Raw genomic sequence first — 72089 nt, 5'->3', positions numbered from 1 at the left:
TATCCACTCTATAGTACAAGCTATCAGGACTTCTTCTCACGAAATAACCAAATGTCCTCCATCATACTTAATGTTTGGTCGTCATGTTCCTCTTTCTGGTGATTATTTTGGTAAAATCTCAGAAAATGCCACTAATTTTCCTGCAATATCAGATAAGTTACACCGCTTAGAAGATATTCAGCATCTTCCTGACATATATACGGATGTTCGCAAACGTTTGAAAGCATCGTATGACAGAAATAAGTGCCGTTATGACCTGAGAAAGCGAGCCTTAACGTTCAGAGTCGGAGATTCCGTTCTGAAGAAAAATTTTGTCAAGTCAGATAAAGTGAATTTCCAATCTGCCAAGTTGTGTCAAAAATACATACCTTGCACTGTTATTAAGGTTATCTCCCCTTTGATTTATGAGTTGAAGGAAACGTCCACCGGCAGGAAACTAGGAAGGTTTCATGTCAAAGATTTACTTGAGGATAAGACTGTAGGTCCACATAACTTGTCTGACAATTCAGATGGTTCATCTTCAGATGAAGATTAAATTGTGAGGGCCAGTTTGTTATTTATGATCTATTTATCTATTCTGTTTACCTGGTTAACATCTGTTGTTATGCCTTTTATCTTATTTTATCTTATATTATCTTATCTTAATGTTGGTTAATATCTTAGTTTATGGACTTGTTCATTTTGCTGTTGGTTGTCTCTTGAAAGTCCAAACTATATATCATAGGAGTGCAGGATGGATAATGGGAATTTTCCCCATCTTGAATTCTGGGTTAAATAGATATTTATAGGGATAGTTAGGAAACCGTTTCTATAATATTTTCTTTGATTGACGGTTGCATGAGCTCGTGGACCATGGCCATAAAGCTTATGCATTCACTTACTTACTGTGTCAGGGTTTAGCGTGGGTTCAGGACTGATCACCCTGGACTTGGGCACTTCACTTCTCAAAAATATATTAATATCTATAAGTTGTTCCTAGAGTATCTCTTAGGTTGAAATTAGAATGTGTCATGTAGAATTGGATCGTTCTGATATTCAGCAGTAAGTCAGTCTGTTTAACTTGGTTGTCATCTCCTATGCTGTATCTTTTAAATGATTTGAGTTTTAACATATCTTATTACCGTAAGTTTGGTTACCTGTCTCTACCACTTGCTTGGATTAGTGGCTGTGAGTATGTGAGTTACCTTATTTGTCTCCCTACTGAGCATTATGTTAGTAGATGTTTTTCTGCCTTAAATATGAAAAGGTAGATGTGAGTTTATCTTTACCTTTACCTGAAGTGAGTTTATCTTTACCTTTAGTTTGAGTTTATCTCGTACCTTTACCTTGATGAGTTTATCTCTTATCTATATCTTGATTGAATGTATATCTTATCTTTATCTTGATTATTATAAAGTCCTAAGAATCTGTCCTTCTCTGTGCTTGTCGTGAGTAAAGAATTGGACCACGTCAATAGTACAGTTTAGGTATTATAGTTAGGATTTTTATTACCTTTTACCTTTTGTGCATACCCTCTACCACGAGTAGATGCGGGCTTGCCAGTATCTTTACCTTTTAGCATACCCTATACTATGCGTATAGTGCGCTTGCTAGTATCTTTACCTAGATTGTGTCTTCCTATCGCTACGAAAGCAAGTAGACGTTATGGATTATCTTTTACCTTGAGTTTTAGATGTTGATATCCGGAACCATATCATATATGTTTAGGTTTGTAGTAATGTAGTTTTAACTGGTCCTAATGAATTAGTCCCTCATTGAATTCTGGGGTGATTAATAGAATTTGTTCGCTCTAGTGTCAATGTTGGGTAAAGTTAATAGGATGCGTTTAGGTTAATTGTTGTTTATGGTTCTTAGTTATATTGTGTTAAGGGTTGTTAATACACACCTGTAATTTAGTTTTAATCATGGGTTTACTAACACTTGAGAATGTAGATAGTAAGTAGTGTTAAGAGTTAACTTACTCTATAAGATTGTATAATTATATTTAGAATGTTAGTGATTAACGCGTAATTATTTGTTTTTCTCTATCTTTGGTTTTACTAAATTAAAGTAAATTATCTTGTTGAATAACTTATGTCAGTCAGTTACGTATGTCGGTTAGTTACACATCCCTTCTATGTTCTATACTTTCTGCAAGTACCATTAAAGATATCTCGCGTGGCCTCTATACTGTCTGTATGACTTCGTCCTGATTTTTGTTCTGTCTCCTCAGCAAATAGTATGGCTGTTGAGCCTACCAAAATTATGGTTTTATACCACAACGTTTCTCCTTTACCGTGTCCATCCTCAGGTTCGCCTAGCGTCAGTTAGTTCTGGAAAATAAAAAAAAAAAAAGGAAACTTGTAGAGTTTTCCTTTTTTTTGCTGGAGAAGAGGGAGAATGTAGCGATCACGCTACTAATTAAATTACTTTAATTAAAATTGGATTAAAATATACCCCTCTACAAAATCCTTGGGTGACGCCCGCGAAGATCCAACTACGATTTTTCGGTGCACAGGCGCGCCAATAGAAAGAAAATCGATGATTGTCGATTTCTAGTTTAGTTGGTCACGAACTCAGAAAGAGGCAACACATCGTCATTACGTAGGTGACGGAGTTTGGGCAAAATTGGGAAAATATATAACTAAAAGACCTCGAACATCAGCCAATAACCCATATTTAGCAGTAGTTATATCTGGAAACTTATTTACAAGAAAGGAAAAAGGTTATAATACCGCCGATGTGTTGCTTTGCTCAAGTGAGTATATTGATATAGTTCTCTTTATTTCTTCATTATAAAATCAAATTCACCATCCTAGATATCTCGTTCGTTATCTGTAGATATTAATTTCAGTTAAGAAATAATTTAAATGTCACATTATAAGTTATATTACGGTAAAGATATTCGTTTCCATTTGCAAAGGAACAGTCAAGGCCATATGTTTTAGTGCTAAAGTTAAATTCCAATTTCTCATTAGACTTTTTGCTCTAGGTTTTTTTTGAGGTAATAATATAAAAAAGTTTTAACGAATATCAGACATGTCATGCGCATGTCCCTGCCATGTCTGATTTGATGATTTGAGTTAGTTTCAGTTTGACATGACATATGTATACCTAACCTGAGTTTTTTTTGTTTTGGTTTCCGGTGCAGTGACTCTGTGCTGTCTACACATAGTGTTATAAATAATGTAATTAAATTGATAAAATTTATTTTAAATTCCGTCCCGTAGCTACTTGTCACATAGACACTTAGCCTAGTCAATTTATATAGATTGTATCATCATTTAATGTGCCATCATATAAATATGTGCCAGTTACTGTAAGCAGCTAGGGTATGGGTTACTCCTAGAGTTACTTTGGATTGGATTTATCACCACAGCAGCCCACTAGTTTTTGCCGTGCCAAGAGGAAATTCATTCCTATCTGGACCTTTTTAAATAGGACTTGTGGTTAAGATAAGTTGTTTAATCTTATTATTTACATATTTTGGGTACTCTATAGTTGCTTGCACTGTAAACTTCTTGTATGCATACAATTGAGGTAAACTAGGTACATATTTCTTGATAGATAGGGTTTTAGGTCGTTGGTTTTTTTTGATTTAATATAAGTAGTAGTTTCCAATAAATAAAATTAGGTCTTGTTCAATAATCATTATAAATAATAATTGTAGCTTAAAAATTTGATAGGGAAGGGGTCGTTAAAGGTTTGTCGCGGATTTCAAATAGGGAATATGTCTTGTAGGTTTTTACATTGTATATAAAGAGTAACTGACCAACTCATTTATACAACTCATTTATATCACTCATTTATATAACTCATTTATATAACTCATTATATATTTACTTATTAGTGCTTTTGCTAGGTGAGATCTTTATTATTTTTGGTAACCGTAGCGTTCTTGTTGTGGATCTCACTCTAGCGTAGTTCAATTTAGGAAATAATTACTAACTTTTTAGTTGTAAGGACTTAGTGCTATTCTGACGGACTTTTGCTTTGGATTTTGATTTTAATACCTTTGCTTGGCCAGTGATAGTGGATAATTGCTTGTTGAGTGGCCTTTGCGGTCCTATTTTATCTTTTCCCCATCCACTATCACTGTTATTACGTTGCGTTATATGTAAAGTGTTAACATTTAATATTTATTATTAATATATTTGTATGTATTAAGGTTGGTGTTTTATTTCAGTCTGCATTACCAGTATATAACATAGCAAGACAAGATCAGTATTTAGTATTTTGTATTTCAGGTGGTTGTAACCAGTGTCATAGAGTTCCTGTTGTTCGTTATTTCAAAATCTCGAACCTGTCCAACTTCTTGGTTCTGAGAGCCGAGTTGTTCATTCGAGTTGGCGCCCTTTTTTCTTCTTCTTTATTTGTTGTAACTCGATATTATTTTATCTCTAGCATTCTTATCTATTTTCCTTCCATTTTTGTATTAACAGTCTCATTTCCTTCCTAGTTACTATCATTTCATTACCAAATTTTCTTCTCATATCTCCAAAGCCAATATTCGGTGTATTGAAGCTAGCCCGAATACTCACTTGAGATTTAGTGTCTCTCTGCCCTTTTAATTTTTTTTTCCTGAGCTAAGCCCCTCTTCTTGTCTTCTTAAATCTCTTATCATTTATTTTACCCATCTTTATTCAGTTCTTCTCTTCAAAAATCTCTATACCCAGAGTATAGAGGGTTCAGTATGTCAAAAAATATGAATTTCGCTCAAGAGCAAACTACCTTTATATTTCAAAATAGGTATCAAAAATTTTTATTATGAAAAGTTATTTGTAATTAAACACCATATTCAAATATGCAATAACAGCCTTCTACTTGAAAAAAAAATTTCTGAAATTTTCCTAAATTACCGATTCCGAACATCATTTTTATTTATTTGACATGTAATAACTCTTTTATTAATAATTTTAGGAAAAAAAGTTATTTTTCATAAAAATCTGTGCATGGTCTAAACCTCAAAATGCAACCATCAGTTATCCAAGTTTGTTAATTTTAAACGAGGTGTGTCAAATAATATGAATTTAGAAAGAATTCTAGAATTCATATTATGTGACACACCTCGTATAAAATAACAAACTTGGATAACTGATGGTTGCATCTTGAGCTTTAGACCATGCACAGATTTTTATGAAGAATAACTTTTTTTCTTAAAATTATTAATAAAAGAGTTATTACATATCTAATAAATAAAAATGATGTTCGGAATCGGTAATTTGGGAAAATTTCAGAATTTTTTTTTTTTTCAAGTAGAAGGCTGTTATTGCATATTTGAATATGGTTTTTAATTACAAATAACTTTTCATAATAAAATTTTTGATATTTTTAAATATAAAGGTAGTTTGCTCTTGAGCGAAATTCATATTTTTTTATTCACTTCGTATTATGTTGACAAAATTTGATATCTGATGATTGTATCTTAGGTTTTAGACTATGCAGAGCACTTTATAAGGAATAACTTTTTTCGTAAAATTGATATTAAAAAAGTTTCCCATATGGTTCCAAGTTACGCAGACACCCTGTATATATATATATATATATATATATATATATATATATATATATATCAAAAGATGTAGATCTTTGAAACACACTCAGTGATCAAAAGATCCAAGGTTAATGGTTTAACAACCACTCGTACGAAATCAAACAAATGAAATAGAGAATGTGGAAAAATCCCCTTACGAATAACTCACACATCCACTATTTCTGGCTGGGAAAAATTTTTCGAATAGAATCAAAGATTCAAACACCAGTTCTTAGAAATGTGTTTCGCCCTCTTCAACCTCCGTGGGCTCATCGGTAAAGATGAGAGGTTGAATATCTTTAGACACGTTCCAATCAAAAAACAACATTCGAGACTTAGACATAACAGGAGCGTAAATCTACGGCAAATCTGACAATGACAGTCTCCCTAATTACTTAAAGTAAGTAAAATATATGTTTAAAAACAAAAGATGTAGATCTTTGAAACACACTTAGTGATCAAAAGATCCAAGGTTAATAGTTTAACGACCACTCGTACGAAATCAAACAGATGAAATAGAGAATGTGGAAAAATCCCCTTACGAACAATTCACACATCCACCATTTCGGGCTGAGAAAAATTTTTTGAATAGAATCAAAGATCCAAACACCAGTTCTTAGAAATGTGTTTCGCCCTCTTCAACCTCTCTAGGCTCATCAGTAAAGATGAGAGGTTGAATATCCTTAGACACATTCCAATCAAAAAATAACATTCGAGACTTGGACATAACAGGAGCGTAAATCTACGGCAAATCTGAAAATGACAGTCTCAAGTTTTAATTCCCTAATTACTTAAAGTAAGTAAAATATTTTATCTTAATATGTCCTTTTAGGAAGCTCTGATGATGGCACGTTATGTGTTGAAAGTACTTAGCTGATATAAAAAATATATTTTTTACACACTATCAAAAGTTTTTTGAAAACATACACCTGTTTGCCGCTTTGACCTATTCAGAAGTGTGTACAAGTCTTGCAGTCTTTTCCAAGTCTTTTCCAAGTAAAATATATGTTTAAAAACAAAAGATGTAGATGTTTGAAACACACTCAGTGATCAAAAGATCCAAGGTTAATGGTTTAACGACCACTCGTACGAAATCAAACAGATATATATATATATATATATATATATATATATATATATATATATATATATATATAACAGGTATATAATCTTTGCTGAACAGTTAGGAAACAAGGTTGAAATATTGGGGTAGCAGCAATCTCAAAGAAAACTCTTTATAATAATTCCAAGCTTTCGATAATGTTTATTATCGAAATTTTGGATTAATTTTGGATTTTTGATGGCACAAAGATAACAATTTTTATTGATTTTAGTTAGACTAATTGTTAAATACTGTATATTTATATTTGTAGTTTCCCTGAAGATGATAATAAACATTATCGAAAGCTTGGAATTATTATAAAGAGTTTTCTTTGAGATTGCTGCTACCCCAATATTTCAACCTTGTTATATATATATATATATATATATATATATATATATATATATATATATATATATATATATAAATATATTTTGTTATATTTCTATTTGATATGAAAATTAAATTTTGATAATTATAAGCAGAATTCAATTTAATATAAAATATTTTCAATTTTCTCAACCACGGGCATATAAATTTAGAACAACCTGTATACAACAAATTGTCATATGTAATTTTAAGAAGTGATTAGAAGAAGCTTACGAAACTCGGACAATGCGACTAGAATAAACAAAGTGAATGGCGCGTACCATCATCGTTGTTCGCGGAAGGTTCGATCATTAGCCTATGCTAAATAAGACTCAGTTGAAATCGATAATAGGTCATTATCGTTGTTCGCGGAAGGTTCGATCATTAGCCTATGCTAAATAAGACTCAGTTGAAGTAGATAGTAGGTCATTAAATTTTGTAAATAGTAGAAAGTAATTTTAGAATGGGAATTAACTATTTTTTTTTGAAATCCATTAAGCATATTTAGAAAGATTAAAAATTGGTTTTGAGGAATACTGCGAATGAGAGTTGGTGGTGGAAGTTTGATTTGTGAATCTGGAAGGGATATTTAGAAAGTAGGGGAATGAATGACAAATAGAGATCAGAATGTTTTGAGCTGTCGAGAAGTGAAGTCCAGTAGTAGACGGTAGTGTACGGAGAGTGAGAAAGCCGGTGTAGTTCCGTGAGTGTGGAGATCTATCGTGGAACGAGAGGTAGGCCAGGTTGAGAGTAAAGAACCTCCTTGAGCCAAGAGTGTCCCGGTAGCTGATTGCAGTTTCGAAAAAGGTAGAACACAGCATCACGACAGAAGCAGGAACGAGAGCTATACGAGCTAATCTTCAAAGGAGAACATTACTGAAAGCCAGGACGAGGTTTTGATCGCAGCCAAGGATAGCAGGAAACGGGTCTTGTGTGAAGACATTCTCAGTTCACCAGAAAAAGGTCAGTCTCATTTGTTTGGACATGAATGTATGGGTTTTTCGTATTAAATACGACATTATAAATTGAAGAACATAATCAATAATATCAGAAAAGCTTCATCAAACTTAAATAGAATTGTTGCTAATAAATCCTAATAGTTAAATGTTAATAAAAACTTTCAATTGGAAACCAAAAGGAAATAAGATTCCCATTTGTAAATGTTATGTTTAAGAATAATAAGATCTAGCAAATATTAAGCAGTGATTGCCATTTAAATAAAATAAACAATATTTTGATTATAATTGTAACCCATATGTGTGTATTATTTTACTCTTTTCTTTCCTATCCCGATTAGGAACCATTGAGAAATACTTGGAAGCCACGAAAGTAAGTAATTAATTTCATAATTCCCCCTGAGATTGAAAACATATTGATATGTGATCTGGTTAATTAATTAGATTATTATTAATGCATTGATTAAATTAAATGACATATAAGAATATTATCTCATATCAATAATCAAGATCACATCAACTGGCGCCCAACGTGGGGCATTGAAAAGTATTTCTAGTGGCAAATTTGAAGGATAGAAAGAGTAAAGCCGGTATTTGAAAATTTATATGCCTGTGGTAAAAAGTGAGATACTTACATTTGATAACATAAAATTTTAGATCTCTTTAGGTACAAATTGTACATAACTGATTTAATATTTTATTTTTACGATATTTACATTTGATATATTTATTGACAATTCATAATATTTGGGTGAGAAAAAGTCGTCTTGGTAACATACTAGTAAAATTTCATATTTGGCGGGGACAGTACTTCTTGAAAACAAATGTCTGTGACAAGAAGCCACAGCAAAGACAATAAAAAACAAAAAGAACATTCAAATCAAGAGGATAATTCAGACCAAGAAGATATTTTAGACACAACAATCATGGAAACAGGAATAGATAAACTATTACAACTGATGCAACTCCAGTCACAAAAACTGGATGACAATCAAAGAGAAACAAAACAAGCAATGGATGAAGCAAAAAGGACAATGGATAAAAATCAAGAAGAAACATCAAAGAAAATGGATAAAGTGGATCAAAAAATGGATGAAACACAACAAAAAATGGATGAAACACAACAAAAATTGGATCAAAAAGGGATGAAACACAACAAAAAATGGATGAAACACAACAAAAATTGGATCAAAAAATGGATGAAACACAACAAAAAATGAAACAAGCAATAGAAGAGAACAACAAGAAAATGGAGGAACGCATAGGAAAGTATGAAAAGGAAGTAAAAGGATGTTTGACAACAATGAAAAACGAGATGAAAGAACAAGAAATGAAAATTCAAAATAAAATAAAGGAGATAACGAATTGCCAGAAAAAAGAAATGGAAAGTTTGGAAAACAAGTTGCAAAACGCTATTCAAGCAGACATAGAAGAAGTGGAAAGAAAGATTGCGGAAATCAATACTCAACAAAATGTCGGAGAAAGAAGAGAAATGGTTATACATAGCACAGATGACGTGAAGATAAGGTTTGGCGGGGACGTAAGAAGATTACACCCAGTGCCGTTCATAAATAGCCTGAAAAAGAAAATACAGCACATCGGAAATTTTGAAACAGCAAAAGAAACTATCAGAAACCATCTCAAATATGAAGCAAGCCTATGGTTCGATAGCAAAGAAGAAGAATTCGGCAATTGGCAACAATTTGAACAAAAATTTTTGAATTATTTCTGGGGAAAGGTCCAACAATTGGAAATTAACAAGGAATTGCAAAATGGGAAATACAATGATAGGATGGGTGTATCAGAAAGGACATATGCTTTGCAAATTTACAATAATGCAAAACATTTACAATATAATTACTCATCGGAACAATTAGTCGAACTGATTGCAAGACATTTCGAGGAAACGCTGGAAGACCATATCACATTGCAAAATTACAAAGACATAGATAGTTTATGCCAATTCCTACAAATAAGAGAATCACGTCTAAGAGAAAGAAAATCAAGAAGGTCGTGAGAAGATTACAGGCCCCGAGAAACACAAGATTACAGAGATAGAAATCAAAATAGGAGGGACTATACAAGACGAGATTTTAATCCCAGAAGGGAAAACTAAAATAGAGACAACGGAAGAGGAAATTATGAACAAAGAAATAGGCAATGGAATGAGGACAGAAATCGAGAATACCAGAATAGAAACACCACACGCTCAAATCAAGAAAACAGAAATAATGGTAGACAAAATGAACAGGGATATCGAGAAAACCGAAACAGATCCGACAGACCAAGAGAAAATAGAAGAGAAGTAAATAATACCCAGACAGATGAATATGACGGAGAGAGACATTATGACGAAAATATAAACAACGATGAGCAACCGGCGTCTTTTCACGACGGCGCTCACTAAAAACCAAAAATCAAACAGGAATCTTTTGTCACCCCAAGGAATTTATTAAATTGGCAGGAAACAACGAAAAGAAAAATGGAGTTAATTTAAAATTTGTGGATGGATTTATCAACGAGAAACCAATTAAAATTATGATAGACACTGGATCTGAAATAACATTGGTCAACAGAAAACTAATAGAAGAAGTTAACTTAACAAATTTAATTTACAAAATACCTAGGGTAAATTTAGTGGGCGCAAACAAACGGACATTGGCAACTATAAATGAAGGCATACGAGTAATGGTACGACTGGGTAAGAATATGTATGCACTACAATGTGTAATAATGCCAAACATGTCACATGACATGATAGTAGGAGTTGACGAATTGGCAGAAAAACATGTAGTGATAGATTTTAAAAATAATACGATGAAACTAACAGAAGAAAAAGAAAAAGAACAGGACAAGGAACATGAGAAACAAAATACGGACGAATCAGGTAAAGAACAAACAGTGGAAATGAATTTGGCAGCGAAGCAAGGACAAAGAAAAAAAAGGAGAAAAGGTCAGAAAAAGATAAAAAAAATGAAACCTGTGGCTCCTCAAAAGAAGAGTTGAGACCAGAAGAAGAAAATTTGAGAGTATCAGAAACAAAGGAAACCTGGGATTCCTCAAAAGAAGAGACGAGCTCAGGAGAAGAAGAAATAAAGCTAAAAAATGAAAGTGAAAAGAATATGATTGAAACAGTGGTATTTGAAGAGGAGGTATATGCAAACGAGGATGCAGAATGCACGGTAAACATGTGTGAAGAATCTGAGAAAAAAGACAGAAAATTGATATGTGGAGAAGGGAAAGAAAAAGAATTGCGGTTGATGTTAAGAAACTACGAAAATTTGATCAATGAGGAAAACAGAGTGGCTAAAAAGTACGAACATTCATTTGAGGTGAAAAACTTGGGAAATTTTCGATCAAAGACTTACCCGATTCCATACAAGTATCGACAAGAGGTGAAAGAAGAAATAAATAAAATGTTGGAAGATCAAATCATCGAAAGATGTGATTCACCGTATGTTAACCCGATTGTGATAGTAAAGAAAAGCAATGGAGAATTGAGATTATGTTTAGATGCCAGGAATATCAACCAGCACACTATATCACTGTATCTAAACATCGAGGCCATTTTTGGAAGAATCACCGGGTCACACATATTTTCGAAAATTGACTTAAAACACAGTTTTTGGTTGATACCGTTAGCTGAAAAGTGTAGAAACTACACCGCTTTTTCTATTGATGGTATTGTCTACCGATTTAGGGTAGTGCCATTTGGATTGCAGAGTGCTTGTGCTGCACTCGTCCGAGCTCTACATACCATTTTGAATCGCCATGAAGATTTCATAGTTCATTATATCGATGATTTATTATTTTTTTCACAAGATACTCAGAGTCATCTGGAACACATAGAAATAATTCTGGAAGAATTGGACACAGCGGGATTGAAATTAAACATTGAAAAATGTCAATTTTTTCAAAAAGAAGTCATTTATTTGGGTTTTCAATTGGACACCAAAACAGTAAGATTAGCCGAAGACAGATGAATACCCAAGACCAACGAATTTGAAAACATTGAGAGGTTTTCTTGGCACGATTAATTATTTTAAAAAGCTGATTACCGATTTGAGCCAAAAGGAAATCCCTCTGATAAAATTGCTTAAAAAAGGAATAAAATGGAATTGGAAAGAAGACAGGAGGAAGCTTTCGAAACATTAAAACGAGAATTCGCAAAAGGAACGAAAATATACCACCCCATTTACAATTTACCTTTTATACTTCGAACTGATGCGTCCATACAAAAATTTGCAGGAGTTCTGTCTCAAATACAAAACGACCAAGAAGTGCCGATATGTTTTATATCTCGAGTGACTAAAACACATGAGAGAAAATATAGTGTTACAGAATTGGAGTTTGCCAGTGTACTATATTGCGTAAACAAATTGAGGTTTTACTTATTGGGAGCAAAATTCACAATCGAAACAGACCATGCAGCTTTAGTACATATCATGAAGAATAGATTAGTAAATAATAGAATACATAGAGGCATTCTATTATTACAGGAGTATGATTTTGAGTTCCGATATATAAAAGGAAAAGACAACATAATAGCCGACGCTCTAACACGGGATGAGGACACCGGAAAAAAGGAAACAATTACTCTACAGGTGGGACTAAATAGATTAATACAAGAAGAAGGGATATATTCATTAAATGAGATAAGGACAAACCAGGAAGACCTAGAGGAAAGAGAGAAAAGAAGAGCGGAAGTAGAAAATAACATATATTTTAAGAGAATAGACGGAAAGGAACTATATTTAGTGACACAGACATTGGCCGAAAAGATAATAAAGAAATTACATGAGGACAATGGGCATATCGGTAGCAGAAAAGTTTGGCTCGTTTTTAGGGAAAATTACATCAGCCGACAGGATTACCGCATTTCAAAGGAAATTACCCAGAAGTGCGATGTATGTCAAAAAATATAAGAGTCGGAATTTCAAAAACGAAAATGTTGCCAAAAATATTGAAGCCCGAAACAAACTAGACATTGTAGCAATAGATATGTTAAGCGATCTAATTATGACCACTAAAAGGAACAAACATATTCTGGTAATGGTGGATGTGTTTTCAAAATACGTAAAATTATATAGTTGCCGCACCACAAAGGGGGAAGAAATATTAAGAAAAATCGACAATTTTATAGCCATAGTAGGAACACCAAAAAAGATTCTACTGGACAATGCAACGTATTTCCGAAATGATCGTTTCAAGGGACAACTTCGAGAACGAGGAATAGAGACAAATTTTGTCAGCATCAGGCATCCACAGAGTAATCCTTCGGAACGATTCATACAGGAAGTGACGAAATTTCTTCGCATTGCAACAGATGGTCAACATCGCCACTGGGACAGGAAAATGGCGGAAATAGAAAGGTATCTAAATACAATTCCGAGCACAGTAACAAAAGAGACCCCAGAATACATCATGAAGGGTGTACTGCCGATAAGGCCATGGGAAGACCAAGAGCCAAAAGAATATCAACAGGTGATTGAAACCGTACAGAGAAGATTACGGCGAAGCAACGAAAAATATATCCAAAGACAGGAACAAAATAGAAAAAGAAGACCAGTGACTTTCCAAAAGGGTGAAAAAGTACTCGTGAGGGCATTACGAGTATCAAATCTTCCTGGGGGCATTTGCGCAAAGTTGATGCCTGTTTTCGAAGGCCCGTACATCGTGAATAATGAAAATGGGATAAATAGTTATGAGTTGAGGCACAGGAACTCGGAAAAGATCCGAGGAATTTATAATATTCACGATGTATACAAATATCACGAATAAAAGACAGAATTACATGAAGTAGATAGTAAGTTAGGATATAAGACGTAGATTAAAGTTAGGAAATATACAGGGAGTTGGTTTTGCCTCGAGAAAATTTATTTAAAAATGCAGATAAATTTTATCGAATACAAGGCGGGGATTTGTTATATTTCTATTTGATATGAAAATTAAATTTTGATAATTATAAGCAGAATTCAATTTAATATAAAATATTTTCAATTTTCTCAACCACGGGCATATAAATTTAGAACAACCTGTATACAACAAATTGTCATATGTAATTTTAAGAAGTGATTAGAAGAAGCTTACGAAACTCGGACAATGCGACTAGAATAAACAAAGTGAATGGCGCGTACCATCATCGTTGTTCGCGGAAGGTTCGATCATTAGCCTATGCTAAATAAGACTCAGTTGAAATCGATAATAGGTCATTATCGTTGTTCGCGGAAGGTTCGATCATTAGCCTATGCTAAATAAGACTCAGTTGAAGTAGATAATAGGTCATTAAATTTTGTAAATAGTAGAAAGTAATTTTAGAATGGGAATTAACTATTTTTTTTTGAAATCCATTAAGCATATTTAGAAAGATTAAAAATTGGTTTTGAGGAATACTGCGAATGAGAGTTGGTGGTGGAAGTTTGATTTGTGAATCTGGAAGGGATATTTAGAAAGTAGGGGAATGAATGACAAATAGAGATCAGAATGTTTTGAGCTGTCGAGAAGTGAAGTCCAGTAGTAGACGGTAGTGTACGGAGAGTGAGAAAGCCGGTGTAGTTCCGTGAGTGTGGAGATCTATCGTGGAACGAGAGGTAGGCCAGGTTGAGAGTAAAGAACCTCCTTGAGCCAAGAGTGTCCTGGTAGCTGATTGCAGTTTCGAAAAAGGTAGAACACAGCATCACGGCAGAAGCAGGAACGAGAGCTATACGAGCTAATCTTCAAAGGAGAACATTACTGAAAGCCAGGACGAGGTTTTGATCGCAGCCAAGGATAGCAGGAAACGGGTCTTGTGTGAAGACATTCTCAGTTCACCAGAAAAAGGTCAGTCTCATTTATTTGGACATGAATGTATGGGTTTTTCGTATTAAATACCACATTATAAATTGAAGAACATAATCAATAATATCAAAAAAGCTTCATCAAACTTAAATAGAATTGTTGCTAATAAATCCTAATAGTTAAATGTTAATAAAAACTTTCAATTGGAAACCAAAAGGAAATAAGATTCCCATTTGTAAATGTTATGTTTAAGAATAATAAGATCTAGCAAATATTAAGCAGTGATTGCCATTTAAATAAAATAAACAATATTTTGATTATAATTGTAACCCATATGTGTGTATTATTTTACTTTTTTCTTTCCTATCCCGATTAGGAACCATTGAGAAATACTTGGAAGCCACGAAAGTAAGTAATTAATTTTATAATTCCCCCTGAGATTGAAAACATATTGATATGTGATCTGGTTAATTAATTAGATTATTATTAATGCATTGATTAAATTAAATGACATATAAGAATATTATCTCATATCAATAATCAAGATCACATCAATATATATTATATATTTATATAAGTACCTAATAATCTTGAAATTTTGATGTTTGCACTGGCGGATGCAGTAAAAATAGACATTTAAATTTAGCGAGTGCACTTTACTGCAATTCTGGTGGTTGCACTTCTTAGATACCATTGGGTGCCACTATAGTGAGGTCTTCCATCGAGTTTATGCTATATCTTGCGGTATACCTGTGTGGCTAAACAACACCATAATCTTTTCTTAGACATATTTTACACAATAATGAAAGTCAGCAAACCGTTTGTAGGCAAAATAATTATTGGTAAGTAGTAATAAACATTTTCAGGAATATACAATAAATGAATTTCTTTACTATTTATAAATAACACCATAATCTTCTTGGTTAGGATGCTTGCATGACTTTTTAAGGCTAGAATCAATGACTGCCTTGCTTTGTTAAGTGAAATTGCATGAATATTTTCTTTAATAATAATTAAGCTGTATCGTAAATAATTAGGTTACATATAATTTTTTTGTAAATAATTGGAGTGCATGTTTTTTGTAAATCATTAGCTTCCTTTTATTTTATATTTATTTTTCTCCAAATGAATAAATAATATCCTTACTTGTGAATAAATATTTTGTTGTACGAAAGTTTCCTTGCAGTTCATTATTTTGCGCAAATCCTTCAGAAATTTTCAGATTGCGATCGGTACACCACACATTACAATAGAGCTATATGCACATGTAGACCGCATCCTCGGGGTAAACTTCATACTATAGTAGCACCTGACATTGTATAACCATACAATTTTTGCATGCACTTTACTAAGCTATTTAATCACATAATATATGAGACTGGTCACTTATTAAAAGACTGGCTACTATCAATATTCATTTCTCAAAAAAGCCAACGCTAGAAAATGTGAGAATGGTTAATTGCTATGTATGGTCCATATTGTTATACGTCATGAAGTTGGAGGCCTTCGAAATGTGGACCTTGCGAAGAATGTTCCGCATACCATGGACAGCTAGGGTGATAAACGGGGCAGTCTTAAGAAGACAAGTACCGAGAGAGAATTGCTCAACTTGATCAAGGTACGAAAAATTAGATAGCTGGGCTATATACTGAGAGGGAAAAATACACAATCCCTAACTAATCATCCAAGGAAAGATTGAGGGCAATAGAGAAGTAGGTAGCAAACAAATGTCGTGGCTGCGAAATATAAAGAGCTGGACAGGCACAACTAACACTGGCGAACACAGATCAGCAGTAATATAGAGCTGGAGAGGAATAAATTTGATTATTTCGGTTCGTCCGCCAAAGGAAAATACCCGGAATCTGACTATAAGACCTATCTCAAAGAACCAGATGTAGAAGCTCACGCCAGACTTTTTTTTGATGACTGCACCATCAGTCCAACGGAATGGAAAAGAAAGATTTAAAGTCGAAACCTTTATCCCCATACCCTGGGCGTTCTTCTAAAACAGCGATTAAGTTTTTATAAGAACATTAGTCAACCCTTTGGATTATTATTTGCTTGAAAACTCTGAACGCCGAAGAATTGAGACAAGGTTGCGAAGAATTTGCTGAATTGCGAAGAATTTGTATGAAGACGTAAAAGAGCAAGAGTTAGAAATGGAATGTCTGCACCTAACAGAATACTTGAAAATTAATCAAAGTAAAAATGAAGGAATTGATAGTATTCTGGAAATATGTCATCTCTTAAAAGAGAACAAAATTGAAGACATCTTTCCTAATGTAGAAATGGCACTGAGAATCTTTTTAAGCATGATGGTAACAAATTGCAGTGGGGATTTTATTGGGTAAAAAATTAATTAAGAAGTACAATGCTTCAAGCGAGATTAAACAGTTTGTTGCTAAGGTCAATAGAATGTGATATGCTCGAAAATATAGATTTTGAAGATGTGATTAACGATGATTTTCTCAACTCAAATCTACAAAGGCGCCTCTTCAATCAGTATAGATAAGTACTTATAAGGACTAATCGTGGATGCTAATTACTTTGTGTGTATTACATTATTTTAATTATCTATTCATAATGCATAATATCTAATGTTACTGGAAAGGAATAAAAATAAAGCTCAAACTTTGTTCTTTTTCTGGTCTAACAAAATAATGCCTTATTATAGGCCAGGGCCCCATTTTACTAATGTGCCCAGGGCCTCTAATGGGTGAAAGACGACCCTGATTGCTTAACTATTGACCTGTGGTTTATAAAATGAACCACTTACATATCGGTTTAAGTTCTGCCCTAGTCCAGACAACAGATCACCTATTATATTATTATTTTATACTATTCTGATAGTTGATTGTATCAGCCACTCATTCAGAAGTTCAGTATTTGCCGGACTAACTTAGTTTATCGACTTTTTAAATTCGATTGTCAATTAGATACGGTGACAAAAATTAGGATTGAAACGAATATAAACGGAGTATAAAAATCACTTCCCTTTTACGGCTTTAAATTTTATTACTAGAAATATTCTTAAATCTATATCCACCAAATATAACTCTGAAGGACAAATTCAAAATTTGGACCACAGTGTTAACCCGGGAGTAGTCGCGCTCACTTCTATAACGCCGATAGTCGCGTGTGAGATTCTATCTCAAAATAGGAATTTTAAAACAAATTTTTATTTTGTACTATTTTTATCTACTTTTTATATTGAAAATATATATTTCTAACAATTTTATTAAAAAAACCTGTGTTAACGGCCACCTTCCAACATCAGCCACCTGTCCTAACGGCCAGTTTAAAAATTTCCCAAACCAATTATATGTAGACTACAAAAACTGGCAATACCGTCCACCTTTTTATATCGGCCAATAGTTCTTTCATTTTTAGTAGCCTTTACTGACTAATTTTACTGTACAGTAAAACCTGTGTTAACGGCCACCTGCCAACATCGGCCACCTATCCTGACGGCCAGTTTAAAAATTCAAACCAATTATATGTAGACTACAAAAATTGGCAGTAGCGGCCACCTTTCTATATCGGCCAATAGTTCTTTCATTTTTAGTGGCCGTTACTGACAGGTTTTACTGTATTACGAAAAAAGAATGAAATGTGAGATTCTATCTAACGGCGCGACTACTCGCGGGTTAAAGCTAATTGGCTCTCCCCAAAGCCATAAATTCCACAAAAAGAAGAAGAAAAAGAAAAAAAAATCCTACGCATTACTACACCCCTCCTCGAGGCACTTACGAAATTTTTTCAAAATTGCAAAATTTTTCATCAAGTTATCGCGAAAAAGGATAAAAATTGAGATTCTATCTCACCGCGCGACTACTCGCGGGTTAAATAAGCAAACAAACTAACGTGAGACAGTATCGCACAAAATAATCAATTAGGTAGGTATAATAAGTTCTTATCTTAACAAATAAAAATTAATCGTGACATAATTTAAAAAAGAATAAACATGATACTAATTGAATTTACTAGACCTGATGCCTAGACACTTCACAGGTTCTAAAACGCATAAACAATAATTGCTCTACTCTAAACTCTAACAGTGACATAATAATCATGGGCGTAGCCACAATATTTTCTGGGAGGTGCATCTGCATCTACACATCATACTACACTCACCGGCACCAAATTCCGCCACCCAAAATTTTTGATTAAGTTTGACCATTTATAACTTTATTATTTGTGCTCCGATTTTTAAGATTTTTACACCAGTTTGTAGGTACATGTATTGACATCGTTTGGTATTCTTCCAGTAAAACAAAAATTTTGCTTACATGACATTATACAGGGGTGAATAGAAGCGATGTATTTTCTCCTAACTTTAAAAAATTCTATGAAAAAATGGAAGAGCTGATTTTATTTCATAGCCCTGTCATATTATCCCCGAGAAATTGCTAAAATTTTGTTTTTTTAATCATCCGAATATCTCTTTTCTTGTAAGAGCTGTACCATTTTTTGTAAAGAAAAACACTGATGGACTCATAAAATAGAGGTTGAATTGATAAGATTAGAATGGCCCGCATGCAGCCCAGATCTCAATCCAACTGAGCACTTATGGGATGAATTAAAAAAGCTATTCACCGTCATCCTAGGCCTTCAGAAAATTTGGTACAGTTTTGGCACTGGTAGAGGAATATCGGGATATTCCCCAGGCAAGGATAACACATGTTTATTCGATGCCAAACAGATTGCGAGCAGTCGTTGCTGCAAGAGATGGACATACCCGCTATTGAATTGTTTTGTTTTGTTGTTAATTTTGTTTTGTTAATTTTAGTGCGTTTGATATTTTTAATTAAAAAAATCATCAAAGCAGTGTTTTTACTTACAGCTCTTACAAGAAAAGAGATATTCGGATAATTCAAAAAAAAAACCTTAGTGATACCTCCAGGATAATACAAAAGGAGTATGAAACAAAATCAGCCCTCCAATTGTTCCACAGAATTTTTAAAGTTAGGAGAAAATACAACGCTTCGATTCACCCCCGTATAATGCCATCTAAGCAAAAAAATTTTGTTACCGGAATAATAACAAATGACATCAATACATATACCTACAAACGATGCAAGACTCTTAAAAATCGGAGTACAAATAAGAAAGTTATAGATTGTCAAACTTAATCAAAAATTTTGGCTGGCGGAATTTTTTGCCGGTGAGCGTATATTACTGCAATATAAAATACTGCGTGTTCGCGATACTGCAATATGGACTTGAAAGCTGGACATTGAAGCAAGAACACATAAATAAGCTATAGTCATTTGAAATGTGGTTACGGAAGGAAAAATGGGCAAATAATAAAAACAATAAACACAATAAAAATAAGAAAGTTACAATATCTGGGACACGTAATGAGGGGACAGCGATATGAAATACTAAGACTGTTAATACAGGGGAAAATAATAGGCGGAAGGAGTATAGTAAGGAGAGTGTCATGGTTGAAGAATATAAGGGACTGGTTTAAATGCAGTGCAATAGAACTCTTCAGCAGTGGTAGATTGAGTAAAGATACTGATGATGATATCCAACTTCCGATTGGGAGACGGCACTTACAGAAGAAGATACACCACCATAGATCCTATACAAGTAATAAGAACACTAATCGAAAAATCAAATGAATACAATATACCACTCTGTATAGCTATGGTCAATTACGAGAAGGCATTTGACTCAATAGAAATTTGGGTAATCCTTAATGCCTTAAGCAACAATATAGTTGATGACCGATATTCAAAAATCATTAAGTATATAATTATATGACAATAAAACATCGCAAATAAAACAGAAAGAAAAAAGAGATGATAAAATTACAAAGAAGGGTTGGGCAATGAGATTCTATCTCACCCAAACTATTTACGTTAGCTCTAGCTAGAGGATACACACAACCAAACTTCCTATGGAATCACCATGTATTTCAAAGTAATATTTATTTATTTTGAAAAAAATTGTTATTGTTGCGAAGAATAAAGGTTTTTATTGAAACAATCAGACAGTACAGCTCGGTTATAGGTTATTTGCTTGAGTTGCAAATTGAACAAAAATAAATGAAATAACTTTTGCGTCCAAAAAGTAAAATATGCCTCATGTGGGGTTATAGAACTTACAACGGGGAACGATTATTGGTCTTGCGGAGAAGTAATGTTCTCAGACAAACATAGCTGTAGAGCATAACACAGGGTGATCTGTCCAAAACCTAGGTAACAGGAACTAGGAAAGTTCAAAAATAAAGCAAGGGAATTGTCAATTGTACTTAGAGGTCGAGGAAGACAAGCAAGAACAAAAACTGTCAGATCTGTTCATAAATATATAAGGAGAAGTGTAATGTTCTGGAGAGGAATTGTGATCCGTAAACAAACTCCTTTAATTTTCATCCACTCAACTTTAACTGCTAACAGATATGTTGATAACCTGTAGTTAGGCTCTGGAGAAGTGCAACAGGAAAAATTTGATTTTCATGAATGATAATGGACCTCCACATACCATTAGAGTGACTAGAGGCATCATTGAAGCAGGAGGTATCCCTTGTTTGGAGTGGCCTACTTGCTCACCAGAGATAACCCTATAGAGTATTTGTGAGAAATGCTTAAAAGGAAAATTAGAGCTCGCCGGGATAATCCACAAAACACAGCACGGCTAGTATAAGTTGCTCTTAAAGAATGGAGCAACCTACCACAACAAAATATTGATAATTTGATTAGGAGCGTGCCCACGCAAAGTGAAGCTCGCATAAGGACTAGGGGTGATAACACCGGCTACTAAAAAAAATACAAACAATTTAAACATTATTCGTTCTACATTTAAATGCTTTATGCTATTGACTTGAAAACAACTAGTTTCAATTTGTTTGTTAAATACTAATTGTTATGTACTTGTTATTAAATTGCTTTAAAATAAATATTGTTTGACTTCGTGTGTTCGTTTTTTTAAATCCGCACGAAATAATAAGAAATACCTATCAGGTGATTCCATATAAGTTTGGTTGTGTGTATGTTTCGAACTTTGGAATGGGCAAATAAAGGATTGACAATAGACGGCGAAAACCTAAACCCTCTGAAATTTTCCGATAATGTTACGATAATAGCAAAAGACAGAGAACAATTGTAGGGAATGCTATTATACCTAAATAAAAAAAAATCTAAAAAAAAAAAGTTAATAAACGCTTTTCTTTAGTTACGAGTGACTAAAATTAAAAATATCATAAAAAATCAACCAAAAAGCAAAAAATAAAAAAATCTAAACTTGAAGGATTATTCCTTTAAAAAATTGAAAAAATCTAACACATTCGTTAAAAAAAAAGCGTGGGGCGCGTCTTTATTGAATAAACGGTTTGAGGATAGATACCTTTTTACTTTTTGTGCCCCACGCTTTTCTTTAACGAATGTGTTAGATTTTTTCAATTTTTTAAAGGAATAATCCTTCGAGTTAAAATTTTTTATTTTTTGCTTTTTGGTTGATTTTTTATGATATTTTTAATTTTAGTCACTCGTAACTAAAAAAAAGCGTTTATTAAAAATTTTTTTTTAGATTTTTTTATTTTTTACTTTTTAGTCTTACACGTTTTAAACATTAAAATATATCGTCATGTTTAAAAAAGGATGTATATGATAGACATATTTTTTGCATTTATTTCAACATATGATACATACATTGTAGATTTTCTCTAATTTCTTCATACATTTCTTAAATCAAAATCAATATTTACACCTATTAGAGTTTTCACAGTTGTATCGTATTGAAATTTGACACGAATATGCGCCGATGTTTATATAAACAAATATATGAGCGTTCAAAATTTGAAATTTTATTGTTTATTTATGAAGCATAACGTGAACAATTAACGTAAAAAGTGAAATTATGTATAGTTCATATCGTTAGCTACAATCCGTAAAAGTTTCAAGTTTCTACATTGTAAAAAACAAGAGAATTTAAGCATTTTCTATTAAAATCGTTTTTTTTTTATTTAAACAATTAACACGTTGACGGACAGAACGTCTATAGACGTTGCATTTTTCCCTATTCTACTTTGCAAAATACACATAGTATCACAACACTTGCTTATACATTTGACGCACTGTCCGTCAACGTGTTAATAAACATAAAAACAATTTTTATTGACTATTCGTGTATTGTTCCCGCAAATGCATATGTCTGCAAATTTTCATTCATTTGCATTGAACAAAAGACGTCAAATTAACGTCTAGGTCTAGAGATTTGACGCAAACTATTAAACTAAAGAAAAGCGTTTAAAAACAAAAGAAAGAGGATTGAAAATAAATCTAGCAAAAACTACATATCTAACTAACGAATCTCAATATATAACTGAGAATATAACTCTGGACAATAATAATATACAAAGGTTAAGTTGTATATTTATATACTTGGACAAAAATCGAACTTTCAAAGCTTAACCGAAAGGCTGATTTAAATAGAAGATGTTCCTTAGCATGGGCAGCATTTGGTCGATTGCAAACAGTATTTAAATCAAACTTCAAGTGACTCAGAGAGCTATAGAACGGATAACTCTCAAAATTAAGCTCAGTGATCGCAAATCCAATGAAGAGATAAGAAGACGATCAAAAGTAACAGATGTGATCTAGAAGATTGCCATGTTAAAATGGAACTGGGCAGGACGCACAGGAAGAATGGAAGACAACCGTTGAACGAAGCGAAGGTGGCCGGCCACGAATGGATTCAAAAAATAGCAAACAGGTATGAATGGACACAACTATGGGAGGCTTACATCCGACGATGGATGGAATAGCTGTTGATGATGATGATGATATAAGTTATACACTCTTACAGTGCCTAAAATGATTAGCAAATTTTACCTATCCCGGCTCTTAGTTTATTATACTTTTTGTAGTAAATAATAATTGTGTGGTGTCGGAGATAAACAACTCGCAATCCGGGATTTATCACGAAAACCATTTAGATATTCGATGTAAATTGATTTAGGATTATTTAGTGTTGTGAATTTTGTTTTGTGTACAAAAACACAGAAGTATTTTGATTTAACATTTTGCGATCGGTAAGTGATTTTTAATTATTGCTGTTTTATAAATTTGACCTTGTTTAAAATTGGTGTCAAATTTTTCGTGCATAAACAATTGGAATTAAAACTTGCTGTAAATAAGTAGCTGGTTTGCAAAACATTTATTTATTTTATAAATAATAATAAACAACATTCAGGTAGAAATAGAAATACGAGTATAATACAGACAAACAATTAATTATAGTACCTAGTAATTTGTAATAGTAGAGGAATTGAAATTAAGATGACGGACAGCGGCAGCGATGCTTATGTATCAGAGGATGGTAAAAGGAAAGGAAATGAATTTGACGAAATCTTTAGCAAGAGCAGAAAAGTGTATCGATCTCCCGATAAAAAGAATGCTGGAGGTAGAGAGAATGAAATTACGGAAATGATGAAAACGCTAATAACTGATAATAAAAAGAAAGATAAGGAACTAGAGGATATAAAAAACATGGTAGGTGAGTTGGTAGGAGAAATGAAGGAACTCCGAAAAGAGAATAGCGAGTACAAAGAAAAGCTTAAACAAATAATTCAAGAAAATGAAAATTTAAAAAAGGAAATGATGAGTATGAAACAAAAAATGGACAAATTAGAGCTAACTTTAGAAATCTGTCAGAAAGAAAGAAAGAAAAATGCCAATAAGTACGTCTGATACGGAACAGCTTAAGAATGAAATAGGAAACTTTTTAAATAAAGAGCTACGAATAATGGCAGAGTTAAATAAGGTACAAAAGATCAACGACAATATGTGCATTATTGAGTTTAATAAGTTTGAAGACAAACTAAGAGTACTAAAAGCAAAAAGTTTTTTCAGAAGTTATAAACAACACCGCGTATACATTGAATGCGATTTAACACTTAAAGATATTGATATGCAGAAAAACCTTAGACATATAGCAGCAAAAGAAAAGGCAAATGGCAAAAGAATAAAAATGGGTTATGGTTTTATCGTTATTGAAGACACCAAATGGAGATGGAACCATAATACGAATAATATAGAAATAGTCAGAGATAATGTAGCAGCAACTGGTTCAAAAAACTACTAGTTAATGCAAATTCGAGGATGGATATGGATACGAACGTGGCACAGGTTATGGACATGAGAGAATTTAACAAAATCGATACGAGTCTTGACAAAAATATACAAAAACTAAACCGTAAAGATACAAACAGTGAAAGAACTATGAATGCAAAAAATGAAAAACAAAATAAGTATTGGAAAATTGGATTGCGGAATATACAAAGTCTAAATGGTAAAGAAGATGAACTTATTGATGAGTTTGAAAACACAAAAATGGATTTTTTAGCATTAACCGAAACAAAGAGAAAAGAAAGTGGATGTATTAAAATGAGAAATGAGCACTACATGATTTTTGGAGGTGTTAATGAGTCAGAACGTGCGATGGCAGGAGTTGCCCTAATGGTTCACAGAAATGAGCATAAAAATATCACCAGATGGAAAAATATTTCGGAACGACTTCTTAGAATAGATCTCAGTAAAAACGAGAAGACAACAATTATTGTAGGGTATGGACCGTCGGAAAATTAAGCCAAGGAACCCAAAGATAGCTTCTGGGAACAATTGCAGGACGAAATGGACCAAATGAGTCATAAGGTCATAATAGTAGGCGATTTTAATGGGCGAGTAGGGTCAAGCAATGAATATGACTACCCTGTAGGACCATATGGAGAAATAGTCAGGAATAATAATGGACAAAGAGTTATCGCGTTTTGCATCATGAATGATATGCAAGTTAGTAACACATTTTTTCAACACAAAGAGATTCATAAATACACACGAGTGATGGATTCGCGGAACGAAAAATCCGTTATTGATCTAGTATTAGTACAGAACAGATATAAAAATGAAATAGCGGACGTTCGTGTTAAAAGAGGTTATGAGATCAGTTCAGATCATTTTCTCGTTGAAGCTAAAATAAAGACAAGGAGAGAACAGACATTTAATATTAAAAATGAAGAAAATCGCTATGAACAACCAAGTATTAAAGTATACAAACTTCAGTCTGAAAATATTAGAAAAGAATACTGTCGTAAATTAAATGAAGAAATACGAAAAACAAATTGGAAAAATGAGGAGGATATAGAAATATTATGGAATATTTTTAAGGAGCTCGTGTATGCAACGGGAGTAAAGTATGTGGTGTAACGAAAGGAAGATATCTGAAAGGTACAGCTTGGTGGAATAATGACATAAAATTGGAAGTTTCGAAGAAGAAAAAATTGTGGAAAAAGTATATAAGTAATAAAAGTGAAGGTAATTATCAAGACTATAAGGAACAGAGAATAATGGTTAAAAATAAAATTAAAGAAGCTAAGAATCGTCAATGGGAAGAATTTGGAAATAAAATGGAAAGTGATAGTAAGGGTAACGCGAAGTTGCTCTATAGGACCCTAAAAAACCTAAGACAAAAGAAATCAAACGGAGTAACAGGTTTAGAGGACAAAGATGGTAACATATTATTAAAAAATGAAGAGATTACCGAAAGATGGCGAGAACATTTTATGGAATTATTAATGGGAGACAACAACGAAATAGAAAATGACAAGGAGGAGTACAATTTAAATGAACAACAAGATAATGATGACATAACATACGAAGAATATAGGGAAGCAATTTTAAAATTAAAAAATGGCAAGGCTGCAGGACACGATAATATTAAGGCTGAGCTAATTAAATAGATGGAAGGAGAAGGATTACAGTTACTATGGAAAATCATAAGGAGCTGCTGGCATACCGGATGCATACCTAGAGACTGGACTTTTGCCACTATTCTACCATTACACAAAAAACGTGATAAACATAAATGTTCTAACTACAGGGGAATATCATTGTTGGTAGTTGCTAGTAAAATCTACGAAATAATACTAGAGAAAAAGCTGCGAGAAAATATCGAGGCCACACTGGATGACAGCCAATGCGGCTTTAGGCCAGGGCGAGGTACAACCGATCTCATATTCACGGTGAGACAGTTATCAGAAAAAGCCCTACAACATAACAGTAAGTTGTTTCTATGTTTTGTGGACTTGAAAAAAGTATTTGATAAGGCGCCACGTAACAAGATCTGCGATAATCCAAGCAATAAAGAGTATATATAAATGTACACGTAATAATGTAAGAACGAAAAATCGCTCATCTCTAGAATTCTACACAAGGACAGGTGTAAGACAAGGTGGTGTTCTGAGTCCTTTGTTATTCATCACTCTAATGGACGAAATTGCAAAAGAATGCAGGGGTAAGGTAAAAAGAACTAGGGTAGGGGTGTATAAACTTCAACAAGTTCACGTGTCAGAGTTGATATATGCCGATGACCTGGTAATTGTGGCAAAATCAGAAAAAGACTTGCAAGTGAATGTAAATGTTTGAAATGAAGCCTTTAAGAAATTTGGGATGAAAATAAATATTGAAAAAACAGAAGCATTAGTAATATCGAAAACTCAAGAAAATATAAATGTAAAGCTGAATAATGAGACCATTACACAAGTAGAGGACTTCAAGTATTTAGGATCAACAATGAATGGACAAGGAAATATAGAACCAGAAATAAACAGCAGGGTAATGAGTGCAACAAAATTGTACTATGCGCTAAATAAAAGTTTTATTAGGAAGAAAGAAGTAAGCCTGAAAACAAAAATTAAAGTGTTCCAAACTGTATACGAGCCGGTGCTACTCTACGGTAGTGAAACGTGGACAATGAATGACAACATCCGTAATAAAATTCAAGCATGCGAAATGCGATATTTACGTGCGGTATCCGGGGTGACCAGACGTGATCGTATAAGAAATGAAGACATACGTGAAAGGTACGGTATTGGAAGGACCTTAGACAGACTTGAAACGAAACAGTTCGTGGTTCGGACATATGACGAGAATGGGTGAAGGTAGAACTGTAAAGAGGGTATGGAAAGCGGCATCCGACATCAAACGAAGAAGAGGCAGGCCAGCAAGAACGTGAAACGCAGATATTGGAAAGGCTTGCGTAAAAAGGAATATTGGGTGGAGAGAAGCAGAAAGACTAGCTACTGACCGAAAGGCATGGAGACGTCTGATTTCTCCACTTACCTCGACACCGTAAGGTACAAGAGAACGGCTTAAGTAAGTAAGTAAGTATAGCTCGGGGAAATAGAATCTATCTCGGGACGGTGGCCAATCCAGTTATCTGGATTTTTTTTCAATTATATAAAGGTTGTTTGGTAACGAATGGGCCATAGCTTGACCGTAGATTACTGAGGTTAAAATAGGTCGATTTAAGCTAACTTACTTTAGTATGAAAGTTGATAATAACCGAAATACAGTGTGTCACAGTTAAACTTTTATTTTATTTACACTTGAATATTTCCTGGAAGGCATGGGATAACAACACCAAATTTGGTAAGCAAGGATTTTTGGGACGACAAATCTAAATTCGCCTCCAAAAATGATGTATTACACAGAGGACGACACATAGGTATTTCTGCGCTCATTTTACGTTCAATTTTTTTATCCCCCACTCTACATACTATTTGAATCAAAACTTTTATTCTCATAATATTTTAACTTAAAAAAGATATACTACATTAATCTCGCTAAACTCAACCGTTTTCGAAATAAACGCAGTTTAAATCTGCGATGCAACATAATTTTTTGCCTATCATTGTAGTTACACCCGAAAAATAATTTTAAAACCATAATAATTGCGCAAGTTCTCATATTTGTGTTTTTGCTTCGCAAGTTTCATCTGAAGGAATTTGCGATACATTTTTAAATTAATTAATATGGCTTTAAGTTTATTTTTATGGTGTAACTACAATGATATTATACAAAAAATATTTTGCATCCCTGATTTAAAATGCGTTTATCTCGAAAACGGTTAAGTCTAGCGAGATGAATATAGTATACTTTTTTGAGCAAAAATTATATGGGAATAACAGTTTTCAACAACTATGTAGAGTGGGCAATAAAAAAAATTGATCGTATTAAATGACCGCTGCCGTATGGGACGCCCACTGTGTAGCGAATTTAGATGTCTTGTCCCAAAAAACACTCGCTTACCAAATATTCAAGAATAAATAAAATAAAAGTTTATCTTTGACCCCTCTATTTTGGTTATTATCACCTTTCGTACAAAAGTAAGTTAGCTTAAAGCTTAAATCGACTTATTTTAACCTCAGGAATCTAAGGTTAAGCTATGGCCCATTGGTTACCAAATACACTGTCTTTTCCATTTTTGCCTGCTTGCTGCTTTATTTTTCCAATTTGTGATTTTAAGTTCTTCTATGTCTCTCAACGTCATTCTTTCACATGATTTTCGGTCTACCTTTCTTCTTATTTTCTCCTATTCCTCCCGTTAGTATTCTTTTGGTAAGTCACGTGTTTGGCATCCTTTGGATATGTCCCAAAGATCTCAGTCTTTGTGATTTTATGATCCCTGCTCTATTAGGTTCTCCATACATCCTCTCTAGTTCTACATTTGGTGTTTTTATCCACATTCCATTCCATAGCTTTCCTCCAAATATTTTCTTGAGGACTTTTCTTTCCCACACTTTCACTTTAGAGTTGCACCAAGAGAATCAGGTAAGCCGTCAACTTCCCAATCGAGCGTAAATTTACACCGCATATCCGATGATGTTAGGTATGACGGGAAAGACCACTTACTGATTCCCAACCCCGAAAAGAAACGAAGAAGATGTGCAGGAGAAGGCTGTTCATCAGTTGTGCGAACAATTTAGAAGGGGCTGTACCGTCGCCCCCGTTAGCTAAATTATTCCGATTCGATTTTTTTGCACAAACTTACTCAAAAAGAGGTCCTTATAACATATCTACAGGGTGCCGGGCGGTGCCGTGGTCGAAAAATTGTTTAAACAATTTTTTTTTAAAATTCACAAAAATAATTTTTTCATTTTAAATAATAATTTTTTTAGATAACTTGGGTCATTCTGAACAAATAAGATATCTTGCCTTTTTTCTCTAAATTGATTGTTGTCGAGTTGCATTCAAAATAGCCATTTTGAAGGCTTAATAACTCGATTAAAAATTATATTATGAAAGTCAGAAAGTGATCAAATCAAAGTTTAAAATCCCTCCTTCAAGATCCTGTCATTGAAAATTTTTGTCATTATTTTATTATAAAGCTGTTATTTTTAATTATTATCAATTAGCGCTATAGTCCAAGCTATATCGTCGCTCCTGTTAGCGAAATTATTCCGATTCGTTTTTTTTGCACACTTACTCAAAAAAAATGAATTGAATTTGTGAATTGGATTACACAATCTAATCAAATTTAAATTTTTTTAATCACACCTAATTTCATTCTCTGGCTTACGTTATGCTACTGTTTCGTTGTACTTGGGTTCAGTGTTCAATTTACACTAAATTATTGTAATATGCAGTCCACCATGTAGTGACTGTACACAATATTTTTCAAAGTCACATCAGTTGTCATTTGTCACTTACTTGAACACTACCGCCATAATAAGGAACTGGCATTAGTGCCATTCATTGTTCTTTCATTTTGACCTGCTAAGATGTAGCATAATTTTTATTTAATTAATTTTGATCTGTTTGTGCTTTGTCCAGTGTGTGTTATAAGTACTCGTATTTATTGGTTTCAAATTTTTAAAATTTCTTGCCATTGTTGCACTTTGCTGGGATATCTTCCTAATTTGACGAAGTAAGTCTACGCTATTGTAATTTTTTGTTTAACTTCAAGTTCGATTTTTTGTCAAAGTTTTTTCCACTTACTTCTTTTGCTACAGTGGCGTTTTTTGACTTATTTCAGATGCCTCTGATGATGCTAAGTTAGCGAAAGTATACTTGGGCCAGATTTAATAAACCAGATGCTCGAAACCTGCCTTTTATTCCTATAGATTACTCAAAAAGAGGTCCTTATAACAAATCCACAGGGTGCCGGGAAGTGCCGCGGTGGTAAAATTGTTTAAACAATTTTTTTAACAAATTCAAAAAATCAATTTTTTCACTTCTTACAATTTTTTTAGGTTATATGGGTCATTCTGAGCAAAAAAGGTTTCGTGTGATTATTCTCTAAATTTGATTTTTGTCGAGTTATACGCAGTTTAAAATTTAAAGAATGCGAAAATGGCCATTTTCAAGGCTTAATAACTAAATAACTCGATTAAAAATTATTATTATGAAAGTCAGAAAGTGACCAAATCAAAGTTTAAAACCCTTTCCCCTAAAAATATTCAAGATCCTGAAGAAATTTGTGTCATTATTTTATTACAAAGCTGTTAGTTTTAATTTAACAATTAGCGCTATAGTCCAAGGCGCATCTGTTTTGAGATGGACGTTGAGAGGTGACTCAAATTTTTTTTCAGAAATTGCTTGAAAATAACTCAAATAATAATATTTGAGTTATCCTCCCACTCAAAATGGTCCGGCACATTGTTTAAATAATCAAAATGTCAAAAGATGAAGGAAGAAGACAATTGCATATGTTTAAAAATAATAAACTTTTATTCTCTAAGTTAAAATATATGAACAAAGAAAGTTTTTGCTAAAAAAAGTGTTATTTCAAAAGATAGAGTATGTGTTTTTATTTTGCAATAAACAAATTTATTTATTTATATCGAAATGTAATAAAAATTAAAATGTATCAATCATTATCAAAGGTCATTGGAATGCCCAATCAGAGCAAACTGTCCTGCGCGTAACACTAATAGTTAATGTTTATTTAAAAAAATTCCTGACGCCGTGGTGGTACATCGATTTTAATTCTGCAAATTGCAAATGAAAGCTACAGTACACTTCTATATGCAAAAAAAATTTTTAACTTGCTATCTGCTTTATTTTCAGTCCTGTAACATTTTGAAAAAATGAATTTTTTTTCGAAAGCTGGATTGCAAAATTTATTTTGCAAAATCTATTGAACCGATCTTAATGAAATTTACAATATTGTTTTAATGTATCATAAAGTTTTCCTGGGTGAAATATGAAGGTCGTAAGTGTAGCATAAATGGTTGAAAAACGTAAAATGCGAATACTTGTTTTTGTATGGTTTTTTCGCAATTATTGCTATTTTTCAACAAGGGTGACTATTTTTTAAACTTTTAACCAATTCTATATTGTAGAAAATTTAATTACGCAACTTTTATGTTAACACAACTTTTCTAGGAAATAAATACTTTTAAAGTTATAATCAAATAACGAAGAAAAAAATAGAATTTTTCCTTCATTTTTTGACACTTTAATTATTTAAACAATGTTCCGGACCTTTTTGAGAGGGAGGATAACTCAAATATTATTATTTGAGTTATTTTCAAGCAATTTCTGCAAAAAAATTTGAGTCACCTCTCAACGTCCAAATGTACTAATATTTTTACCGATGCGCCCTGGTCTACTATATAATAATAATTTTTAATCGAGTTATTAAGCCCTGCAAATGGCAATTTTCGTATTTCTCAAATTTTAAATCACGTATAATACAACAACAATCAATTTTAGAGAAAAATCACAAGCGATTTTTTTGCTCAAAATGTCCCAAATTATTAAAAAAAAATTTGGTCGAAGTGAAAAAATTATTTTTGTGAATTTGTTTAAAAAAACTGTTTAAACAATTTTTCGACCAAGGTACCGCCTGGAACCCTGTGGATTTGTTATAAGAACCTCTTTGTGAGTAAGTTTGTGCAAAAAATCTAACCGAAATGATTTCGCTAACGGGGGCGATGATAGAGCCTGGACTATAGCGCTAATTGTTAATAATTAAAAATAACAGCTTCGTAATAAAATCATGACAAAAATCTCTTCAGGATCTTGAAGGAGGGGTTTTAATCTTTGATTTGGTCACTTTTTGACTTTCATAATAATAATCTTCAATCGAGTTATTAAGCTTGAAAATAGCCATTTTCGCATTTTTCAAATTTTAAATCGCGTATAACTCGACGACAATCAATTGTAGAGAAAAATGACAAGATACCTTTTTTGCTCAGAATAACCCAACTTATCTAAAAAGTTTGTGCAAAAATTCGAATCGGAATAATTTTGCTAACGGGGCGACGGTACAGTCACGTCTAATTTGCAAGAAATGTAGCATAGGATTGTGTTTAGAATGCAATTTTATATTTCATAGCAAATAAAGAAACTTATCCCTATATTTGGCTACCGTTACCATATTATTATGGCAACGCATGTTTAAAAAACATTTGCTTGGCAAAGTTTTACATAATATGTATAAGAACTTATTTATAACTAAAACTGTTGCAAATAGAACAATTCTTGTCAAAAACATAAATTTCGCCGTTAAAGGGTTAACTAGTGAAAGTAATATACCTATATATTTGCCACATTATAACGACTTTGCAACAATTGGTTCAATTAATAAGACTCCGACTAGTAGGAGTATATTGGCAAAATAATTACATTCCTAAAATTTCATCTCGCAGTAGCCCCAAATACATTACTAAGTAGAATAAGTGGTGTCTGTGCAATCTAAATGTTTTTATAGCATTATTTACGAGAGTCAGCAGTCTGCAACTATGAAACCCATAAAGTAGAATGTTTGACAAGCTCGAATAATAAATTTACAAATTGGCTAAGAAATGGATTTGCCAAATCTGATTGGCAACTATGCTCTAAAACTTTGTTTACATTGTATTGAAACTAATATATTATCGCTTCTGGGTTTTATTCTTAGGTATAAAATCGAGCTACATTTAGATTTGGAAAGTTTAATGGAACGGAATTGTGCGGTATTACACGGAACAATTTTTATAGGACAATAAAGACCACAGTGTATTGAAATTCTTAGACGATATATATAGCCTTAAAAATTGGTCATTTTTATATCTTGATTCTCCTAAACCCGTTGTCCGATTTAAGTCATTTTTAACATGTTATATCATTATTCATTAACAATATCGCTGTAAGCTGTAATAATATTGTTGCTAGACAGGTAAATTGTCATTGTATAACGAATTATATATTTGATGTTCGAGAAGGAGTTTTTAAAAAAGTATTTTATTTTTTAAACATAAATTATAACTCTTTTCAAAATGTGAAACAACAGAAGTGTTAAACAAAACTAAACAAAGTTAAATACAAGTAGCAAAATTTAAGCAAAAGTTAGAATGATCTGAAAGTCCCTCTATTTATAAGGTATTATTGCGTAGTTTCTAGTATCCTAGAATCTGCAGAATCCAGTGGCGTAACTCCTCCCTCACTGAGTCCGAAAAATAATGGAGTTATTTTTGGGATGCTGGTTGCTGGTTGCTGGATCTTCTTCTTCAAAGCCGGAATCTTCTTGTAATTATATTTCATTCTCGTTCCGTTGCTTTGGTCTTCTTTGTTTAATAATATATAGAATTATCAGGATTAGGATAACTGCTATGACTGAGGTTGTCACTAATGGAGTTGTATGAAATGTAGTACTTGTTTCTCTTATTGGTACTAATTGTTTTGCCATATTATTAATTGCGTAAAGATTTTCAAAATCAATTTTGGTAATATTATGGTTTTGGAATTTTCGTAGATTTTCTGTAGAAAAATATTTTATTTTTGGTAAAATCAGAGCTTTCCCTCTGTGTATTTTGATATTATTATTGAATTTCAATTGATTGATTGTCACTTCACAATTTTCTGGTATACTGATGAGAGATGGAATGTGGACTTCGAAAATTTGGTCTCTCTTGCACTTTGATTGGACTCGTTCAGATGTGGATGGCATTATCAATACTTCATTATTGGTTACTTGTTCGATAATGGATTCTTGAAGAGTGACTTCTGTGGTAAAACATTGGGTTGAACTTTGACCATTGAGGAAACGTAAGGTACAATTGTCTTGTAGTATGGTGTCTTCTTTACAATAATATATTTCTTCTAAAATTGGGCATTCGTCTTTTTGTAGGTGCATTTCGTCGGAGGTTCGTGCCAAATAAGGGTATGTGGGAGTATACATTTTGTTCTTTTGGATTATTGGGTATATATGATAAAAATCAAGGACTTTTGGTTTTAGGATAGGAATGTGAGTAGCAAAGATCAGTTTTGAACTTAAAAAAGTTACTTGTGTCCCTAATAGCATGTAATATGTTAAAATATTTGTAAATTTTGGGATTTGAGAAGGTTGATAAATACTGTGCAAATATTCAATGATGTCTTGAATTTCCTTACTTGAAATAATTGAACTATGCAATGAGTTTAATTTGGAGAACATAATTCCGTTTGCGATATTCTCAATAAAATCTATCATATTTTGGCAATCTAAATTTATCTGACTTATGGTACCTTGAAAAGTAATATAGTTTCCTAAACTATTTAAAGTGTTTTGGATTTCTAATTGGAATTTCTGTAAGTTACGTTGCAGTTTTTCTTGGTTTTGCCAAAGTGTGGATAAAGATTTGTTGTAATGATCGATTAGTTTTTTATACAAAGATATTTGTAAGTTCGTCTCATGGATAATATGTTTCTGATTATTTTCCAGGACCTCTATCGCTTTATCATATCTATCTCCGTTATCCGAATCTAAGTTTCCAAATAAATATTTATTAACTTTACCTATGCCATCAATTAGGCCTCTTTTTGATCGAATATGGGGATAGATATTTTCTAATTTTTTGTCTAATGTATTAATTAAAACTTTTGTACTTTCTAACATGCTTTCTGCCAATCCATGGTATGAAATAGGATTTGAGGCATTAACTTTTACTACAATAGTTTTTATTATTTGATAATTATCTTTAAGAGATTCTACTTGCCTAACTATTTCGTTTAAGTTAATATAATGGATAAATGTATGTTTACTATAAATTAATCTACATGTGCCTAATTTAATTGGGAGTAAAAGGTTTTCAAGGGGCGTTATATTGATATCGATGTCATCTCCTTTAACCTGGTGAGACGTCCGGTATATCACTTGTATCAGAGTCAACACGATTATCGTCTTCATTTTGTTGAACCTGCAAAATTTTTTCTATTAGATCTTGGTTTGCGAGCTGTGCTTTTGTGATAAACCCCTTTATCAGTCTGTAATGTCAGCTTATCGGCTTTAAGAATAGTTGTTTGTTTAAACTTAGGAAGTGCCTTACTGCGGTTTCCACTTTTAATATAGGCTTTGTCTTCATTTGTGTATTCATCAGGTTCTGACTTCGATAAATTGCGTTTATCTATCTGCTGAGTTTTCACGTTGGCATTCCTTTCGTGTATTTTCGCGTATAATATCTTGCATTGTTCTTTATGATTTTGCACATATTGTGATAAAATAAGATGATCATTGTTATCGAATGGATCTGGGTTATTTATATGCCCTTTTATAATTTCGAACGGCGTAAATTTAGTTACAGAATGAATGGAATTATTATATGATAATATACAATGTTTCATTAATTGTTCAACTGCCATGTCTTTATTTGTTTCTTTAAGGCATCTAAAATGTTCTATTAAGGAAGAATGAAAACGTTCTACCGGAGAATTCGATTTACTATTCTTAGGAGTGGTAAAATGTAATTCTATTTTATGTAATTTGCAAAAATCTTCTAAATCATAGTTTTTGAATTCAGTGCCGGAGTCAGTTGTTATTTTATAGGGTAATCCATGATGTGTGATATAGTTTAATAGACCATCGACTATTGAAATTCCACTTATGCTGGGAATTTGATATGCTTGTCCGTATCGAGAAAATGTGTCGATTATTGTAAGAAATGGTGTATTGGATATTCTAAATACATCCATGTGAATATGATCAAATGGCTTAGAAGCCGTTGGCGTAAGATTAAATTTAATGACTGGTGGGTTTCTATCATATTTATTTTTTAAACAAACTTCACAATTATTGACATATTGTTCTATATCTTCTGACATATTGGGCCAGTAGTATCGTGAACTTAATGACATTTTTAGCTCATTCATGCCACGATGTCCTTTTTTATAAACATGATAATAATTAAGTTTCTCTTTTTGTTCGTCGGTAGTCTCAATATCATCTAATATTTTTGTACAGTGTACAAATTTAAATGCAGAATTTTTAAAATAATTTTGTAATGAAACTACAAATGTTTCAGGTGATAGCGGTGCTCTAAAATACAAGGCGTATAATTTTCTTGGGTCTATATAATCTTTTACAAAATTTATTATTCCTTTTTGTAAATCTCTTTGGGGTAAGATAACAAATAGTCTTGTGTTGTCGAATATCTTTTCTCTTTTTGTTTTTATTTCGTTAATTTCTCCATAAGTTAGTAAAATTTGGTTCTTGTATAAGTTCAAGGCTCGATCTGTTATTGGTATGCTAAGAATTGGATTTTCGGCTGAAGTATGTACTGTATTTCCTTCGCTATCTTCGTTTCCACTTTGATTAGTATCTGGAGGTCTAATTTGTACATCAGATATTACGTTTATCCTTTTTTCTTGTTCATATTTGTCTTTTAATGTTTCAGAAATGTCTTCATTACTTAGCTCAGGTAAATAAAGTTCATTTGGATCAAATAATTGATCGGTACTTTCTTGATTTGGAATTGATAAGTTTTCTATCTCTTTTTGTATTATTTCATCTATGTCATCTAGATTTACACACAAAGATTCAGATTCTAGTACATTTATTTCATTGTCGGTGTCTATTCGTGAAAGACAATCCGCAACTTTGTTAAGGGTTCCTTTTTGGTATTTAATTGTATAATCAAATTCTTCGAGTTGTAACCGCCATCTCACTAATCGTGAGTTAGGTTCTTTTAATGAGAACAACCATTGTAGTGGTTTATGATCCGTAAAAATTATAAATTCTCTTCCAAATAAGTATGGTCTAAAGTATTTGCAACTCCATACTATAGCTAATAATTCTTTTTCGATAGTGGAATAATTTATTTCTGCTGAATTTAGGGTCCTTGACGCATAAGAAATAGGATGTCCATCCTGTGATAATACTGCCCCGATGGCATATTTGGATGCGTCTGTCATTATTTCGAATTTTTTATTAAAATCTGGGTAGGCTAGAATTGGTTCTGATATTAACAAATTTTTGCAAGTATTAAAGCAAACGATAAATTCTTTTGTATGTTCCATTTTGTGGTCTTTCTTTAAGCAAACTGTTAATGGTTTTATTTTAGCAAAATTCTTTATAAATTTACGATAATATCCTAAGAGACCTAAAAACGATTTAATCTGTTTTTGTGTTTTTGGAATTGGAAAGTTCTGTGTAGCTATTATTTTGTCTTTTTTAGGTTTAATTCCTTCTGGTGTCACAACGTGACCAAGAAATTCAACTTCTTTTTGTAAAAATTCACATTTGTCTAGTTGAATTTTTAAGCGTGCTTCTCGCAGTTTATGAAATACTAGTTTTAAATTTTGAATATGTTCCTGTAAGCTAGTGCTAAATATAATTATATCATCCATATAGTCCATGCATATCTTGTTTTGCAAATCTTTTAATACTTCGTCCATTACGCGTTGGAATGTTGACGGCGAATTTTTGAGACCAAAAGGCATTCTTAGAAATTCATAGTGACCGTTGTCTACGTTGAATGCTGTTTTCTCTATAGATTTTGGATCCATTTCGATTTGGTGAAATCCGCTGGCCAAATCTAATGTGCTAAAATATTGCGCTCTTCCTAATTTGTCCAAAATTTCTGTATTATGTGGAATTGGATATCTATCCGAAATTGTCTTCTCATTAAGTTTTCGGTAATCTATAACTAGACGGTATTTTTTCTTGCCTGATGCGTCTAATTTCTTGTTTACAATCCATATAGGCGAACTCCAATGCGAGCAACTTGACCTTATGATTCCTTTGTCTAACATTTCTTGAATTTGCCTTCTAACTTCTTCTTTATGGCAATAAGGATATGTATAAGATCTTGAATGTATCGGAACTTCGTCTGTAGTTTTTATGGTGTGTCTGACATTGGAAGTAAATGTCAAAGGATCTCCTGTTTTTAGAAATATATCTGAAAATTCTCTACATAGTTTAATTATGTTTTCTCTTTCTTCTGAATTCATGTGGTCTGTTCTTATTAGATTTCCTAAGTCTATTTTGTTTTTCTTGCTCCATTTGTCATTAGGATTTTTGTTAAAATAATTCAGGTTATATAGTTCATATTTTTCGTTTTCAAATGGGTATACGTCTATTGGTCTTAGTAAAGTTATCTTCAAAGATTTATCTGTTGTGTTTATTATTTCGATTATAGCATAGCCATTTCTTGCTACTGTTAATGTTTCCGGTATATAAACTTTGTCTAAATATGTTTCTTCAATTATTATTTCTCCATTAGGTATAGTTACAGGCAGAGGGTAAAGAATTCTTTCCTGTGCTCCTATAGTAAATTCAAATTTAATATCCATAAGTCCTTTAAATTTAACCGGTATCATTACGTTATTATTATAAAGTATTTTATTAGTAAAATCTATAACTAAGCTCATTCTCATCATATCTTCTAATCCTAAGATTCCATCAAAATATTCGTGAAAATCATATAGGATATAATTGATATAAAATTCACTTCCGAATTCTGGAAATGCTGGTATTTCGGCTTGATACTTAATAGTCTTAGTATAAAGAGCAGTATTTATGTCTACATTTGACTGGTAAATACAATTAGAAAAATATTTTTGGGCAATACTTGGTAGTAGCAAAGACCTGGCACTACGGGTATCAATTAATAATTTTATTTTTGAATTTCCTACTTCAATATATGGTAGGGGATTATCTGAGTTTATTTCGATGTTGACTGTTTCATTTCCGAGGCAACTATCCGAAAATTTTGGTCGTCTTGACCGTTTTGTTGTAAATCATACTCAGGATTTTTAAAATATTCAAGTTGACTAGCATGTTGAGGCCCTCTTGAATTAATATTTTCGTCTTGATAATTCTTTGTGTATAGCTCTTCAGCTATAGTATCGGGAATTCTTCTTGGGAAATAATTTTTTCGATAATTATTGTATCTATTGGAATTTTATCTAGAGTTTGAATTTAATGTATTTCTAGATGCTATAGTCATCGGTAGTGGCTTAGGCAACCTATCATTAGGAATTCGGTTGGGCCTGAAGACATTACTTTCTGGTCGAAGGTTTGTGGAACGATTTTGAGATGTGGAATGATTTTCAAAATGTCGGGTTCCTGAAGGATTTTGGTTTTGATAACCTTGATTACGATTAAAATAATTAGAATTGAAAGGGTTTTGATTTTGATAAGTAAAGTTTGGATTTGTTTGGTATTGATGTGTGGGGTTCGAACTTAGGGGTCGATAATAGTTGTTAGGGTGAGTTTGCCTGTTAGATTGATTAAAAGAATTGGGTGGCTTAAAATTATGATTATTTTTTGGAAAATTATTACTGGAATGTCCATATAAATTTTCAAAATTATGAAACTCGTCGACATATGCAATGGAATCTTCAAGAGAATTTGGTTTCTTAAGGTCCATATTATTTTTAAGAACACCTGTACATCCCGCAATAAAAGTGTTTAGTGCGATCTTGTCACAATGGTTAATTTGGCATACTTTATCTGCAAGTTCTATACTAGTATCGTTACTTATTCTTTGGGCTACATTACTTCTTAAGAGTTGTACCCTTGTTCCAAAATTATGGAGGCTTTCATTTTTATATGGTTTTGTTCGTGTCAATTCTTGCATTAAGCAGTCTAAATCACGTCTATCTGCGAAGCATTGTTGTAATGCTTTCTTTATACTATCCCATGTCGTTAATTCCATGCGATTTCCTACTAGTGCTTCTGCTTTTCCAACTAGTTTATCCTGTATGCATTCCAAAATATGTTTATTTAAATCTGCATCCTTATATACAGTATATGTTCGCATTAATTCATCGCATCTTGAGATAAATTTGTTCAGATTATTAGAATCTACGTCGTAGGGTCTAATATTTTTTAGTTTTGATTTGAGAAAATCCCAATTAAGGGGAGTTTGTGTTTGAGCTTAAGCTGCAGTAGCCATATTATCAGATAAAATATAAATTTAAATTCAAAATATCTTACAAAATAATACGTATGTAAATAAATAAAAAATATATATGCAATAGAAATATTTTTCAAATATTTCAAAAAATTATTCAATAAATTCAATATTTGCAACAGTATAAAAATATATCAAAAATGTATCAGAAATGTATTCTTTTTCAAAATACAAAAATTAATCTATCTTTCCTCACAAAGATATGAAAGGAAAGGCGAAAAGGAAAGGCACTTACAGTTATCTGGAGCCCCTGGTTCTCTTCTCCGAACTTTTGCTTCTTCTGGAACTCTGCTTCTCGCTGGATACCACTGTAGGGTAGAGATTCGTTTCGATACGCGCAGCGATGTAGAAACACCAAAAACCGAAAAAGTTCTATCACTGTATGGGTAAAATTGTATTTTCCGATCCCGCACGTATCCTACTGACTACGCCAATTATATATTTGATGTTCGAGAAGGAGTTTTTAAAGAAGTATTTTATTTTTTAAACATAAATTATAACTATTTTCAAAATGTGAAACAACAGAAGTGTTAAACAAAACTGAACAAAGTTACCAAAGTTAAATACAAGTAGCAAAAGTTAAGCAAAAGTTAGAATGATCTGAAGGTCCCTCTATTTATAAGGTATTGGTATTATTGCGTAGTTTCTAGTATCCTAGAATCTGCAGAATCCAGTGGCGTAACTAACGGGTATACCAATCAAGCTGTGATTCTTTCTGAAAGTTCGCGTCACCTTGTGGAATATTAGAGAAATATCGAAACCCTAAGTTAAAAGTTCCTTGATTACAGGATCTTTTAATAAAGGATAAATACAGGACATGTCTAATGAGAGTTATCGAAAACGCAATTTTAAGGAATCTTTTATTTTGACAAGTGACATTAAATATTTTTTTAAATATAAAAATAACAGTAATAACCTATAGAATTATATTTGTTACTTGCTTAGGTTAACTGTAATAAGCTTTTATTAGAGATAAAAATTAAAATAAATTCATTGAAAAGAGTAAAACGTTCAATTTAATTATTTTGTCATTTAAAGAACAACGTAAGCCATAATACTCATTGTACAACATGGAAGTGAAATTCTATATATAGACCTCCTGACATCAGAGTAGATAAAACAGATTGGATACATTTATTCAAACAATTTGATTTTAATAAAACCGTTTTTTGTGGTGATTTTAATGCCCACCATTGCATGTGGGGTCCGATCCCGGATGACCGTAATGGTAGAACCTTAGTCGAAAGTATGGATTTTCTCGAACTAGTCTTTCAAAATGACGGAACACCTACTAGAATCGGTCCAAGTGGGAATCAGTCTGCCGTTGATTTGACTATCACATCAGCTACATTAACAAACCGTATAAACTGGTCAGTACACTCTGACACACTGGGATCCGATCATTTTCCTATTAAAATAGAACTTAAAATTAATCCTTCTTCTTTTCTTATTAATCCATCAACCAAATGGAATGAATCCCGCGCTGACTGGAAACTGTTCCATACATATTTAGAGAATCAACTTTCTACCTTTTCAACAACCGATGATCTTTCAAACGATGAGCAGACAGCTCAACTTTTTCAAACTATTTCCATTGTCGCCTCTAAATCTATGCCCATAAAGAAACCCTTTACTCCTTCAACCCCAAGGCCCTATTGGTGGGATGAGGAATGTACACATATAATAAAAAAACGATCAGAAGCTTTAAAAGCATACCGAATGCAAAGTAACTATAATAATTACATAATTTATAAAAACATTGCAGCCCAAACCAGACGGTTATTTAAAATGAAAAAAAATGTAGCTGGATTCATTTTTTAAATAGCTTGAACAAAAGTACTCCTCTCTCAAAAATTTGGAGAACTGTAAGATCATTTTCCAACAATAATCAATACAATAAGAAACCACAACTTTCTGAAGATCTCATTAATAAATTACTAGATCAACTTGCACCTTCATCTGCCCCAGGTAATATTGCTGATAATAACATAGACATTTTTCGTTTTAATACTAACATAGATCACATGTCAAAACCTTTTACTTTTTCAGAACTAGAGTTTGCTCTTAAAAAAAGCAGAAATACAGCACCTGGTTTAGATGGTTTTACCTATAAAATATTGGACAAATTGTCATTAAATGCCAAACACATTCTCTTACAAATCTTTAATAATTGGTGGTTGAAACAAGAATATTGCGACACTTTAAAAAATATAGTCATATGTCCTATACTTAAATTCAATAAAAATCCAGAACTTCCATCATCTTATAGGCCCATCTCCTTATTATCATGTGTAACAAAATCTCTTGAAAGACTAATAAAATTGAGAGTAGAACATCTTTTAGAAAGTAAAGCAGTTTTTCCCTATTCACAGTATGGATTTCGTAGAGGTCGAGGCACAATTGATGCTCTCATACATTTAGTTTGGGATATTCAACTTTGCTTCTCAAAGAACGATTTTATGCTATGTTTGTTTATAGATTTAAAGGGTGCGTATGACGTGGTTGATTTGGATATATTATATTCAAAAATGGTGGCATGTGGTATCGATAAAACATTATCTGTAAATATATTAAATTTGTATGTTAACAGAAAAATATATTTACGTGACCATAATAATGTATTACACGGTCCAAGAATATTATATAACGGTCTTCCACAAGGCTCAATTCTAAGCCCTTTGTTATTTAATGTTTACACTGCAGATCTGCATGACCTGATAGATGACAAATGTAAAATAATACAGTATGCCGATGATATATGTTTATATACCAGCCATAAATCCTACGATGAATGTATGTTTAATCTAAAACGTAACTTTAGGAATATAGATAGGTGGGTTAAAAACATGGGATTTAGCATATCAAAAGATAAGTCTTCGATTGTATGTTTTACAAGACGTAGACAAAAAATCAGAGGCAAATGCCATATAGGTGATTATGCTTTTCCCTTAGAAGAAGAGTATAAGTATCTGGGCATGATCCTAGATAAAAAACTCTTGTGGTCTAGCCATATAAAATATGTGAAACAAAAGTCAGAGCGTGGAATTAACCTTCTGCGTTTCGTTTCCAAAAAAAGTTGGGGTGCAGACCAATATATTTCCTTAATGTTTTATAGATCCTACATACGATCCATTCTAGATTATGGCTGTATTCTTTATGGTTCTACTTGCAAAACAAATCTTTTAACACTAGACAGAATACAATATAAATCTATAAAAATCTGTCTAGGAGCTATGATGTCCTCACCAAGTCATGCAGTTCTAGCAGAAGCTCAAGAACCACCTTTATACATACGTAGGCAAATATTAGCAAACAAATGTCTAATAAAATACAGAACGTTTAATACAACTATGGTTCACAAAATAGGTCTGCTTTCGACAGAAAATTTAACAAATTCTTACTGGATGATAAAAAATTCGCCTCCTCTTACAGAATCTTTTATCGATACGAATCTTTACCAACCTTATATTTCACAGCTACCAAAATTTCCTATTTTCGAACATGACTTTGAAGTTCTGATAGACAAACCAACCATTATAATGCCATCTTATTCAGACTTGCCAACTTTAACAAATCTTATATTTAAATCCATACTAAACAAATTAGGGAAAAATTTAACAATAATTTATACAGATGGATCAAAAACAGATGAAAGTACTGGTTTCGCATTTTTTGTTTCAAACAACAATTATGCAGAAAAATACCGAATTCCGGATTGCTGTTCTATTTTTACAGCCGAGGCTGCTGCCATACAGAAAGCACTAACTTGGTGTGCTTCTAATTATTGCGAGAACGTTGTAGTAGTCTCAGACTCTCAGGCAGTACTACAAGCTATTTGTAGCCATCTTTTAACTTTTGTCCATCCTGTAGAAAAATTTTATTGGAATTAGCATCATCAAAATGTAGTTTTCTTGCTCGCTTTTTGGTTACTCGAGTCGAAATATTCAGGCATTCTGCTCGCAGTAAGCAAAATTAAGTACCTATCTCTTTGGTATTTTAAGAGCTCCAAAAGTGAATTTAGAAGCTGAACTGCAGTTTGACGTTCACTCTTTGTAATGATTTACTGACAGCGTTCTAAAATTGTAGACCAAAACTAATTCATTATGAATGTTTCTTTTTTGACATTTCTTTCAAGAAACACTTAGCCTCATGAACGGTTTCAGCTTTCTGATTAGTGTCTTTAGTAAGAGTATGAAGAGCAGATTTGAAAGCCTTATAACCTTCAGACAAAGGTCTTGTTGCATGTATCCTTGCAGTCCATCTGTGCTGTGCTGCTTAATCTTTTAAGAACTAGATCGTGGCGAATGTGATCGCTTAGTGGAGTTTCATTTTTTAAGCATTTGATCGTAACTTCAGCCTCTACCCAATGGTGGGTACAGGTGACAAAAAAAGGTAAAAATGGTAATGTCTTTAAAATTTCTTTTTTATGCTGAAAAACTTCTTTCAAAGTTTTTACATTATGAGGACCTTTTTCAATCCAAAATTTCCGTACTTCTTCATTTATTGTATTTCGTAATCCTATGTCGTTTTCCGAATTTAGGACCCAATTTATCTTTAACTTCAATTTCTATCTTAGTTTTGGTTTCTGGTTCTTTAACTTCTTGAACTGGAATAGAACTGTTGTTACATGTTTTTTCATTTTCTTTAGTTACGGAGGTTATGCTTCTCTCAGTAATTTCTATTTCATCACGTGTATTTTCATTGCCTGCAGCTTCACTAGCTACGGATTTCTGTGTGAAACTGAGTTTAAATAAGTTTTGGTTCTGTTTTACATCTTGCTTAACGATCTTTTCTTTCTCCTGCTTTTTCTTGCGTTTTCTGCTCCACTCTCGAATCCTTTTATTATTTCCATCTGTAATACTGTTTCTTCTACCAAAGGGCATTTATTAGTGATTTATTCTCACAGTATAGACTTTCTATGTGAATAAAAGTAGGCATTAGAATGTAGTTTTATACGACCACCATCACTTTTATGATGTTGCGCGATATTTGAATTTTTCAACATAAGTATGATTTATAGTTCTTATTTAATTCTAATTATTATTTTTTCGCTTTGGGACCTGCGAGGCCCCCTTTGGGGTCGAGGCCCCTAGGCAACTGCCTACACTGAAAAAAATATTGTACATAGTACTTACCAATGAACGCCAATCATTGACTTTTTTTACATTGATTCAATGAAAATTTCGTTAATACAATAAACGCGTACGTTAATACAATAAACATACATTATTGAGTAATGATCACGTTCATTATTACAATGTAATTCTATTCATTAAAAAATAATGAATATAATTTTTAATTCAATGAACTGTTTTATTGATCCAACGATTTTTTTCGTAATACTAATAAGTTGTTCATTGTAAATATGAAATTTTACGTTAGGATTATATGTTTAAATTAATGAATATAAAATGTTGCACTAATGTACAGTGTTCTTGAAATTAACACCTTGTTTATTGAATTAAGAAACACACTTTTTGAGATGAGGGCATAGGCGCAAAATGTCGCTCCAATGTGTTTTAAATGCATTCAGTTTTTTTTAATCCTGAGAAAACTAATAAGTATTTTTGAAAAATTTAAACGCACAATGAAAGATTGCATTATTACAGAGGGCCGAAAGTCCCTTAAATCATAAAGTACATCATTTTAACAGTGATGTAGTTAGTCCTACAGAGGCCTATCGTGTGCTTCATCATAATCCTGCCCTCTTTTAGATAAATCAATTCCATATTCTGTCAGAGTATTTATAATAAGAGTTTTAAGTTTTAAGCTCTTGTGCACTGAAATCAGTTACTGATATTAACTCAAAAAAAAACTCGCAAATTTTGATTTGATTTCTTTCGGTACACACTCATTATTTTCTACTATTGACACATATCGAAAAACTACAGAAAATTGGTCAGTTTTGACAAGACTTAAGTTGTATTATACAGAGTGTCCCGAAAAGATTGGTCATAAATTATACCACAGATTCTAGGGTCAAAAATAGGTTGATTGAACCTAACTTACATTAGTAAAAATGAGCACGTAAAAAAAGTTACAGCCCTTTGAAGTTATAAAATGAAAATCAATTTTCTTCAATATATCTAAAACTATTAGAGATTTTTTATTGAAAATGGACACGTAGCATTCTTATGGCAGGAGCATCTTAAAAAAATTATAGTGAAATTTGTGCACCCCATAAAAATTATATGGGGGTTTTGTTCCCCTATATTCCCCCAAACTTTTGTTTACGTTCCAATTAAATTATTATTGTGCTACCTTAGTTAAATACAATGTTTTTAAAACTTTTTTGTCTCTTAGTACTTTCTCGAAAAGCCCGTTTTTAACATTAACATTTTTATAACATTTTTGTGGGGCGTACAAATTTCACTGTTGTTTTTTTTTAAGATGTTCGTTGTTCCGGCCATAAGAATGCCACATGTCCATTTTCAATAAAAAATCTCAAGAGTTCAAGTAAAAAAATCGATTTTCATGTTGTAACTTCAAAGGGCTGTAACTTTTTTTGTATGCACTATTGTATATAGGTAAGTGAAGTTAAATCAACCTATTTTTGACCCCAGAATTTGTAGTATAATCTATGACCAATCTTTTCGGGACACCCTGTATATTTATCGCCATAAATGGAACTTTTTTAATGTCGGAGAATTGTTTCGCTAACTGCAGTATTCCAAGTTAACTAATAATCTCAAATTGAATTGTGGGACTTAAATAATTTATCTCACCTATAAAATATAATTTATAGGTAAAGAATAGATTACAAGAAAATGTCCGAAACCAAACAGTAAATCATTTACTGTTTCAAATAATACACATAGGTGAAGCGATTATAAAAATTGCAATTTTGCTTTTTAAAGTGTTATCACACACAACTAACGGCAAATATAATACAACGAAAATCAGCTTGAACAAAGGAAGTCTGTTTTAATATTTTTAAATGGAATTTTTGTTTGGGCACGCCGGGCACACCAGTGATAAGGCTGATACTGCGATAGACAATAATTAGATCATTGTTAGGGTCATATTTAAGAATAATGAACGGTAACATTGTATTAATGTTTTCGACTTTGTTTAATAACTCCTAACATTATTTTGATGTAAAGCAATCATTGTTTTAACGTAATATACATTACTCAGTAACCCATACATTGTAGGAATGATATTGTACATTAACCTGTACATTTATTAAAATGTTATAAGTGTCTCTATTGGTGAAAAAAAGTCATGTGACAACAGTGAACTATTCCTGTAGACTTCTAACACCGGTGTTTCGCATTAGTAATTTGGCTGTTTACTTGTTTCGACGTCTGTGCCAACAGTAACAGAGAAGAAAAGTTTTGTGATTTGGTTGAGTGTTCTAAGGTATGTACGTTTACTTATATTTTTAACTACTTGTAAATTAGTTTGTTGTTTATGTTTTTTAGACTCCAATTTTCCCATTTTACGATTAATTTTCCTATTCGTTTATATATTCATTCTATAATCGCGAAATAAGTTGAGGATTACTTATTTAGTTTTATACTTATATCAAAGTAATGATCTGTTTCATTTGTCGTCATCATTTTACCCATCTAACATTACTGATTAAACATTTTAAACGTAAACATGATTTAAGGACAAATTCTGTTGACATATGTTGTGAATCTGAGTGTAATCAAGCTTTCTGTTATAGTTAATAGTTAATTCTGTAGCAAAATTTGTTCTTTCCCTACATAATAAAAATAACTTTTTCAAGAAACGATGTTTTTGAAATAATAGATATTACAGAAAAGTTGTTGATTAAGCCGGTCCTAAAATTTTTTAGATGTTTCTCCAAATCATACCTAAAACAAAATATTTCTGTATTCAATGAATTTGACAGTTTATTAGCCGTTTGTGATTTAATATTTAAACCCTTCAGGTTTTAAATAATATTAATCAATACAATAATCGGAGCTTAATAATCGGAAATATTTATCCACCGTTATTTTTCGAAGTGTATTTCCTGAAATACAAATTTTTCGATAGGAATACAGTGAAAATGATTAATTATTACGCCCGGTTTCATAATCAATTTAAAGTGAACATTAACTAAAGTTCACTTTAAAGTTGAGATTTACCCATATGAATTGCATTGATAAAGGAATCAACTTAAAATTTAAAGTCCACGGATTATGAAACCGAGCCTTAGTTTATGCCTACTAAAGTTAGAGTTTCTTGAAATTTACTGAAGAGACAGTACATACAGGGGACAGTAAAAACTTAAAAAGCAAAACTTTTTTTAGATCTCGAAACAGATGCTAAAAGATGTTTAACAGCTGTGAAATTTGACAACCTATAACTTCGGAACAATTCGATAACTACTGGAAAGCTTGCATACAATATCGTCTAAATGACATTAAAGGCTATAGCGGGATAAGATGGTCAAAATTGCACCAGGCTCGATTCAGTTTTGGGTTTAGCCATTCGAAAATATATAATTGAAAACTCACTCAGCCAAATTTTCAAGTCCCTAGGTGCACCGGGGGGTCCGCTATGGAAAAAAACGTGTTTTTTTGAAAACATTTTTTTCCAGACGCTGTATTGCTGCAAAAAATCTGAAAAAATTAACGAATGCGTATCTTAACAACACAAAGCTGCCTGATTTTTTTCAGATTTTTAGCTTTAAAATTGAGCGCAGAAACAATTTTTGAAATTTTCAAAAAAATTTTAGGTTATGTTGTAAATTTTTCGCCAACTTTAAAATATTTTTGTTTTGTGTATTTTTTTCCATTCTTTCGAATGGCATAGGCCGTATTATTATTTTCGACGTGGAAAATACCTAAAAATCGAAAAAACTATTTTTTTTGGCATAACTACTTACGTATTATTTTTTTTTAAATAATAAAATAAGAAAATCTATGGTTTCGTTTTGATTAAAAAATTTTAAAAATATAAATAAAAAAAATTTTATTAAACGTTAATTGGGAATTATTATTTAAATAAATCATTATTAAATTATTTGAATTACTTAATTGATTAAATAGTGCAACCTAAAGAGTGCAGAGTGTTTAAAGGGATTAATAAATTAATTATTAAAAAGTTAATACACAATCATGAAATTACAAAATTCAAATTAATATATAGCATGGTGCAAAGAAAGGAATAAATTCGTTATTTCGTAAACTGGCGACTTTTGGAGAAATACCGAAACGGGTCGAGTGTGATACGAGTGACGTCATCCATCTGGGCGTGATGACGTAATCGATGATTTTTAAATGAGAATATAGGTAGTGTTGCAACTCATTTCAAAGGATATTCAGTTCTCTATTCATTAATATAAACACTAACACAACTATTTATACAGGGTGACCAAAAAAAATTTGAATTAAATTAATTGACATAAAAAGAAGAATTTAAGTAATGTATTTACTTCAAAATATATTTTACTGGTGTTAGAAAACAGAAGAAAATGTTTGAGATATAAACACTGCTTTTCACTTAAATTCAATGTTCAAGCCAGCTCCTGCTAGCCACCTGCCTCTTGGAAGTTTGAACATTTTATTTAAGCGAAAAGCAATGTTTATTTTTCGAATAAACATTTTTTTCCCTTTTCTGAAAGTAAAATATATTTGGAATTAAATAAATTACATACATTATTTATTTTGTAAATTAATTTATTTAAAAAAAAATTGGTCACTCTGTATAAATAATAAGGGTAATGTTTCCATTGTTTTCAATCTGGTGGGATGTAGAGTAATATTTTTGATGTTATTTTATGTGCTATTAGATTGAAAACTTAGTCCTTTCTACTAATGGTAATGTTTATACTACTGAATAGAGAACTGAATAACCTTTTGAATAACCAAATTATAGTAAAGTCCCAGTGATTGGCTGTGTACCATAGTTAAAAAACTTACACAGAAATAAAAAACTTCGGTTTGTATAATGGTATAAAATTCTATTAAAAAACTTTTAAAAAAGTCATCCAAATAGATTATAGAAAAACATCAGAACATTTTCTATCTAGTCAGATCTTCTTCAGTGACATTCTGTTTAGTTACTGAAACTATAGCCCGCTAGTTGATATATTATTATGTAGTCTTCAAAATTACATAATTATTTATTAAAACTTCCCATATAAATAGTTATTCATAAAAATGCCAAAGGAAATAGCTTCAGAACAACATTAAAATTAGGTATACTTTTGAAATGCGGCACAATGTCGATATTAATGGATTTTACTAAAGCTCAAAAGCAGCATGGCTTCCCTGCTCGAAAAACTGAAGGGGTACTTGTCACAACGAGTTCGAGGTCAAGACGGAATTCGGTCTATGTCACTCGTCTTGACTTGTCATTCCAAAAGTATAATTTTAATAAAAATTTTATTTTAACAAAATTATGTAATTTTAAAGACTATATATCAACTAGTGGGCTAGTTTCAATTACTACACAGAATGTCACTGAAGATGATTTGACTAGATCGAAAACATTCTGGATGTTCTTGGATGACTTTTTTTAAAGTTTTTTAATAAAATTTTATACCATTATACAAACCAAAGTTCTTTACTACTATGGTTTTTCAAATAACCGAAATTCTCATTAAAAAAATTCATCGACTACGTCATCGCGCCCAGATGGATGACGTCACTACTAGTATGATATATGCCAAAAAATCACAATCAAAAAATCGACCTCTTTCGGGATTTTTCCTTAGAATCGACAGTTAAATAAATAACGAATTTATTCCTTTCCTTTGCATCATACTTAGTGTGACCAACTAGCCCGAAAAATCCGGGACATGGCCTGTATTACGAAGTCGTGTCCCGGCGTCCCGGACAAGGCGTCCGGGCCATCCGAATTTTCAACATTTTGGTAAAATTCTATTTTGAAATTTTGAATACGTTATTCTTCTAACTCACATCAAATTGAATTGGTGGGACGAAAAAAAGTCGACAATCTCTAGAGTTTATTTCTAATACCACATCCAAAACTCATGCATTTTATATCGGTGGACGGTGGACTTTATTTCGTTTCTGTATTTTAATTATTATCGTCTTCTGAAAAAAAGAATGTGTGTGTACTTTGTACGCACGTAAGAAGTTATACTTCTATTACTATGATTTCAACGAAATTAATATACTTAACAGGTTATTTGTATTTTATTTAAATATTAAACTAACTTTCTTTACCTACCATTTTTAAAATTTTTTTATTAAAACGATACCAAACATATAAAAAAAAAGAATATGAATCGTCCGGGATTTGAACCCAGGACCTCTTGATCTCCGGTCACACGCTCTACCACTGAGCTATATTCCTTTTGCTTTAACAGGTTACAAGATTTCTCATACATACTGACAAATTTAATAGACCAAGTGAAGTATACAAAAATACTTTAAATATACTTACTATTATTATAAAATATTTTATTCCCGAGGAAGACAATACATTTACTAAGAAATAATACATTTACTAAGAACACTAATATATCCTTTTATATGATATAATATGACTTACTTGCGCTGACAGCGCTGATATTGTCCTTTTCATGATCATTTTTCAGTGCGTAACAAATGATAGGAAAAAGGGTAAGTCCGTGATAATACACATTTATGACATTTATTCTAACATGACATTTTAGTTAAATCTGACAGTTGTCACATTTTATTTTCAGTTTGGAATAAAAACAAATCAATTGTGTCTATTGCATTTATAAAATGGTATTTTCTTTGATTTGTATAGTCTTATAAATTATACAGATTATATTTGTAATATTATTATCTAATTAAAAAAAAATTATTTTTTTATTATGGCGCCATCTATCGACAACTAGAATAACTAGAATAAATGTTATAAAAATGTCACCGACGAAATGTAATCACCGACGTGCCTTTTTTTCTGTCACATACAATTTAATGCGTTAGAAAGAAATCGAAAAACTGTGACGCACTGAAAGATGATCATGAGAAATACTGTACATACATATCTTGAAAGATTAGCAACGAAATACATACTGTCTGTGTACGCATGCGCCCGGCATGTGATAAAATTTCACTCTCGATCGTAAAGAAGTATAACTTCAAAAATGGCCCGATTTTCATTGAAAAGACCCGGATTTCAGGTATTTTTTTCAGCCTTGTCCCGGATTCGACTGAATTGGAGTTGGTCACACTAATCATACTGTATGTTAATTTGAATTTGAATTTTGTAATTTCATGAGTACGTGTACGTACAGTCGAAAAAATGAAAGAATACCCATGAACAAACATATAAAACACGCTGTATTTTCCTGTCACTGTGTCACAAAGAAAATTTCCCAGCGCAAGTACATGTAATAATAATTATTACATGTACTTGCGCTGGCCAATTTTTTGTGTGACACGGTGACAGGAAATACAGCGTGTTTTATATGTTCGTTCATGGGTATTCTTTCATTTTTCCTACTGTAGTAACTTTTTAATAATTAATTTATTAATCCCTTTAAACACTGCACTCTTTAGATTGCACTATTTAAGCAATTAAATAATTCAAATAATTTAGTAATTTATTTATATAATAATTCCTCATTAACGTTTAATAACACGATTTTTATTACATAAGTAGTTAGTGACTTCGACGGCAGTACTTGAGGAGTGGTTTTTTTGTATCGAACACTACAAACATTTTATTTTTTAAACGTTAAAAAAATTAATTTATTGATTTTTTTATAAGCCTATGGCAGGATACCCTTAATGAAACGATATTATTATATATGAAATTCAAATAATCGTGCAAATAAATCACTTATTTAAGTATTAATTGTATTACATTCTATCGATAACAACAAAATTTTAATTTTTTAAACGTTGAAAAAATTATTTTTTGACTGATTTTTGAGGCTATTTATTAAAAAAAAAGTTTTATTAGCTGATTTTGATGGTAAAGATAAAAATACATACAAAAAGGTAAATTATGATTAATATAGCTTTATGTTGTTGAGGTTATGAGTCAAAACCTTCAAAAAAAAAAACAGTTTTTTCGATATACATGTATTTTCCACGTCGAAAATGATAATATTGCCTATATAAGTTGGCGAAAAATTTCCAACATAAACTAAAATTTTTTTGAAAATTTCAAAAAAATTTCCTGTGCTCAATTTTGAAGCTAAAAATCTGAAAAAAAAATCAGGCTTATTGTTAAGATACGCCTTCATTAATTTTTTCAGATTTTTTGCAGCAATACAGCGTCTAAAAATAATTTTTTTCAAAAAAACACGTTTTTTTCCAAAACACCTAGCTTCTGGGGATTCTGTTATTTTTTAATCAAAACGAAACCGTAGATTTTCTTATTTTATTATTTAAAAAATATTTTTATTACGTAAGTAGTTAGTGGCTTCGACGGCGGGTACTTGAGGACTGGTTTATCCTGAGTTTTTTCCAAAAACGTGACTAGAAGCGCTTCCTTGCGTACGGCACCAAAGTGCCGAGCTTTTTTTAACCTTAGCTCGCTTTTAAAATCACAATCGCAACAAGCATTTTTATAAAGGGGCAACATTTTCTATTGAATACTACAAAAATTTTATTTTTTAAACGTTAAAACGTTAAAAAAATTAATTTATTGATTTTTTTATAAGCCTATGGCAGGGTACCTTTAATGGTACGATATTATTATATATGAAATTCAAACAATCGTGCAAAACAAAAAAATAATTTATTTAAGTATTAATTGTATTACATTCTATCGAGAACAACAAAATATTAATTTTTTAAACGTTAAAAGAATTATATTTTTTTTACTGATTTCTGAGGCTATTTAGTAAAAACAGGTGGGGGTTGAGGGTGAGGGGTTTTTGAGCATGCTGTAGGAAAAAAATAAGTTCTAATAGCTGATTTTTATTGTAAATGTAACAATACATATAAAAATGTAAATGATGATTAATTTAGCTGTATGTTGTTGAGTTTATGAGTGAAAAACTTCAAAAAATGTCAAAAAAACAGTTTTTTCGATTTTTAGGTATTTTCCACGTCTAAAATGATAATATGGCCTATGCCATTCGAAAGAATGGAAAAAAATACAAAAAACAAAGATATTTTAAAGTTGGCGAAAAATTTACAACATAACCTAAAATTTTTTTGAAAATTTCAAAAAATTTTTCTGCGCTCAATTTTAAAGCTAAAAATCTGAAAAAAATCAGACAGCTTTGTGTTGTTAAGATACGCATTCGCTAATTTTTTCAGATTTTTTGGAGCAACACAGCGTCTGGAAAAAAATGTTTTCAAAAAAACACGTTTTTTCCCATACCGGACCCCCCGGAGCACCTAGGGACTTGAAAATTTGGCTAAGTGAGTTTTCAATTATATATTTTCGAATGGCAAAACCCAAAACTGAATCGAGCCTGGTGCAATTTTGACCATCTTATCCCGCTATAGCCTTTGCTCAAAATTCTACTGAAATCCTTAAAACATGGAATTTTTATTCCCAACCTTCTGGATATCGATTGGTGAGAAATATTCACTTTCCTTTAAAAAAAATGTATTTATATTTCTACCTTTGCAGATTGATATGGACTTTGGAGTGGCATTCGGAAACAGTAATGGACTTATCGAAGGATGGAAAAAATATTTCGAAAGAATTGACTCTGAGTGTGCAAGTCATATTAAGGATAAGACAAATAAGGCTTTGCTTGAAAAGATTACCCATGGAGACATTTCAGAAAGTAAGTATTTTCTAATTGAATTCTACATATTTTCTTGTATTGATTAATTTTGTGTTGCCTGTAAATTTTTTGAAATGCTAATTCAAAACAAAATTTTCAATGTGTTTTAAATGTATTAATTTTTTTCGAATCCTGAGAAAACTAATAAGTATTTTTGAAAAATTTAAACGCAGAATGAAAGATTACGGTATTACTGAGGACCGAAAGTCTCTTAGAATAAATCAAAAAAAATTTTTTTTGAATGAAATATTTTCAATTAAAAATCACACTAAATCTCCTTTATTTCACGCCAGTAACTTATTAAAATACACATTTTAGAAAATTTCAGGGATTTTTGGCCCTCAGTAATAACGCAATCTTTCATTCTGAGTTTAAATTTTTAAAAAATGTTTATTAGTTTTCTCAGTATTTATAAAAAATTAATACATTTAAAACGCATTGAACATTTTGCGCCGATGCTCTTATGTAGATATTAAGTAGTCATTTGTTTTTTTTTTATTAAATATTTGTATGTGACTCTGTGTACCTGTTTTTTAATTATATTAAAGTTTATAAAACTTATTTTGAATATTATTTCCATCAGGAGTATTTCCAGCTTCCCCTTGCATGTAGCAATTACAAAGGAAAATAATCAATTCGTTATTTCATAAACCAGCGACTTTAATAAAAAGATCCCAAAACAGGTCCATTTTATTTTTAAATTATGATTTTCTGGCATATAAACATATCATATTAGTGTCGTCAACCATCTGGGCGTGATGATGTAATCGATGTTTTTTTTAATGAGAATAGGTGTCATGTTCTAGTTCATTTGAAAGGTTATTCAATTCTCTATATAATAATATAAACGTTAATAACATTATTTATACAGTGTCCAAAAATATTTTATTTAATTAAAATAATTGACACAAAACGAATAATGTAGGTATATAATTTACTTGATTCAAAATGCATTGAACGCAAAATGCGAAGAAAAAACATAAAAATTGCTTATTTGACCAATAAACATTGCATTTCGCAAACTGAATGTTCAAGCTGCCACACACCTGCCTCTTGGAGTTTGAACATTTAATTTTAAGTGAGAAGCAATGTTTAAATATCAAATAAACATTTTTTATAAAATGTTTATTACACCATAATAAATAAACAATAATATGTATTTTGAATTACATACAATAGATACATATCTACAATAATCTACATTCTATTTTTTGTGTCAATTACTTTAATTATTTTTTTTTCAATACCCTGTATAACTAATTATGTCAATGCTTATGTTTATACTACTGAATAGAAAATTTAATAGCCCTTCAGATGAATTAGCGCACGACTCCTAAAAAAATCATCGATTACGTCATTACACCCACATGGATGACATCACTAGTATGATATATTATATATAGGCCAAAAAATAATAATTCAAAAATACAAATTGACCTATTTCAGGTTTTTTCTTTAAAGTTGCTGACTTACGAAATTACGAATTTGTTCCTTTAATTTGAACCATACTGTATATAGGTATTTGAAGCACTCTTTCTCAAGTGTGCCAGGTGAAATCAGTTTTAGAACACCTTGTATAGTAATGGGCTCAAATATTCTAAGAGTTATTATTATTGATTCTGTGAATATTTCCATAATACAACAACCACATGTGATCATTTCAATGTCGTAACACACTGAATCAATGTAAACGTCCATTATTTTAATGTAAATATTTTATTATATCCACGTACTCATACGACGAAACAATGTAAAATAGTTTTTAATTCAATAATTACATTCATTAAAATAATATACATTTCATCGTATCAATGTACCGATACATTGATTCTTAAGTAAAAAGTTCATTGAATATACGTACTAATTCATCAATTTAAAAACTAATGTTTATAGAATTAATGAACAAATTCGTTAATCTAACGAACATAATTCTTTGGATTAATGTATCCAATTCGTAATATTAACGAACTTTTTATTGGTTAATGTTTTTGAGCATTAGTTAATGTATCTACTTACATTGAACCAATGACCGATACATTGATTCTTAAGTAAAAAGTTCATTGAATAGACGTACGAATTCATAGAAATTAATAATAAAATTCATGTAACTGATGAACAAATTCGTTAATCTAACGAACAATCATTCTTTGTGTTAATGTACCAATTTCGTAATATTAACGAACTTTTTATTGGTTAATGTTTTTGAACATTAGTTAATGTATCTACTTACATTGAACCAATGATACTGATCTTCGGACGAAAATTAATGCTCCCGTTTTTGAATCAATGTTTTTTTCATTATATATACGTACTTTTTTGGTTCAGTGTACTTTGCCTAATGGTTAATCCGGCACTGCACCATTGCAAAATCTTTAGACAGCAGTTGAAGTGCTGTATAATTATTCACAAATTGCTTCAAGAATTGTTACTGAAAGATCATTTGATATTCTGAAGAGAAGATTTCCCATATTAGTATGTGAAATAAGATGCAATTTACCTTTTGTTCAAAGAATAATATGAGCTTGTTCAGTTTTACATAATATTGCAGTTGTTAACAGAGAACACATTGAAATATGTACTTACTAATAAATGAAGGTGCTGCGATTTAATCGAACAAGCTGCCACACTACATTTTCAACCAGAAGCAAATCTAGTGCAACTAAATTTTGTGTGTGTTTGTTTGTGTTAAAATTATTCGCAATTTAAGGCAAGTTTAAATGGTTACTGTTGATAATTTTATTTTTATTTGACTGCAATTTGCTAATAAATTTATAAATAAATAGGTATATTATAATATTGGTGTTTGATTTTAAGTATATTTTAAAATATATGTTATATCACTTTCCGTTAAAAGGACTTCCACAACTAGCAAAAATGTGTGAACCAACAAATTATTTTAATGAGTTTTGTAGAACTGTCGATACACAGATGCGTTGCAGAGTACATATCTGGACCTCGGAGGTAAACTACACTATGTCGACATGGTGTTGTTTTGAATCAGTGTTTTTAATAGACTTATTCTATTAGTTGGATTATACAAATTGGTTATATATTATTATTAAAATATTGTCATATTTTCTTTTAACCGATTATGGGATAAATCAGATTTTTATTAACATCCTAAGTGCTCCAAATTTTGTTGCAAATACACGCTAAACAAATTTGCTCGAAATGACATAGTGTAGTTTACCTCCGAGGTCCAAATATAGAAAATTAAACAGATTGCGGATGAGTGGAAGGCCCTATACAAAGCTCGAAAGCAACTAAAATCCAGGAAAAGCTTCCTTGGAACAGTGCAGGATGAACCGCCTGAGTATTTTCCTCTTCCTTAAGTTCAATGGACCGGCCAATCGCTAGACACTAGACCTAGACTTTAAAACACGGAAAACTATGAATAGGATAAGAACAGGGGTCGCTTCAGCAAAATCAAACATGGGAAAATAGACCAAGATGATGTGAACTGTGACTGTGGGAAATGCAGAATATGAAACATCTTCTTGCATGCAGAAACTATCCTTGTACCCTCGAAGATTTGTGGCTCTGAGACGTAGCCCAAAACTGGATTGAAATTCTATGAAAGATAATATGTCCTTACACAATAAAGTAAAGTAAGTGTTTTAAAGGACAAAAATAATAGAGGAATTAGCTTTATGGTGGATTAATTTTATTGGCAGTACATATATTTAAATAAACAAAAGCTGATGGCACGAAAATGAAAGTGTAATACTTTTGGTTTAAAACGTTATAGATTCTAATTCATAAAGGATTAAAAGTACCCCGCACAAACCTTATGGAAATTAGGTCCCAGTGGATTTATTTCATACTTTCACTGAACCAAAAAAGTACGTAAATATAATGAAAAAAACATTGATTCAAAAACGGTGAGCATTAATTTTCGTCCAAAGATCAGCATTGTTGATCCAATGTAAGTAGATACATTAACTAATGCTCAAAAACATTAACCAATAAAAAGTTCGTTAATATTACGAATTGGATACATTAACCCAAAGAATGATGTTCGTTAGATTAACGAATTAGTTCATTAATTCTATGAACATTAGTTTTTAATTTGATGAACTAGTATGGTTTGTTTAACAGTAATTGGTTTGAGTTCAATTAGTGCGGTCGTAAATATTATTAAATTTATCTGACCTGGCCCATTGTTAAGACCCACCCGGAGCGATAAGCCACCGAGGTAGACAGAGTTGGTCTTTTGCAATTAACACTGACTAGACGGTACTCCCATAATAAAGCCTAAAATAAATTTTACCTGAAACCGGGCCTTTTATACTATTATCGGTTAGTCCGGGCTGTTTATAGTGGTAACTAATTGAACTTAACCATTTACTGTTTAACATACCATACGTATATTCAATGTACTTTTTAGTTAAAAATCAATGGAGCAGTACATTGATACAGTGAAATATATGCATTATATTAATATGAATATGAATTAAAAACTATTTTACATTGTTTCGTCGTATGAGTACGTAGATATAATAAAATATTTACATTAAAATAATGGACGTTTACATTGATTCAATGTGTTAAGACAACCATATGATCACATGTCGTGGTTACTGTCAAGCCATAAATAGGAAACGGAAAGTAGGAAATAGAGTTGATGAAAATAATGTTCAAAATAAGTTTTAGAAGTTTTAATATAATATAACTATAAACAGGAACACTGAGTAACATACAAATAGTTAATAAGTAAACAAAGTGACGACTTAATATCTATAAGTATTACAAAAAATAATATAGGTTGAAGCAAATTTTTTTTGCAGATTCTCAAATTATAATTAAGTATCTATAAGTTTAAAGAAAAAAAAACATATATTTTTAATTAATACAAAACTTTTTATAATTTAATTTGGAAAAAACTGAATAACTAAATATATGTAGCAGAAATTGATTCTTCTAATTTAATACAAAAATCAAACAGGATGAAAATATCTAAAAAGTTCTGAAACAATTTTTTGTTTCTCTATAAGTATATTGTATATTGTATATAACTTGTGTTATTTTTTAATAATAATGAACAAAATAAAAAATTATAAATATCTAGAATCAGAATCAATATTTATTGCAGATAATTTTAGACTTATTTGTTATTAGATTATCTAAACTATTTTTCTGGATTTCCTTTCAAAGCTTCAGATCTTATATGGACTTTTGAAAAAGAGCAATTACCTTGTATTAAAAAAATATATAATATTCAATAAAATTCCAGAACATTTCTGACTCGGAAGGAAAATTAAGATTAAATAAATAAAAAATGTATACCTGATATCGTCAAAATATACACATATCCCTCTGGCAGCAATTAATGGTTGAATGTCATTTTTCTGTGATTTCAAAAATGTAATATGATCTTACACTTCTTGCTGGGTCTTCCCGACGTATAAGAATGATTCCTGGGAACCTCTGATAGTATATTTTATTATATTTGTTTGTCCATTAAGATCTTTTTTAACCATTTTATTAGTTGGCACAAAATATCTATGTAGAACCCAAAGAAGAACTGCATGTTTGTCATCTACAATTAATATTAATAATTATTATAAAAAAATAAATCTAAATAATGTACATAAGTAGGTACATAGTTGTATTTTTGGTTGCCATTTTTATTACAGAAATATTTTAATTTATCCTGAAAAAAATTTATTTTGATACTGCCGACTGCGACTGCGGGAGTTAATAATATTTTTTAATTATTTACGGTTTAATCACATAAAGATTTAGTTTACTAATCTTTTATAAGATTATACCATTTAGAAATATTTTCAAATGGTTCCTATTTTCTTTTAGGTAAATTAGCTTTTCAGTGTCGAATTAGCTTTTCAAAAAATTTACAAAGAACAAAAATTAACTAATACTACATAAGGAGGATTGAATAATGAAATATTTACCTTCCGTAATGTCTTCATTGGTAGCCTTTTCAAATAAAATTTATTTGTATTTCTTTGATATGACTTTCACAATGAAGAAAGGAAATAATTCTTTCGAAATTGCTGTCCCATCCATCAATAAGTCAATTTCCATTTCCAAATCCCACTCCAAAGTCCATATCAATCTGCAAAAGTAAAAATAGAAATACAACATTTTTTACAGAAATCCAAATTAATAATTTATTCATTATTAACAATATATGTAAATACATACCTGAGAAAAATAAACCAAATCGCAGAACTTTTCTTGTCTATTAATGTGGTCTGTGCACGTTGAACAGACAAATTACTAGTGCCAAACCAGTCTTAGGAGTCTGCAGGGTTGATTCACTGTTGTCACGTGCCTTTTCTGCACCAATAGGAACACTTCAACATTTCAAGAAATGTACAGGTTTATGTACGAGATTATTGCAACAATGTATTGATCACTGATTCAGGTATATTACATTAAAACAATGATCACGCTTCATTAAATTGATGTACTTTTACACCAGTTCGGTTTACTAACAGAATTATATTTTATCTTAAACATTAAATCAAGAAATGCGTTCATTGATTCAATAATCGAGGTCATAATTTGAAGAACACTGTACGTTAGTGCAACGTTTTATATTCATTAATTTAACCGCATAATCCTGATGTATAGTTTCATATATACAATGAACAAATTATTAGTACAGTGGAACCTCGATAACTCGGATTAATCGGAACCGCGGCCGATCCGGGTTATAGAAAATCCGGGTTAGCCGGAGAGCATAGTACAAATTAATAAAATACGGTATACTTATAGATAAAGTCCATTATAATTAAAATAACATGAAATATATATGCACAGTACACATCTAACTTACCTATAGTTGTATAGAGTTTAGTATAGACAATATAGAGTATTGTTCATTTCTAGGTAAAAAAACTCAGTCAGTTTCGGTTGTGTCAATTTCGTCTGGTCTTCCATCGGAACGATGTTATGTAATTTAAGAACAGTGACTGTTTCATTGTTTAAAATACCATTGTTTAAAAAACAATTTTTTAAAAGACAGTTGAAAATAAATAAAGGAATAACAGGTGCCTGTTGTTTACGATAGCCAGAGATATGAACGTCGTCGCTCTGCCGCCGCCGTCGTGTGCATGAATCATTTTTACTATCGTATAGTTTAAATTACACAAATACCCATTATCTCTCAAATATTATATTATGGTCGAAGGGAAGTTTTATCAATGAAACTCGATATTTTTAAGACATTCCAGAAGCGGCTACAGATAAAATGTTTTAACATAATACATACATTTTTATTGTTGAAATGTTTGTCTGATGAAAATCGGCCCTGGTTAGCCGGACTTCCCGGTTATCGGGGGCCGACTTATCGAGGTTCCACTGTATTATGAAAAAAGTCATTGGATCGATAAAACGATTTATTGAATTAATGATTCTATACATTATTTTTTAATGAATAGAATTACATTGTAATAATGAATATGGTCATTACTTAATGACTACGTGTTTATTGTATTAACAAAATTTTCATTGAATCAATGTAAAAAAAGTCAATGATTGGCGTTCATTGGTACTATGTACAATATTTTTTTCAGTGCTGGGAAAATAGTCTTGGAAGCATCCTGAAAAAAAGTTCTCATGGGCACATCTCGATCGTATGAAGAATTTTCAATATATAGAGGCACAAACTCGGAAAATTATAAGATTTACCGGGTATTCCAATTCCCTGAGTTACTGGTTATCTGGCAACATGTAGAAGTTTGGATTAAATAAAAGTACTAGTAGCCTAGGATTTTTTCCTGGCTATCCAATGGCGACCTTTACTTTGACCTTGACCTTCAACGAACGTCATCTTCTAGAGTTTCGATGGTTTTCGGCATTTAATTGATGCAAATGAATTACTGGAGGGTTTTTTGAAGTCGCTAAACATGAATATGCCATTACAACCGACTCCCGGGGCACCTGGCTTCCAAGGTCAATGAAAGGGGCTCCTGAAGTTTCGCGGCTCTTCGGTACTACATTGATGTAAATGGATTACTCATGGGTTTTTGGAGCTGCTGAACACGAATACCTTATCAGAACAGACATCTGAGTACCTGGTGCCTAAGGAACGTCATGCTTTGGACATTCGAGAGCTTTCGGTACTAAATTAATGTAAACTGATTACTCACAGGTTTTTGGGGAGGCTGCTGAACGTGAATACGTTATGAGATTCGACCCACGGAACACCTGGTACCCAAGGCAGGTCTTATTTTTGAGTTTTGACAGGTTTCGGCATTAAATTGACGCAGATGGGTATTACTCATGGGTTTTTTGGGCTGTTGAACACAAATACCCCATCAGAACAGACACCGGAGTACCTGGTGCCTAAGGCACGTCATCTTCTGTGGTTTCAAGAGTTTTCGGTATTAAATTGATGCAAGCGGATTACTCTTGTGTTGTTGGGGTTGCTGATCACGAATATGACTTAGATAAAAGACTCTGGATTATCTAGTGACCACGATGAATAGGACTATCAAAATAGAATATAGTAAATCGATCTTAAAATAAATGAAGGAAAAACATTGTCAGATATAAATTGAGTTTATATTTATAAATAATTAAAACAATTGAAAAGCACAACATAGTTATTTTAATAAAAATCTACAAATACCAAAAAAAACTTTTCACCAATTTGTACGCTTTCTTTAAACAGCAACTCAGAAAACCTCCGAGTATTCGGTGTGTACCAGTCCGTTTGCATCAATTTAGTAACGAAAACTTTCGAAACTCCAGAAGATGACGTGCCTTAGGCGATAGGTGCTCCGGTGTCTGCTCTGATAGCGTATTCGTGTTCAGAAACTCCAAAAAGCCATGAGTAATTCGTTTTTATCAATTTAATGCCTGTCTTAGGCACCAGGTGCTCCTGTGTCTGTGCTGATCACGTATTCGTGTTCAGCAACCTCAAAAACCTATAACTAATACGTTTGCATTAATGTAGTACCGAAGACTCTCGAAACTCCAGGAGCCCCTTTCATTGACCTTGGAAACCAGGTGCTCCGGGAGTCGGTTCTGGTGGTATATTCGTGTTTGGCAACCTCAAAAAACCCTCCAGTAATTCATTTGCTTCAATTGAATGCCGAAAACCATCCAGACTCTAGAAGATGACGTTCCTTGCAGTGACCCTGGCCACCACGTGCTCCGGAGGTCAATTCTGATGGCATATTCGTGTTTAGCGATCCCAAAACCCATGAGTAATCTATTTATATCAATTTAATGCCGAAAACCCTCGAAACTCTAGAAGATGACGTCCGTTGAAGATCGAGGTCAAAGTAAAGGTAGCCATTGGATAGCCAGGAAAAATCCTAGACTACTAGTACTTTTCTTTGATCCAAACTTGTTGCCAGATAACCAGTAACTCAGGGAATTGGAATACCCAGTAAAGCTTATAATTTTCCGAGTTTGTGCCTCTATATCTTGAAAATCCTCCATACGATCGAGTTGTACCCATGAGAACTTTTCATCACAATGCTTCAAAGAGTATTTTCCCAAAGTATGAACTAAATCCACTGGGACCTAATTTTCATAAGGTTTGTGCGGGGTACTTTCAAAAATAAATACTTAAACCACTGAAACCTTTGTTTTATTGTATGACCTCGTTTATATTAGGTTTGTTCTAGCATCAGTTTCAAACGGTTTGAAACCATCAGCGAATAGTCTAACAGCTCGAGTAGAGGGGATAGCACTGGTGACTCGGTGACTGTATTATGTTCTATCACTGACCAACTGTTTGCTGACGGTTTCTGACTAGTTTGACTGTTTGCTAGAACAAACCTAATGTTAATACCATTTATGTTATATATCTGCTGAACTGAACTCTACCTTTGAATGCAGAATTGTAAAAACTAAACTTTTCCACAATGTCTCAAGTATATTTGTGCATTCAAATTAATTGAAATTAGGTACATCTTATATATCTGTATACTAAAAATATTTCTTTCTATACAAAAATGTCTGAAGTGTAAATGAGTTATAAATAAATTCGATGTCTGATTATTGTGATTATTAAACACTTTAAAATTATTTACAAAAATTATATTTAAATTCCTATTTACAAACTTTTTGTAAGAACTCAATGTTCTTAAATGTTCTTTTTCATATTGATTTGGGTCAAACCATTAATAATATAAATATCTGAGAATAAACTTTTATCCCGAGAGTACGTCCCTGAATGACCTACCGAAAGGTGTGTTTATTTCTGGTCTCAACAAAATTGCAAATTTTGTGCAGAAAGAGTAATAGTTTATTTATAAATAGTTCAGTGACAAGTTTATTAGATACCAGTAAGTGCATCCATCGTATTATTTTTGTTTAGTATAACGTGGTAAACCAGTTTTGGCTAATTCTTATTTAATAACATCAATAAAGTACGATATAAGCTACAATTTATTCCAGTTTTGTTACTGGTTTAATTACCTGCTTAATTACTGGTCAGGTCCGTATTAGTTTTGAACACATGTCTCGTGTTAAATTTAAAAATGGAACCTAACATTCAGAGTCTCTCTGACTCGCAACATGTACAACAACCGCAGACAAATACCAATAAAACCTATTCATTAGCAACTTCTTCTTCTTTTCTGTCGAAACTGCAAGCGATTGTCTTCAGCGCCTTAGAAAATACGAAGCTGCAAGATTACTTAATTCTGTTGGGCAATCTAATTCAACCAAAAAATATTATATTTTCGTCTCGATTGTCGAACAATCGGATATGTATGTACCTTTCAAGCAAACAACTGGTGGACGAATTTATGCAAAAGCACTGACAAATAAAAATCGAGAATAATATTGTACAAGCTAGAAGACTGATTTCTCCAGCCGAACGTATTGTTTTGTCAAACGTATGTCCCAGTATACCACACAGTTTGTTAACTGATTATTTACAAAAAATAGGACTTAATCTTCTCTCCCCAGTCACCTTCCTAAAAATCAGTTCTAATCTTCCTGAATACAATCATATTTTGAGCTTCAGAAGACAAATATACGTTAGTCCTCACAATATCTCCTTACCCGACTCATTCCTTTTAGACTTCGATAATAAAACATATCGAATTTTCTTAGAAACTACGGCCTGTTATACCTACAAAGAGTCTGGACACATCGCCACAAACTGTCCCGATAAAATGGAATCACTAGCAAATTCAAATAACAGTCAACAGATCTCTTCTTCCTCACCCGAAACTATGCCTCAACCTACAGCTACAATTCTATCTCACGAACAAATTCCTATCGAAGAAAGCTCAGCAAATAATCTAAACAATCCCAATATAGAAGAAAGTCAAGAAGTTAGCACCATGGACACCTCCATAGCCATTAATGTCGACCTTCAGTCGAAACGTAGTATCAATGAGGTTCTCACTTCTCCAGAAACAAGTCATACAGAAAAACCCTTTACTGTACCTACATCTAAACCTAAAGCCAAGAAGATTAAAAGCGACGAGGAGCATGTAGCAACGAAATCAGTCAAAAAACATGATCTTGGACCTGCCAAAACTTTTATCGAAAATCATTCGCCCGCATTTGTCCTCAACTTTGACCAACTGAACCTTCTTATTAGCAATATTACTGGCGCGCAAAACCCTATTGATATAATTATTCAAGATTTCACTACCAACCTAATGGGATTACACCACATGTTAAATGAAGTTTATTCAAAATTGCAAAATAGATCATCCAAACGTTTTATCACCATTCTCAAAAAGAAAATCCTACGACACTTAGGAAACGAGGTCTCTGAATCCGAGGGCGAGTCATCTCAGAGTAATCAGTAAATTTATATTTCCATATAATAAAATTCACTAAGCTATTGCAATGGAATATAGATGGATTTTTCCATCGACTACCTATCTTACAAAAAGTTATTTCTGAATTTTCTATCGAAATAATATGTCTCCAAGAAACAAACTTAAACTCACAAAAAAACTATAATTCTAAATATTTTAACGTTTTTAGAAAAGATAGAGTACATGACAATAATTATTCTTCAGGTGGAGTTATGACACTTGTTAAAAATTCTTTGGTTGCAAATGATTTTCCCGTTAATAGTAATATCGAAGCTATAGTTATAGAGATTACAGCTCCTGTTTCAATGTATATACGCAATGTTTATATTCCATCTAGTTCCTCAGTTACGTATGAAGATTTAAAAAATCTTATCGAACAGATACCGTCTCCCCGAATCATTGTAGGCGACTTTAATGGTCATAATTTTATTTGGGGTTCGAAGAGTACTGATCGCAGAGGAAAACTTCTAGAAAAGGTATTGCAAGATCTTCAATTAAATTTCCTAAATGACGGGTCACCTACAAGATTTAACATCTGCACTGGGGATTCCTCCGTGATAGATTTAAGTTTGTGCGATCCAGGTATCGCCCAACGTCTCTCTTGGAATGTTCTCCAGTATACCTATGGTAGTGACCACCATCCTATTTTAATTGAGAATCTCTCAGGTCAGCCTTGTCCAGTGTCTTTCTTGCCCAAATGGAATATAAATTCTGCTAAGTGGAACGAATTTGAAAGCTATATAGATAAAGCTTTGGGAAATCTTAAAATGAGCGATAATATAAATGAATCTTTGAGTGCTTTTAATGGTGTCATCTTGCAGAGTGCGAAGCTCTTCATCGGCAAAACTAACCCCGTCAAAAATCACGTCCCTGTGCCTTGGTGGAATTCGGAGTGTAGCGAAGCCGTACGTGCCAGCAAAACAGCTTTTAATAGATTTAAAAAGCATAAAACGCTTGAAAATAAAATAACCTACAAATAACTGAAGGCTAGAGCTCAACGTTTAATAAATCAAACAAAAAAATCCAGTTGGGCACAATATGTCTCTAGTATTAACAGTTCCACTCCAGTAAGAGAAGTATGGAAGAAAATTCGTAAAATTTCCGGCATAAAGGGGTCACCCCCAATATGTAGTCTTAAAATTGGAAGTCAAATTATCACATCCCCGCTGGAAATTGTTAACGAATTAGCTAAAAACTACAGACAGATGTGTTCCAATGAAAACCTCGACCCCGTATTTCTGGAAAACAAACTAGAAGCCGAAAAGTCTACCCTTTCTCTAGAAAATTCTAACATCCCATTAAACGCTCCTATTACGTTACAAGAACTCAACAACTCACTTAATGAACTAAAAAACACAAGTCCTGGGCCAGACGATATTCCAACAGTTTTCTTAAAACACCTACCCACTTCTGCTAAAAATTATTTGCTCCGATTATTTAACTTTATCTTGCAACGGCACCAATACCCATCTGTTTGGTCAAAATCTATTATTCTTCCATTTCTCAAAAGCCAAAAATCTCGTTTGGATCCTGATTCTTATAGACCAATAAGCCTAACTTGTGCAATGGGCAAGCTATTAGAAAAAATTATCAATTCAAGGCTGATATGTCAGCTAGAAAGTTCAAACTTACTTATAAATGAACAAAATGGCTTTCGACAAAACCGATCTGGGATAGACAACATATTAGATCTGGAAAGTGATATTCACGAATCCCTGGCAACGAAACAACATTGTATTGCCGTATTTTTTGACTTAAGTAGAGCATTTAATAAATGCTGGAGATACAACATCTTAAGAAAGTTACAGTCGCGGAATATTCGTGGAAATTGTCTTCACTATATTAAGAACTTTCTAGAGAATAGGTCGTTTCGTGTAAGAATTAACAGCCACTATTCCGAAAAACAAGAGGAAGAAAATGGGATTCCCCAAGGCTCAATTATCAGCCCTACACTCTTCTTAATCGCCATTAATGATATAATCGGAAACCTCATGAAACCTTTAAAAGCACGTTTATATGCAGATGACTTGGTCGTTTACGTAAAAGGCAAGGATATCAATTTAATTTCAACAGTTTTCCAAAGTTTTTTACACAATCTCGAAGAATGGTCTCGCGATACATGCAACGTCAATAGCTTCAAACGTAAACAAACCTCTTTTCAATAACACATTCACTAATAAATATATAAATCTCTTTACCAATAATACTAAACACAAACCTTACTACGAGCGAGTACGGTGTTACCTGAGATGTCTCGACGTCGAATTCCCAGATATACTTCCAATTAATATTAAAAACCCCTCACCTTGGTTAATTAATATTCCCAATATAAATACTGCGCTAACCCAATTCGACAAACATATTAATAGTCATGCAGAGATCCAGCACCATTTAGATTTAGTTCTCAAAGAGAATTATGAGTATTCTTACAAAATCTTTACAGACGCATCAAAGTGTGAGAGAGGAGTAGGTGCTGCCTTCGTTACCTCAAGCAATACTTATCAATTTCGTCTCCCATCTTACTTCCCGATTTTCTCTGCTGAGCTCTATGCAGTGCTCAAAGCTATCATGCATATTAATCCTAATGACATTTCTAATTCAGTTATCTTAAGTGACTCACTAAGCGCCCTTCAAACCCTTAAACAGATCTATCCCAAAGGTCCTATTGAGAAACACATTAAATTAGAACTGATGCAGGCTCAAGAAAACGCTAGACGAATCAGATTTATATGGATACCATCCCACATTGGCATTGCAGGCAACGAAAAAGCTGACCAGTGCGCGAGTGAAATTGCCGTATGTGCCGATATAGAAAAAGATGAGTGTCGAAATACCGCGAGTGATATAAAAGCTTACTTTAAGAATCGTGTTTTGTGCAAGTGGAAAAACGAATGGCAATCGTCTCAAACTTCACTGAGACTAATTAAAAATGACATTACAGCCTGGGAACCGTCAACTCGTAACAGAAGAGAACAGCTGGTGATAACTCGATTGAGAATTGGACACACGAGACTTACTCATTCATATTTACTGTCTAAAAGCGATCCACCTGTATGTGAAATATGTAATGTCCAAATTACTGTGAATCACTTGTTAATTGTATGCCCCCGTTTTGCCAATTATCGCGCCATGTTTAACATACCTAACTGTATAAGTAATTTATTGGGCACTAATTGTTCAACTTTTATCCCTTTATTTAGGAATTCTTTTTAATAAATAAAACTTTAACTTAGATCAAATATCCAAAGATGTGATAAAAACATAAATTTTAGTGAAGTTAGACGCCTTTATTTTCTTGTTTCTTCACATAATTTGACAAATTTGACACATTTTTGACACGTTACGTCACAATAAAGCATCCTTTATTAAAAGATTTGTGTCCTCTATTTTTCCTTAAATACGGGCGGCCTGAATTTTATTACAGGACAAAAATAAAGGACGTGATACTGCCAGTGGCGTACTGAGCATCGGAACCAGGGCTCGGGCTACACAGGGGCCCGCTGTAACCCCATGTTTGCTTCTTTTTTTTCTAATTTGATGGGGATATTTTGAACTACACAAGTACACACTAGAAAATAATGTAACTGCTTAATAAATTTTTATTTTGTATAGTTATTTAAGTTTTTAGTTATAAACAAAAACGAGGAATACCTATTTATCAAAAAAAACTGAAAACAAAATTTATTATGAAACATATTATAGAACACCTTTGTAAAGGTTCTGTACTCTTTTTACCCGCTTCAAACCGAAGCAATGGTTTCAACACTTGTTTAACCGCCTGTACCTGCTAATCCAAACGCTTATTGTATTAATTTATACAGGGTGAGTCATGAGGAACTGTACATACTTCTACCTCGTATAGAGGCTCCTATGAGGAATAACAAATGACCATTAAAAAGTGTCTGCTTCAATTGTTTAATAATATACAGGGCGAGTTTCGCATTTTGACAGAAATTTGTATTCGTCATAATTTTTGAACGGTCAGATCGATGTGTCTCTTATTTTGGTCAATAGTTACACTATTACCACCCAATCAACTGATTTATTGAAACTAAAAAAAAAATCAGGTCCAGCTTTAAAAAATTAATTCGTTTGGGTCTTAGAAAAAATTTCACCCTGTACAAGCTTTTTGAAAACTCTAATATGAATTTTACAAATTAGACAAATAGGCAATTAAAATGGCATATTTATTTTTTCCCCACATGATTACTTAATTTTTTATATAAAAAAAAATTTGACTATGAATAATTAAAAGTTTGGTATAAAGTGAACCATTGATTTAAAAAAATTAACTTTTATTGCAAAAATTAATTTTTTTTGAACAAATATTTAATTTATGTTACCACCCAATCAACTGATTTATTCAAACTAGAAAAAAATCAGGCCCGGATTTAAAAAATTATTTCGTTTTGGTCTTAGAAAAATTTTTACCCTGTATACGCTTTTTGAAAACTCTAATATGAATTTTACAAATTAGACAAATAGGCAATTAAAATGACATATTTATTTTTTCCCCACACTATTACTTAATTTTTTATTAAAAAATAAAATTTGTCAAAATCGGAATTTTAACCTAAAAATGAAATAAAAAAAAATGAAATCACGGTTTAACTCGCTACAACTCTGTTCCATTTTCATATTTTTTTTCTGAAATTTTTACAGCACCTTTTTTTCTTACCATTGTGAAGCCTATGAAAATTGTTGTAGACTTTCAGTCTTCTTCTCGTAAAAGTTATGAATTTCTAAAAATAAAAGGTGCAGATTCGAGAATTGCAAAGTTAAATCGCAAAAATTAGGTGAAAAATTTTTAAATTTATCTATTTGATCACGTCTATGTTAAACTATAGTCCAAAACTTGAGTCCAAAGAGAAGTGTTATGGGGAGTTTTAGATCTAGACGTGTTATAGAAAAAAATATGGTGAAACTTTTAATTTTAAGAAAAACGTTTAATTTTTTTTTATTTTTATGGTAAAATTGCGATTTTGACAAATTTGATTTTGTAATAAAAAA

Source organism: Diabrotica virgifera, chromosome 10, assembly GCF_917563875.1.
Source record: "Diabrotica virgifera virgifera chromosome 10, PGI_DIABVI_V3a".
Lineage (NCBI taxonomy): Eukaryota > Metazoa > Arthropoda > Insecta > Coleoptera > Chrysomelidae > Diabrotica > Diabrotica virgifera.
Note: the sequence above shows the minus strand (reverse complement) of the source record.